Raw genomic sequence first — 63,526 nt, forward strand, 5'->3', positions numbered from 1 at the left:
AGACCATTTCAGGGGACTACCTCTTGAAGCTCATCAAGAGAACGCCAAGAGTGTGCAAAGCAGTAATCAAAGCAAAAGGTGGCTACTTTGAAGAACCTAGAATATGACCTATTTTCAGTTGTTTCACACTTGTTTGTTATGTATATAATTCCACATGTGTTAATTCATAGTTTTGATGCCTTCATAGTCATGAAAATAAAGAAAACTCTTTGAATGAGAAGGTGTGTCCAAACTTTTGGTCTGTACTGTATATAAAACATATATATATAAAGGGTATATGTAAAACTCTACACAAATAATGACAAAACGACCCATTAGTAGTGTAGTATTTTAATCGCTTTCTGCATAGTTAGTGGGGAATATGTCCAACATTCATAATTCAACTGTATATTGATATTGATAGGAGAAAACCGGATGGGAATCTCAAACCCAAGGGGATGTCACAGCGCCAGAAGACGGCCTGACATGTGACATCCCATCGGGTCCGAGACGCCCAGCCTACAGAAATCCAAATATCTCCAAGTCTGAGTTTAATCCTTTCGGTAGTAAAGACCCGAATTCATAGATGCGCCGGGATTCTATCCTGGACATTTGTTTGATGTAATTACCTCCTCTCCAGTGTCTACCCACCTTCTCCAACGCGTGAACATAAGATTTGACAGATATCGATTATGAGCATCTTTAAAGTGCTTAGACAAAGAGTGTTTATCATAGCCTTTCTTTATATTGGCTATGTGTTCCGCCAATCTTCTCTTTAATGGCCTTTTTGTCCGCCCTATGTACTGTTTGTTGCACGGACATTGGACAAGGTAGATAACTCCGGAGGTATTACACGTGAGACAATCCTCTATTTCCCATTTAAAGGCATTTTGAGTCGAGGAGACGGTGGTAGTTTTACGAGGTTTGTTATTAAGTTTTTTATCAAAAAAATTCTTTCTCTCTAACTTCCTAATTTTGTTAAGTGATTCCTCCACTAAGTTTTCTGGGTATTCCCTTTCTACAAATTGTTTCTTCATTTCAATTGCTTCTTCTTCGAAAGCATGGCCTTCTGTGCAGTTTCGCTTAATTCTGCGGAACTGACCCGGAAGGAATGTTGATCAGCCATCTTGGCAAATGACAGCTAGAGAACTGAATGTAACTATTTCTAGTTGTAGGTTTATAGAATGTCTTACAGATATATTTGCTCTCTTGTTTCGTAATCACCAGATCTAGGAATTCAGTCTTTTCTTTCATGCTACAGGTGAAAACTAAATTTAGTTGATTATTATTGATCTCTTTCAAGAATGTTTCCAACCCTTCTCTGTCTTGTTTCCAGATAAAGATAATGTCGTCTATATAGCGACGTCATAGGCGGAAAAGAGAAGATTGGCGGAACACATAGCCTATATAAAGAAAGGCTATGATAAACACTCTTTTAAAGATGCTCATAATCGAGATCCGTCAAATCTTATGTTCACGCGTTGGAGAAGGTGGGTAGACACTGGAGAGGAGGTAATTACATCAAACAAATGTCCAGGATAGAATCCCGGCGCATCTATGAATTTGGGTCTTTACTACCGAAACGATTAAACTCAGACTTGGAGATATTTGGATTTCTGTAGGCTGGGCGTCTCGGACCCGATGGGATGTCACATGTCAGGCCGTTTTCCGGCGCTGTGACATCCCCTTGGGTTTGAGATTCCCATCCGGTTTTCTCCTATCAATATCAATATACAGTTGAATTATGAATGTTGGACATATTCCCCACTAACTATGCAGAAAACGATTAAAATACTACACTAAGATCGTATAACTAATGGGTCGTTTTGTCATTTTTTGTGTAGAGTTTTACATATACCCTTTATATATATATATTTTTTATATGTTTTATATATGTTATACATGTTTTGTATATTTGGAATGTATCACGAGAATATGGTGATTGCACTGATATAAGATTCACTGTTATTGACCACAAGCAATTACAGATTGAAATTTCACTACATACAGTAGTGCACCATGTCATGAGAAACACCTGTGCAAAAAAAAACGCACCTATACAAAAAAACGCAAAAAAAATCGCAAGAAAAACGCACAGATCATGCACCTTATTTTGGAGGCAATGCGAGTGTGGAGAATCCGGTTTCTGGATTTTTGATTTAATTAGAGTCAATATAAAAGAAGGGATAGTGCCGAATCCCGAAACGCGTCTGGTCGGAAGGTGGGCGCACCCGCTACAAAGCCCTCCAAGAGATTTGCATGGCCATGCAGAAAAAACTCTAGAAGAAATAGAAACTAATATTCCACTACCTCTGCTCCTAACATCAAGTAAACGGCAACCAAGGTAACAGGAAGATATTGCGGCCGAAAATCCCGCGCATTCTCGCGAGATCCTAGTTGCATTGGCTTGAGGAGTGCGACGCGAGACGCCGACAACTCCCCGCTCCGCTCGCCCCTCGCCAAGCCACCGGGGACGATCTGGACAAAACGAAAGGAGGGAGGTTTGAGATCGATTCTAGTGACATTGGGGTGTCTATATGCAAACATATAAGCTGGACTATACTGAGACACTGAACTAATATAAAGGTTTGTATGATCGCTATACAAGTGTGCAATGCGATATATCTCATTAGGAATCACGCAGGTGCAACAGTGATTATTTAGGTGCTTTTATAAAAACCCTCAAGGACACTTTCACAGATCCTCATGGGCTTATTTTATATGGACTTAAGTAATATCATGACCATATGAATTTATGTTGGGACTAAAAGCTACTTTGAATGGTTTCATAGTCCGAACCTATTAGGACATCAACTGTCTGAAGACGGATGTACAACTGCTATTTGGAACTATTCAGGGCGACTGTCCTATACACTGTCTGTCTGACTTCTCTAGATAGTTTTTAACATTTTATGTCCCTTTTATTTGAATGAATTGTCTTTTATACATATCAACTAATGCTGAATGTATGAGTGCTCGCCCATTATAGCTCCATACTTTTTTACTACTTATCTTTCGGAGGGTAGGGTGTTCCCTCTTCTGGGCCAGAGCTAACCGGAAGTGAGCCCCCCCCTGTTATTACAGTACGTGAATTATTATTACCTTGAATTATTATTATGTAGAATAGTCATCTTTCTGTAAATGTATATATGCACTGTTTTTCCTTTCACCTTTTATTAAAATATTGAAACATCTTATTTGCTAAGTCTTCCGTGTTCTAAGCAAAGGAATTAACGAATCCTGTCTCTGAAGAGAGTAACGTTACCATTTTGTATGAGAAAGGTCATTTTGATTGTTTCTTGGCTGAACGATTGCGATCGGCCAGCAAGCGGTACCTGGTTCATTCCCTGCTCTGCGCGAGGGTGAGTGACCGGTAGTCGGTTCGAGTGCCGTTAAAACACATGGTGGCAGTTTACCGAATTGTATCTATAAAGGGTTAACCGGACGTTATCCACCCCTTGTCACGTGCGGTATCCGTCTGCGTACAGGTACGTTTGTGACATACTCCACTGCAGCTCGTGCATTGCACTTAGATGCCTGGTCATGCAGGTTGTGATCAGGTGGAGAACGTTTATGCCTCGCCTCAGGCTCTGATTGCACAGCGTGCAAACCACTCGTGTCTTCTCGTCAGTACATTGTCTGAAGAACTGCCAAGTCAGGGAACTCCTTGGATCTGGCTTTGGTGTGCTCGGTCCCTTGCTGCGGTGGGCAGTAGCAGGCGTACTGTCTAGAGGACGGCCGCTCCGCTTTTGCACCCTGCTCCCTCTTCTGCTGTGCTGGTGGCTCTGTGCGACCACCGCCTCTTCCTCCGAACTGCACAGGTCACTCGCATGACCTTGATTCCATGTGGGGTCGAGGACCTCATCGTCCTCCACATCATCTTCCACCCAGTCTTCACCCCTGCCCTCCTTGTCGGTCTGCACACTGCAGAAAGCCCCAGCAGTTGGCACCTGTGTTTCGTCATCATCCGAGACGTGCTGCGATGGTCCTCCCATGTACTCATCTTGAAAGATAAGTGGTTGGGCATCGGTGCACTCAATCTCTTCCACTTCTGGGGCAGGGCTAGGTGGACGGCCCTGGGAAACCTTGCTAACAGAGTCATCAAAAAGCAGAAGAGACTGCTGCATGACTTGGGGCTCAGACTGCTTGGCTGATGTGCAAGGGGGCGAGGTGAAAGACTGATGGACATCGGCTGCAGGTGCCAACTGTGGTCTTTCAGCAGGAGACTGGGTGGGAGACAATGTGAAGGAACTGGAGCCACTGTCAGCAACCCAATCTACTATCGCCTGTACTTGTTCAGGCCTCACCATTCGTAGAGCAGCATTAACCCCGACCAAATACCGCTGCAGGTTCTGTCGCCTACTCGCACCTGAGGAAGGGGTTTCACTTGTGCGTGTAGCTGGCACAGATCGACCACGTCCTCTCCCTGCAACAGGAGCTCCACCAGCAGCACCACGACCGGGGCCACGTCCCTTATTTGACGCTCTCCTCATATTTTGAGGTGACCCACCGAAGTAACAGACGTTTTTACTAAATTTAGTTCCTTGTGAACAATGCAGATCAGGGGTTTTTAGGCGGCAAAAATTGGTTAATGTCACCCAACAATGGAACAGACAAATTTTTTACAATTATCTCCCTGTCTGCTATGTAGCGCAGGGGTATAAAACAGCCAACAATGGAAATACTGTATGTCAACCCCTGAACTTACAGACGGATTAACTATATTATTGTCGCTGGCACATATGCAGGTGTACTTCACACAAAAATTGGTTTGTCGCCCACCGAACTAACAGACGGATAAAACTTTTTTTTCTGTGTCACTGGGCTCAGGGCAGGGTACAAAAATGTTGCATTGCACCCACACAAAAAAATCGCTGTAGATCGCAGAGTTAGATTCTTTCCTATTCTCTCCCTCACAGCAGCAGCAGCCTCTCCCTACACTAGTAACATTAAAGAAAGAAATACCATAACTCGGCCGCACCTCCAAGAGTAAAACATCATTTATTGAGACATATAAGTTAAAAACATGGATTCATGAAGCAAACCCCACTGATGGGGAAAATTAAAGTGCTACAGTATATCAAAGAAATCACCATGCAATCATAATGCCACAACAGGAAAACAGTAGAATATCTGTGACCTAGGGGAACACTTATCGTGAAACCCAGTGGTAGCAGAAGAAATGACTGCAGCCGATCAGTGAGGAGAGCAGAAGGGATCCCAACACGTATCTGAATCCATATGACTAATTCAACATTTATAATTAACATAATCGTATCTTAATTGAATTAATCTGTGGTAGAGCCTATGGGAGGAGATCTCCTGAAGAGGGGGGCCAGCGAGGGGCTAACGGAATGTTCATGTTACCTGGATCCTCCTCCGTGCATGGTCGCGCGCAGATGCAAATGCCGGAACAAGCCGGCGTGTTGGAAAAGCCGATGCGCATGCGCAAGATGGCGCCCAAACCGGAAGTCAGCGCCGCGATGCGTTCCAAAGACCGGAAACGCAGCCCAGCACCAACGACAAGCCCGGCCGCCAGCCCGCGCAATAACCTCCCGTGGAACGCAAGCAGGGGGTGCGGACCAGCGCAGTGGGACACAAAGGGCAGAGGTCAAATGTAATTAAAATATAAATATAATTATACATAATATCGAGCCACATGGTGTCTGTCAAAGTAAATGACAAAGATTAATGACATGGTATACATATAAAAGATCAATTACATGATTCTACATATAGTGTTATTATAGTAAGTACCAGCATGCAAAGAAGCTATAGGCAAAAAATAAAGATAAATAGGACCACAATCAAGGCAATAAGTAATGCATATATCATATTAAAAGTATATATTCCATGATTATATAAACACACAATATAAGCAGACCATTAGGGCCATAATAAATCCACAATTAACATGATCACAAAAAGTACAGTATACACAGGCCTTTAGAGCCATAATTAATCCACCACAAAGTACAATAATTAATTAATGAAGAATCACAAGCACATTTCAATACAATAAATAAATAAAAATAAACAAATTCATGGACACATAATGCCCTAAATTGCAGTATTCCGCATTGGCTCGATTATGCAGCCCAGACTGTGTCCCATACCCCCAATGACTGTTTCCCTGAATCAGATAGTGAAAAAAGTAAATTGTGTAATCCAACAATCTGTATCAATAAAATCCAGGCTTATGCGAACCATAGGATGGCAGAGCATGCCCCGGGGAGAGAGGGGCCAAGAATGGGAAGAGGACCAGCGCACACAAATCTACAAGCTAGATACATATGGGCGATAAGGTATACAATAGATTGGTACAGTCAGAAGTACATCACATTACAATGTTGTAAAGAGTGGTTATTATTACAAATAGTGTCCAGGGTACAAGCAATTCAATAAGGGTTTATATATATAGGTGCAAGAGGTGTCACGCTGCAGCAATAAGCAATCAATAGATTGAGTATGATCCAGTGGCCACAGGGGATTAAAGTGCATGTTCCATGTTTTTAACTTATATGTCTCAATAAATTATGTTTTACTCTTGGAGGTGCGGCTGAGTTTGGTATTTCTTTCTTTAATGTTTCATATGTTTGCTTTTTGATACCAGGCCTGCACTCCCTCTTGTATTGTTAGGTGTGCCCCTCATTGTTTAGTTTTTGTATCCTCTCCCTACACTAGTAAGAGCAGAGTGACGTGCAGCTTATATAGAGGCTGGGTCACATGCTGCTCTGGCCAATCACAGCCATGCCATTAGTAGGCATGGCTGTGATGGCTTCTAAGGGCACAGAGTTAAACGCTTGTTGATTGGCTTCTGTGCAGCCTTTCAAAAAGCGCCATTAAATTGCCGAACACCAAACTTGAACTTTTACAGAAAAGTTCAGGGTCAAAAAATCGTAAAGTTCGGTACAAACCCAAACTTTACAGTTCGGGTTCGCTCAACCCTATGTGTGAATAAAGCAGTGATATGTAGATTATCTTTCTGAGCAGATCTCAGTGTGGTGAAGCTATAGTACATAGTGTGTATGATATGTAGATAAGCTGAGCAGATTTCAGTGTGGTGAAGATATAGTACATAGTATGTATGATATGTAGATAAGCTGAGCAGATCTCAGTGTGGTGAAGCTATAGTACATAGTGTATATGATATGTAGATAAGCTGAGCAGATCTCTGTGATGAAGCTATAGTACATAGTGTGTATGATATGTAGATGAGCTGAGCAGATCTCAGTGTGGTGAAGCTATAGTACATAGTGTGTATGATATGTAGATAAGCTGAGCAGATCTCATTGTGGTGAAGCTATAGTACATAGTGTATATGATATGTAGATAAGCTGAGCAGATCTCTGTGATGAAGCTATAGTACATAGTGTGTATGATATGTAGATAAGCTGAGCAGATCTCAGTGTGGTGAAGCTATAGTACATAGTGTATATGATATGTAGATAAGCTGAGCAGATCTGTGTGGTGAAGCTATAGTACATAGTGTGTATGATATGTAGATAAGCTGAGCATATCTCAGTGTGGTGAAGCTATAGTACATAGTGTATATGATATGTAGATAAGCTGAGCAGATCTCAGTGTGGTGAAGCTATAGTACATAGTGTGTATGATATGTAGATAAGCTGAGCAGATCTCAGTGTGGTGAAGCTATAGTACATAGTGTATATGATATGTAGATAAGCTGAGCAGATCTCAGTGTGGTGAAGGTATAGTACATAGTGTGTATGATATGTAGATGAGCTGAGCAGATCTCAGTGTGGTGAAGCTATCGTACATAGTGTGTATGATATGTAGATAAGCTGAGCAGATCTCAGTGTGGTGAAGTTATAGTACATAGCGTGTATGATATGTAGATAAGCTGAGCAGATCTCAGTGTGGTGAAGCTATAGTACATAGTGTATATGATGTGTAGATAAGCAGAGCAGATCTGTGTGGTGAAGCTATAGTACATAGTGTGTATGATATGTAGATAAGCTGAGCAGATCTCAGTGTGGTGAAGCTATAGTACATATCACGTATGATATGTAGATAAGCTGAGCAGATCTCATTTGTGGTGAAGCTATAGTACATAGTGTATATGATGTGTAGATAAGCAGAGCAGATCTGTGTGGTGAAGCTATAGTACATAGTGTGTATGATATGTAGATATGCTGAGCATATCTCAGTGTGGTGAAGCTATAGTACATAGTGTATATGATGTGTAGATAAGCAGAGCAGATCTGTGTGGTGAAGCTATAGTACATAGTGTGTATGATATGTAGATAAGCTGAGCATATCTCAGTGTGGTGAAGCTATAGTACATAGTGTATATGATGTGTAGATAAGCAGAGCAGATCTGTGTGGTGAAGCTATAGTACATAGTGTGTATGATATGTAGATAAGCTGAGCAGATCTCTGTGATGAAGCTATAGTACATAGTGTGTATGATATGTAGATGAGCTGAGCAGATCTCAGTGTGGTGAAGCTATAGTACATAGTGTGTATGATATGTAGATAAGCTGAGCAGATCTCATTGTGGTGAAGCTATAGTACATAGTGTGTATGATATGTAGATAAGCTGAGCAGATCTCATTGTGGTGAAGCTATAGTACATAGTGTACAGTATATGATGTGTAGATAAGCAGAGCAGATCTGTGTGGTGAAGCTATAGTACATAGTGTGTATGATATGTAGATGAGCTGAGCAGATCTCAGTGTGGTGAAGCTATAGTACATAGTGTATATGATATGTAGATAAGCTGAGCAGATCTCAGTGTGGTGAAGCTATAGTACATAGTGTATATGATATGTAGATAAGCTGAGCAGATCTCAGTGTGGTGAAGCTATAGTACATAGTGTATATGATGTGTAGATAAGCAGAGCAGATCTGTGTGGTGAAGCTATAGTACATAGTGTGTATGATATGTAGATAAGCTGAGCAGATCTCAGTGTGGTGAAGCTATAGTACATAGTGTGTATGATATGTAGATAAGCTGAGCATATCTCAGTGTGGTGAAGCTATAGTACATAGTGTGTATGATATGTAGATAAGCTGAGCAGATCTCAGTGTGGTGAAGCTATAGTACATAGTGTATATGATATGTAGATAAGCTGAGCAGATCTCAGTGTGGTGAAGGTATAGTACATAGTGTGTATGATATGTAGATGAGCTGAGCAGATCTCAGTGTGGTGAAGCTATAGTACATAGTGTGTATGATATGTAGATAAGCTGAGCAGATCTCAGTGTGGTGAAGTTATAGTACATAGCGTGTATGATATGTAGATAAGCTGAGCAGATCTCAGTGTGGTGAAGCTATAGTACATAGTGTATATGATGTGTAGATAAGCTGAGCAGATCTCAGTGTGGTGAAGTTATAGTACATAGTGTATATGATGTGTAGATAAGCAGAGCAGATCTGTGTGGTGAAGCTATAGTACATAGTGTGTATGATATGTAGATAAGCTGAGCAGATCTCAGTGTGGTGAAGCTATAGTACATATCGCGTATGATATGTAGATAAGCTGAGCATATCTCAGTGTGGTGAAGCTATAGTACATAGTGTATATGATGTGTAGATAAGCAGAGCAGATCTGTGTGGTGAAGCTATAGTACATAGTGTGTATGATATGTAGATAAGCTGAGCATATCTCAGTGTGGTGAAGCTATAGTACATAGTGTATATGATGTGTAGATAAGCAGAGCAGATCTGTGTGGTGAAGCTATAGTACATAGTGTGTATGATATGTAGATAAGCTGAGCAGATCTCAGTGTGGTGAAGTTATAGTACATAGTGTGTATGATATGTAGATAAGCTGAGCAGATCTCATTGTGGTGAAGCTATAGTACATAGTGTATATGATATGTAGATAAGCTGAGCAGATCTCATTGTGGTGAAGCTATAGTACATAGTGTGTATGATATGTAGATAAGCTGAGCAGATCTCAGTGTGGTGAAGCTATAGTACATAGTGTGTATGATATGTAGATAAGCTGAGCAGATCTCAGTGTGGTGAAGCTATAGTACATAGTGTGTATGATATGTAGATAAGCTGAGCAGATCTCAGTGTGGTGAAGCTATAGTACATAGTGTATATGATATGTAGATAAGCTGAGCAGATCTCAGTGTGGTGAAGCTATAGTACATAGTGTGTATGATATGTAGATAAGCTGAGCAGATCTTATTTGTGGTGAAGCAATAGTACATAGTGTGTATTATATGTAGATAAGCTGAGCAGATCTCAGTGTGGTGAAGCTATAGTACATAGTGTGTATGATATGTAGATAAGCTGAGCAGATCTCATTGTGGTGAAGCTATAGTACATAGTGTGTATGATATGTAGATAAGCTGAGCAGATCTCAGTGTGGTGAAGCTATAGTACATAGTGTATATGATATGTAGATAAGCTGAGCAGATCTTATTTGTGGTGAAGCTATAGTACATAGTTTATATGATATGTAGATAAGCTGAGCAGATCTCAGTGTGGTGAAGCTATAGTACATAGTGTGTATGATATGTAGATAAGCTGAGCAGATCTTAGTGTGGTGAAGCTATAGTACATAGTGTGTATGATATGTAGATAAGCTGAGCAGATCTCATTGTGGTGAAGCTATAGTACATAGTGTGTATGATATGTAGATAAGCTGAGCAGATCTCAGTGTGGTGAAGCTATAGTACATAGTGTGTATGATATGTAGATAAGCTGAGCAGATCTGTGTGGTGAAGCAATAGTACATAGTGTGTATTATATGTAGATAAGCTGAGCAGATCTCAGTGTGGTGAAGCTATAGTACATAGTGTATATGATATGTAGATAAGCTGAGCAGATCTTATTTGTGGTGAAGCTATAGTACATAGTTTATATGATATGTAGATAAGCTGAGCAGATCTCATTGTGGTGAAGCTATAGTACATAGTGTGTATGATATGTAGATAAGCTGAGCAGATCTCAGTGTGGTGAAGCTATAGTACATAGTGTGTATGATATGTAGATAAGCTGAGCAGATCTGTGTGGTGAAGCAATAGTACATAGTGTGTATTATATGTAGATAAGCTGAGCAGATCTCAGTGTGGTGAAGCTATAGTACATAGTGTGTATGATATGTAGATAAGCTGAGCAGATCTGGGTGGTGAAGCAATAGTACATAGTGTGTATTATATGTAGATAAGCTGAGCAGATCTCAGTGTGGTGAAGCTATAGTACATAGTGTGTATGATATGTAGATAAGCTGAGCAGATCTTATTTGTGGTGAAGCTATAGTACATAGTTTATATGATATGTAGATAAGCTGAGCAGATCTCATTGTGGTGAAGCTATAGTACATAGTGTATATGATGTGTAGATAAGCTGAGCAGATCTTAGTGTGGTGAAGCTATAGTACATAGTGTGTAGATAAGCAGAGCAGATCTTAGTGTGGTGAAGCTATAGTACATAGTGTATATGATATGTAGATAAGCTGAGCAGATCTCAGTGTGGTGAAGCTATAGTACATAGTGTATATGATGTGTAGATAAGCAGAGCAGATCTGTGTGGTGAAGCTATAGTACATAGTGTATATGATATGTAGATAAGCTGAGCAGATCTCAGTGTGGTGAAGCTATAGTACATAGTGTGTATGATATATAGATGCTAGGACACAGCTAAGCCCTCAGCATGTCTTCCCTATACTTATAAGATAACACATATTACTGGTGTCTGTATGATCATATATTGTGTCTGTGAATAAGGCCTGATGCACACAAACGTTGTGTGTCCATTATGTACACTGGGGATCGCAATTTGCCGTCCACAATGCATGGGCAACGTCTGTGCGGCGGCTAGGAGGGATTGAGACCCATTTAACTTGAAAGGGTCCGTGATCCGTCCACACCGTAAAAATAAATAGAACTAGTACTATTTTTTTGCGGTGCGGAGGCACGGCCAGAAACACCACGATGCAGCGCGTCCCTCGGTTTCAGCCGTGACTCCGCAGCGCGTCCCCCGGTTACTGCCGTGACTCCGCAGCGCGTCCCCCGGTTACAGCCGTGACTCAGCAGCGCGTCCCCCGGTTACAGCCGTGACTCAGCAGCGCGTCCCCCGGTTACAGCCGTGACTCCGCAGCGCGTCCCTCGGTTACAGCCGTGACTCCGCAGCGCGTCCCTCGGTTACAGCCGTGACTCCGCAGCGCGTCCCCCGGTTACAGCCGTGACTCCGCAGCGCTTCCCCCGGTTACAGCCGTGACTCCGGACTCCGCAGCGCGTCCCCCGGTTACAGCCGTGACTCCGCAGCGCGTCCCCCGGTTACAGCCGTGACTCCGCAGCGCTTCCCCCGGTTACAGCCGTGATTCCGCAGCGCATCCCCCGGTTACAGCCGTGACTCCGCAGCGCGTCCCCCGGTTACAGCCGTGACTCCGCAGCGCGTCCCCCGGTTACAGCCGTGACTCCGCAGCGCGTCCCCCGGTTACAGCCGTGACTCCGCAGCGCGTCCCCCGGTTACAGCCGTGACTCCGCAACGCGTCCCCCGGTTACAGCCGTGACTCCGCAGCGCGTCCCCCGGTTACAGCCGTGACTCCGCAGCGCACATATGGTTTCTTCCTGACACATTATACTCCCTCTCTAGTCCCCCTCAACAGCTCTGACATGGTACCGCCCTCACTCCTCAGCCCTGTGATGGTATAGCCTCCGTAACACGTGATCACCACTCTCTCTCCACCTCCCTATATATGGTCAATAAGCTAAGCTCTAGTAAGGGGCGGAGTTAAAGTTTCCGATCTCATTCATTGGTGAGCGAAGTTCTTTCACACGCCCCGTCATTCAGCTCCACTGAACTGTGCCACGCCCACAGCTCTAGTTCATTGGCTGGCGGCCGAACAATCCCGCCCAGGCTTCATAGTCATTGGAAAGAACTTTCCTGGCTCCACCCAGTAGCGACGCCTTGCAGCGGAATGTGACGTGTCTGTGGAGCGCGCGCGTAACGGGGCTGGCGGGAGCGAGCACGGAGGTGAGGTGTGTGCGGATAACTGTGTGCACAGGGTGGAAAAGACAGAAAGTGCGTTATATGGAGGGCGTGCGATATCTACAGGGTGTTATATAGAGGGTGTGTGATATATACATGGTGTGTGATATCTACAGTGTGTTATATAGAGGGTGTGTGATATATACAGTGTGTTATATAGAGGGTGTGTGATATCTACAGTGTGTTTTATAGAGGGTGTGTGATATATATAGTGTGTTATATAGAGGATGTGTGATATATACAGTGTGATATATACAGGGTGTGTGATATATATACAGGGTGTGTGATATATACAGTGTGATATATACAGGGTGTTTGATATATATACAGGGTGTTATAGAGGGTGTGTGATATATAAAGAGTGTGATATATACAGGGTGTTATATAGAGGATGTGTGATATATACAGGGTGTGTGATATATACAGGGTGTTATATAGAGGATGTGTGATATATACAGGGTGTGTGATATATACAGGGTGTTATATAGAGGATGTGTGATATATACAGGGTGTGTGATATATACAGGGTGTTATATAGAGGATGTGTGATATATACAGGGTGTGTGATATATACAGGGTGTTATATAGAGGATGTGTGATATATACAGGGTGTGTGATATATACAGGGTGTTATATAGAGGATGTGTGATATATACAGGGTGTGTGATATATACAGTGTGTTATATAGAGGATGTGTGATATATACAGGGTGTGTGATATATACAGTGTGTTATATAGAGGATGTGTGATATATACAGGGTGTGTGATATATATACAGGGTGTTATATAGAGGGTGTGTGATATATACAGGATGTTATATAGAGGATGTGTGATATATACAGGGTGTGTGATATATACAGGGTGTGTGATATATACAGTGTGTTATATAGAGGGTGTGTGATATATACAGTGTGTTATATAGAGGATGTGTGATATATATACAGGGTGATCTATACAGGTTGTGTGATGTATACAGGGTGTTATATACAGGGTGTGTGATATATACAGTGTGTTATATAGAGGGTGTGTGATATATACAGTGTGTTATATAGAGGGTGTGTGATATATACAGGGTGTTATATAGAGGATGTGTGATATATATACAGGGTGATATATACAGGTTGTGTGATGTATACAGGGTGTTATATACAGGGTGTGATTTATATAGAGGGTGTGTGATATATACAGTGTGTTATATAGAGGGTGTGTGATATATACAGTGTGTTATATAGAGGGTGTGTGATATATACAGGGTGTGTGATATATACAGTGTGATATATACAGGGTGTTATATAGAGGGTGTGTGATATATACAGTGTGTTATATAGAGGATGTGTGATATATACAGGGTGTGTGATATATACAGTGTGTTATATAGAGGATGTGTGATATATACAGGGTGTGTGATATATACAGTGTGTTATATAGAGGATGTGTGATATATACAGGGTGTGTGTTATATAGAGGATGTGTGATATATACAGGGTGTTATATAGAGGGTGTGTGATATATACAGGGTGTTATATAGAGGATGTGTGATATATATACAGGGTGATATATACAGGTTGTGTGATGTATACAGGGTGTTATATACAGGGTGTGTGATATATACAGGGTGTTATATAGAGGGTGTGTGATATATACAGGGTGTTATATAGAGGGTGTGTGATATATACAGGGTGTTATATAGAGGGTGTGTGATATATACAGGGTGTTATATAGAGGGTGTGTGATATATACAGTGTGTTATATAGAGGGTGTGTGATATATACAGGGTGTTATATAGAGGATGTGTGATATATATACAGGGTGATATATACAGGTTGTGTGATGTATACAGGGTGTTATATACAGGGTGTGATTTATATAGAGGGTGTGTGATATATACAGTGTGTTATATAGAGGGTGTGTGATATATACAGTGTGTTATATAGAGGGTGTGTGATATATACAGGGTGTGTGATATATACAGTGTGATATATACAGGGTGTTATATAGAGGGTGTGTGATATATACAGTGTGATATATACAGGGTGTGTGATATATACAGGGTGTTATATAGAGGATGTGTGATATATACAGGGTGTGTGATATATACAGTGTGATATATACAGGGTGTTATATAGAGGGTGTGTGATATATACAGTGTGATATATACAGGGTGTGTGATATATACAGTGTGTTATATAGAGGATGTGTGATATATATACAGGGTGTGTGATATATACAGTGTGATATATACAGGGTGTTTGATATATATACAGGGTGTTATAGAGGGTGTGTGATATATAAAGAGTGTGATATATACAGGGTGTTATATAGAGGATGTGTGATATATACAGGGTGTGTGATATATACAGGGTGTTATATAGAGGATGTGTGATATATACAGGGTGTGTGATATATACAGGGTGTTATATAGAGGATGTGTGATATATACAGGGTGTGTGATATATACAGGGTGTTATATAGAGGATGTGTGATATATACAGGGTGTGTGATATATACAGGGTGTTATATAGAGGATGTGTGATATATACAGGGTGTGTGATATATACAGGGTGTTATATAGAGGATGTGTGATATATACAGGGTGTGTGATATATACAGTGTGTTATATAGAGGATGTGTGATATATACAGGGTGTGTGATATATACAGTGTGTTATATAGAGGATGTGTGATATATACAGGGTGTGTGATATATATACAGGGTGTTATATAGAGGGTGTGTGATATATACAGGATGTTATATAGAGGATGTGTGATATATACAGGGTGTGTGATATATACAGTGTGTTATATAGAGGGTGTGTGATATATACAGTGTGTTATATAGAGGATGTGTGATATATATACAGGGTGATCTATACAGGTTGTGTGATGTATACAGGGTGTTATATACAGGGTGTGTGATATATACAGTGTGTTATATAGAGGGTGTGTGATATATACAGTGTGTTATATAGAGGGTGTGTGATATATACAGGGTGTTATATAGAGGATGTGTGATATATATACAGGGTGATATATACAGGTTGTGTGATGTATACAGGGTGTTATATACAGGGTGTGATTTATATAGAGGGTGTGTGATATATACAGTGTGTTATATAGAGGGTGTGTGATATATACAGTGTGTTATATAGAGGGTGTGTGATATATACAGGGTGTGTGATATATACAGTGTGATATATACAGGGTGTTATATAGAGGGTGTGTGATATATACAGTGTGTTATATAGAGGATGTGTGATATATACAGGGTGTGTGATATATACAGTGTGTTATATAGAGGATGTGTGATATATACAGGGTGTGTGATATATACAGTGTGTTATATAGAGGATGTGTGATATATACAGGGTGTGTGTTATATAGAGGATGTGTGATATATACAGGGTGTTATATAGAGGGTGTGTGATATATACAGGGTGTTATATAGAGGATGTGTGATATATATACAGGGTGATATATACAGGTTGTGTGATGTATACAGGGTGTTATATACAGGGTGTGTGATATATACAGGGTGTTATATAGAGGGTGTGTGATATATACAGGGTGTTATATAGAGGGTGTGTGATATATACAGGGTGTTATATAGAGGGTGTGTGATATATACAGTGTGTTATATAGAGGGTGTGTGATATATACAGGGTGTTATATAGAGGATGTGTGATATATATACAGGGTGATATATACAGGTTGTGTGATGTATACAGGGTGTTATATACAGGGTGTGATTTATATAGAGGGTGTGTGATATATACAGTGTGTTATATAGAGGGTGTGTGATATATACAGTGTGTTATATAGAGGGTGTGTGATATATACAGGGTGTGTGATATATACAGTGTGATATATACAGGGTGTTATATAGAGGGTGTGTGATATATACAGTGTGATATATACAGGGTGTGTGATATATACAGGGTGTGTGATATATACAGTGTGTTATATAGAGGATGTGTGATATATACAGGGTGTGTGATATATACAGTGTGATATATACAGGGTGTTATATAGAGGGTGTGTGATATATACAGTGTGATATATACAGGGTGTGTGATATATACAGTGTGTTATATAGAGGATGTGTGATATACACTGCTCAAAAAAATAAAGGGAACACTTAAACAACACAATGTAACTCCAAGTCAATCAGACTTCTGTGAAATCAAACTGTCCACTTAGGAAGCAACACTGAGTGACAATCTATTTCACATGCTGTTGTGCAAATGGGATAGACAACAGGTGGAAATTATAGGCAATTAGCAAGACACCCCCAATAAAGGAGTGGTTCTGCAAGTGGTGACCACAGACCACTTCTCAGTTCCTATGCTTCCTGGCTGATGTTTTGGTCACTTTTGAATGCTGCCGGTGCTTTCACTCTAGTGGTAGCATGAGACAGAGTCTACAACCCACACAAGTGGCTCAGGTAGTGCAGCTTATCCAGGATGGCACATCAATGCGAGCTGTGGCAGGAAGGTTTGCTGTGTCTGTCAGCGTAGTGTCCAGAGCATGGAGGCGCTACCAGGAGACAGGCCAGTACATCAGGAGACGTGGAGGAGGCCGTAGGAGGGCAACAACCCAGCAGCAGGACCGCTACCTCCGCCTTTGTGCAAGGAGGAACAGGAGGAGCACTGCCAGAGCCCTGCAAAATGACCTCCAGCAGGCCACAAATGTGCATGTGTCTGCTCAAACGGTCAGAAACAGACTCCATGAAGGTGATATGAGGGCCCGACGTCCACAGGTGGGGGTTGTGCTTACAGCCCAACACCGTGCAGGACGTTTGGCATTTGCCAGAGAACACCAAGATTGGCAAATTCGCCACTGGCGCCCTGTGCTCTTCACAGATGAAAGCAGGTTCACACTGAGCACATGTGACAGACGTGACAGAGTCTGGAGATGCCGTGGAGAACGTTCTGCTGCCTGCAACATCCTCCAGCATGACCGGTTTGGCATTGGATCAGTAATGGTGTGGGGTGGCATTTCTTTGGAGGGCCGCACAGCCCTCCATGTGCTCGCCAGAGGTAGCCTGACTGCCATTAGGTACCGAGATGAGATCCTCAGACCCCTTGTGAAACCATATGCTGGTGCGGTTGGCCCTGGGTTCCTCCTAATGCAAGACAATGCTAGACCTCATGTGGCTGGAGTGTGTCAGCAGTTCCTGCAAGACGAAGGCATTGCTGCTATGGACTGGCCCGCCCGTTCCCCAGACCTGAATCCAATTGAGCACATCTGGGACATCATGTCTCGCTCTATCCACCAACGTCACGTTGCACCACAGACTGTCCAGGAGTTGGCAGATGCTTTAGTCCAGGTCTGGGAGGAGATCCCTCAGGAGACCGTCCGCCACCTCATCAGGAGCATGCACAGGCGTTGTAGGGAGGTCATACAGGCACGTGGAGGCCACACACACTACTGAGCCTCATTTTGACTTGTTTTAAGGACATTACATCAAAGTTGGAGCAGCCTGTAGTGTGTTTTTCCACTTTAATTTTGAGGGTGACTCCAAATCCAGACCTCCATGGGTTAAAAAATTTGATTTCAATTTTTTTATTTTTGTGTGATTTTGTTGTCAGCACATTCAACTATGTAAAGAACAAAGTATTTCAGAAGAATATTTAATTCAGATCTAGGATGTGTTATTTTTGTGTTCCCTTTATTTTTTTGAGCAGTGTATATACAGGGTGTGTGATATATATACAGGGTGTGTGATATATATACAGGGTGTGTGATATATATACAGGGTGTGTGATATATATACAGGGTGTGTGATATATATACAGGGTGTGTGATATATATACAGGGTGTGTGACATATATACAGGGTGTGTGATATATATACAGGGTGTGTGACATATATACAGGGTGTGTGACATATATACAGGGTGTGTGACATATATACAGGGTGTGTGACATATATACAGGGTGTGTGACATATATACAGGGTGTGTGACATATATACAGGGTGTGTGACATATATACAGGGTGTGTGACATATATACAGGGTGTGTGATATATATACAGGGTGATATATACTGGGTGTGTGATATATATACTGGGTGTGTGATATATATACAGGGTGTGTGATATATATATACAGGGTGTGTGATATATATATACAGGGTGTGTGATATATATACAGGGTGTGTGATATATATATACAGGGTGTGTGATATATATACAGGGTGTGTGATATATATATACAGGGTGTGTGATATATAGAGGGTGTGTGAGGGCTGATGGGCTGCTCCTGGGTGTAAGGTCACAGCAGGTCACTAGAGAGGTTGGGTTCCCTCTCCTCCTTCCGTGTCCAGCCGCCGTGGTTCATGTATGATGCCGTGTATTTCAGGACACAGACTGCTCTCATCATGGACGACATCTTCACGCAGTGTCGAGAGGGGAACGCGGTGGCCGTCCGTCTGTGGCTGGATAACACGGAGAATGACCTGAACCAGGGGTAAGTCGTCTTCCTGCCGCCCGCCGTCAGTGTGAGGGTCCTCACTAGCTCACTGCGGCCTGTCTTCCAGGGATGACCACGGCTTCAGCCCGCTGCACTGGGCGTGTCGTGAAGGCCGCAGTAACATTGTGGACATGCTGATAATGAGAGGAGCGCGAATCAACGTCATGAACCGCGGCGACGACACTCCGCTGCACCTTGCCGCCAGCCACGGCCACCGCGACATTGTCCAGAAGGTGAGGCTTGTGACTGGGCTGTAGTATTATAAGGGGAGAAGTTTGGGGGCGGCGGTATTGTAAGGGGAGAAGTTTGGGGGCGGCGGTATTATGAGGGGAGAAGTTTGGGGGCGGCGGTATTTTGAGGGGAGAAGTTTGGGGGCGGCGGTATTTTGAGGGGAGAAGTTTGGGGGCGGCGGTATTTTGAGGGGAGAAGTTTGGGGGCGGCGGTATTTTGAGGGGAGAAGTTTGGGGGCGGCGGTATTTTGAGGGGAGAAGTTTGGGGGCGGCGGTATTTTGAGGGGAGAAGTTTGGGGGCGGCGGTATTTTGAGGGGAGAAGTTTGGGGGCGGCGGTATTTTGAGGGGAGAAGTTTGGGGGCGGCGGTATTTTGAGGGGAGAAGTTTGGGGGCGGCGGTATTTTGAGGGGAGAAGTTTGGGGGCGGCGGTATTTTGAGGGGAGAAGTTTGGGGGGCGGCGGTATTTTGAGGGGAGAAGTTTGGGGGCGGCGGTATTTTGAGGGGAGAAGTTTGGGGGCGGCGGTATTTTGAGGGGAGAAGTTTGGGGGCGGCGGTATTTTGAGGGGAGAAGTTTGGGGGCGGCGGTATTTTGAGGGGAGAAGTTTGGGGGCGGCGGTATTTTGAGGGGAGAAGTTTGGGGGCGGCGGTATTTTGAGGGGAGAAGTTTGGGGGCGGCGGTATTTTGAGGGGAGAAGTTTGGGGGCGGCGGTATTTTGAGGGGAGAAGTTTGGGGGCGGCGGTATTTTGAGGGGAGAAGTTTGGGGGCGGCGGTATTTTGAGGGGAGAAGTTTGGGGGCGGCGGTATTTTGAGGGGAGAAGTTTGGGGGCGGCGGTATTTTGAGGGGAGAAGTTTGGGGGCGGCGGTATTTTGAGGGGAGAAGTTTGGGGGCGGCGGTATTTTGAGGGGAGAAGTTTGGGGGCGGCGGTATTTTGAGGGGAGAACTTTTTAGGGCTCATACACACGACCTTTGGGTGCTTCATTGTCCACAAATTGCAGACCCGCCGTGTGCATTTGACATTTTGTGCGCCGGCCCCTAACAGTCCTGTCCTTGTCCGTGGACAATTCTAGTAATGCCGACACACGGAGTCATGGAACGGACACGGAAACAAAATCTGTTTGTGTGCATGAGCCCTAAGGGTAGAGATTCTCAGACTTGTGTTGTGAAGTGTTTCGGCCTGCAGGGGTCACCAGTGAGGGGCAGATTAGTGCTTCACTAGTGCCCTCTGCAGGTTGGATCCCTGTACTGCTGTCTCCCCTGGTGACCGGACACTTTGGTCTCCCGCAGCTCATCCAGTATAAAGCGGATGTCAATTCCGTCAATGAACATGGGAACTCCCCCCTGCACTACGCCTGCTTCTGGGGGCAAGATGACGTCGCTGAGGTAAGCCCCCGAGCGGTCACTCCAGCCGTGTCCTCCATGTCACTGTCACTGATGACTCCATCTTCTCTGCTCTGTCTCACATCGCTATCACTGATGACTCCATCTTCTCCTCCACGTCTGATGTCCCTGTCACTGATGACTCCATCTTCTACGTCTCTTGTCCCTGTCACTGATGACTCCATCTTCTTCTCTGCGTCTCTTGTCCCTGTCACTGATGACTCCATCTTCTTCTCTGCGTCTCTTGTCCCTGTCACTGATGCCTCCATCTTCTTCTCTGCGTCTCTTGTCCCTGTCACTGATGACTCCATCTTCTTCTCTGCGTCTCTTGTCCCTGTCACTGATGACTCCATCTTCTTCTCTGCGTCTCTTGTCCCTGTCACTGATGCCTCCATCTTCTTCTCTGCGTCTCTTGTCCCTGTCACTGATGCCTCCATCTTCTTCTCTGCTTCTTCTCTGCGTCTCTTGTCCCTGTCACTGATGACTCCATCTTCTTCTCTGCATCTCTTGTCCCTGTCACTGATGACTCCATCTTCTTCCCTGCGTCTCTTGTCCCTGTCACTGATGACTCCATCTTCTCTGCGTCTGATGTCCCTGTCCTGATGACTCCTTCTTCTACTTCTCATGTCCCTGTCACTGATGCCTCCATCTTCTTCTCTGCGTCTCTTGTCCCTGTCACTGATGACTCCATCTTCTTCCCTGCGTCTCTTGTCCCTGTCACTGATGACTCCATCTTCTTCCCTGCGTCTCTTGTCCCTGTCACTGATGACTCCATCTTCTTCTCTGCGTCTCTTGTCCCTGTCACTGATGCCTCCATCTTCTTCTCTGCGTCTCTTGTCCCTGTCACTGATGCCTCCATCTTCTTCTCTGCGTCTCTTGTCCCTGTCACTGATGCCTCCATCTTCTTCTCTGCGTCTCTTGTATGCCTCCATCTTCTTCTCTGCATCTCTTGTCCCTGTCACTGATGCCTCCATCTTCTTCTCTGCTTCTTCTCTGCATCTCTTGTCCCTGTCACTGATGCCTCCATCTTCTTCTCTGCGTCTCTTGTCCCTGTCACTGATGACTCCATCTTCTTCTCTGCGTCTCTTGTCCCTGTCACTGATGACTCCATCTTCTTCCCTGCGTCTCTTGTCCCTGTCACTGATGCCTCCATCTTCTTCTCTGCGTCTCTTGTCCCTGTCACTGATGACTCCATCTTCTTCTCTGCGTCTCTTGTCCCTGTCACTGATGACTCCATCTTCTTCCCTGCGTCTCTTGTCCCTGTCACTGATGACTCCATCTTCTTCTCTGCATCTCTTGTCCCTGTCACTGATGCCTCCATCTTCTTCCCTGCGTCTCTTGTCCCTGTCACTGATGACTCCATCTTCTTCTCTGCGTCTCTTGTCCCTGTCACTGATGACTCCATCTTCTTCCCTGCGTCTCTTGTCCCTGTCACTGATGACTCCATCTTGTCCTCTAGGTCTCTTGTCCCTGTCACTGATGACTCCATCTTGTCCTCTAGGTCTCTTGTCCCTGTCACTGATGACTCCATCTTCTTCTCTGCTTCTTCTCTGCATCTCTTGTCCCTGTCACTGATGCCTCCATCTTCTTCTCTGCATCTCTTGTCCCTGTCACTGATGACTCCATCTTCTTCTCTGCATCTCTTGTCCCTGTCACTGATGACTCCATCTTCTTCTCTGCGTCTCTTGTCCCTGTCACTGATGCCTCCATCTTCTCCTCCTCGTCTGATGTCCCTGTCCTGATGACTCCATCTTCTTCTCTGCGTCTCTTGTCCCTGTCACTGATGACTCCATCTTCTTCCCTGCGTCTCTTGTCCCTGTCACTGATGACTCCATCTTCTTCCCTGCGTCTCTTGTCCCTGTCACTGATGACTCCATCTTCTTCTCTGCGTCTCTTGTCCCTGTCACTGATGCCTCCATCTTCTCCTCCTCGTCTGATGTCCCTGTCCTGATGACTCCATCTTCTTCCCTGCGTCTCTTGTCCCTGTCACTGATGACTCCATCTTCTTCTCTGCATCTCTTGTCCCTGTCACTGATGACTCCATCTTCTTCTCTGCATCTCTTGTCCCTGTCACTGATGCCTCCATCTTCTTCCCTGCGTCTCTTGTCCCTGTCACTGATGACTCCATCTTCTTCTCTGCGTCTCTTGTCCCTGTCACTGATGCCTCCATCTTCTTCTCTGCGTCTCTTGTCCCTGTCACTGATGCCTCCATCTTCTTCCCTGCGTCTCTTGTCCCTGTCACTGATGACTCCATCTTCTTCTCTGCGTCTCTTGTCCCTGTCACTGATGACTCCATCTTCTTCCCTGCGTCTCTTGTCCCTGTCACTGATGACTCCATCTTGTCCTCTAGGTCTCTTGTCCCTGTCACTGATGACTCCATCTTCTTCTCTGCGTCTCTTGTCCCTGTCACTGATGACTCCATCTTCTTCTCTGCGTCTCTTGTCCCTGTCACTGATGACTCCATCTTCTTCTCTGCGTCTCTTGTCCCTGTCACTGATGACTCCATCTTGTCCTCTAGGTCTCTTGTCCCTGTCACTGATGACTCCATCTTCTTCTCTGCGTCTGATGTCCCTGTCCTGATGACTCCTTCTTCTACTTCTCATGTCCCTGTCACTGATGACTCCATCTTCTTCTCTGCGTCTCTTGTCCCTGTCACTGATGACTCCATCTTCTTCTCTGCGTCTCTTGTCCCTGTCACTGATGACTCCATCTTCTTCTCTGCGTCTCTTGTCCCTGTCACTGATGACTCCATCTTCTTCTCTGCGTCTCTTGTCCCTGTCACTGATGACTCCATCTTGTCCTCTAGGTCTCTTGTTCCTGTCACTGATGACTCCATCTTCTTCTCTGCGTCTGATGTCCCTGTCCTGATGACTCCTTCTTCTACTTCTCATGTCCCTGTCACTGATGACTCCATCTTCTTCTCTGCGTCTCTTGTCCCTGTCACTGATGACTCCATCTTCTTCCCTGCGTCTCTTGTCCCTGTCACTGATGACTCCATCTTCTTCTCTGCGTCTCTTGTCCCTGTCACTGATGCCTCCATCATCTTCTCTGCGTCTCTTGTCCCTGTCACTGATGACTCCATCTTCTTCTCTGCGTCTCTTGTCCCTGTCACTGATGCCTCCATCTTCTTCTCTGCGTCTCTTGTCCCTGTCACTGATGACTCCATCTTCTTCTCTGCGTCTCTTGTCCCTGTCACTGATGACTCCATCTTCTTCTCTGCGTCTCTTGTCCCTGTCACTGATGACTCCATCTTCTTCTCTGCGTCTCTTGTCCCTGTCACTGATGCCTCCATCTTCTTCCCTGCGTCTCTTGTCCCTGTCACTGATGCCTCCATCTTCTTCCCTGCGTCTCTTGTCCCTGTCACTGATGACTCCATCTTCTTCTCTGCGTCTCTTGTCCCTGTCACTGATGACTCCATCTTCTTCCCTGCGTCTCTTGTCCCTGTCACTGATGACTCCATCTTCTTCTCTGCGTCTCTTGTCCCTGTCACTGATGCCTCCATCTTCTTCTCTGCGTCTCTTGTCCCTGTCACTGATGACTCCATCTTCTTCTCTGCGTCTCTTGTCCCTGTCACTGATGCCTCCATCTTCTTCTCTGCGTCTCTTGTCCCTGTCACTGATGACTCCATCTTCTTCTCTGCGTCTCTTGTCCCTGTCACTGATGACTCCATCTTCTTCTCTGCGTCTCTTGTCCCTGTCACTGATGACTCCATCTTCTTCCCTGCGTCTCTTGTCCCTGTCACTGATGACTCCATCTTCTTCCCTGCGTCTCTTGTCCCTGTCACTGATGACTCCATCTTCTTCCCTGCGTCTCTTGTCCCTGTCACTGATGCCTCCATCTTCTTCCCTGCGTCTCTTGTCCCTGTCACTGATGACTCCATCTTCTTCTCTGCGTCTCTTGTCCCTGTCACTGATGACTCCATCTTCTTCCCTGCGTCTCTTGTCCCTGTCACTGATGACTCCATCTTGTCCTCTAGGTCTCTTGTCCCTGTCACTGATGACTCCATCTTCTTCTCTGCGTCTGATGTCCCTGTCCTGATGACTCCTCCTTCTACTTCTCATGTCCCTGTCACTGATGACTCCATCTTCTTCTCTGCGTCTCTTGTCCCTGTCACTGATGACTCCATCTTCTTCTCTGCGTCTCTTGTCCCTGTCACTGATGCCTCCATCTTCTTCTCTGCGTCTCTTGTCCCTGTCACTGATGACTCCATCTTCTTCTCTGCTTCTTCTCTGCATCTCTTGTCCCTGTCACTGATGACTCCATCTTCTTCTCTGCATCTCTTGTCCCTGTCACTGATGACTCCATCTTCTTCTCTGTATCTCTTGTCCCTGTCACTGATGACTCCATCTTCTCTGCATCTCTTGTCCCTGTCACTGATGACTCCATCTTCTTCTCTGTATATCTTGTCCCTGTCACTGATGACTCCATCTTCTTCTCTGTATCTCTTGTCCCTGTCACTGATGCCTCCATCTTCTTCTCTGTATCTCTTGTCCCTGTCACTGATGACTCCATCTTGTCCTCTGGGTCTCATGTTGTGGTCACTGATGACTCCATCTTCTTCTCTGCGTCTCTTGTCCCTGTCACTGATGACTCCATCTTCTTCTCTGTATCTCTTGTCCCTGTCACTGATGACTCCATCTTCTTCTCTGCGTCTCTTGTCCCTGTCACTGATGCCTCCATCTTCTTCTCTGCGTCTCTTGTCCCTGTCACTGATGACTCCATCTTCTTCTCTGTATCTCTTGTCCCTGTCACTGATGACTCCATCTTGTCCTCTGGGTCTCATGTTGTGGTCACTTATTTTTCCTTGTTTGTTTTCAGGACTTGGTGAATAATTCTGCACTGATTTACATCTGTAACAAGTACGGAGAGACCCCACTGGACAAGGCCAAGCCCCATCTCCGCGAGCTGCTCTGCGGTGCGTTATGTGTTGTGTGTATGTGCTGTACACGTGTGTCTGCAGGTGTGTATGTGCTGTACACGTGTGTCTGCAGGTGTGTATGTGCTGTACACGTGTGTCTGCAGGTGTGTATGTGCTGTACACGTGTGTGTGTGTGTCTGCAGGTGTGTATGTGCTGTACACGTGTGTGTGTCTGCAGGTGTGTATGTGCTGTACACGTGTGTGTGTCTGCAGGTGTGTATGTGCTGTACACGTGTGTGTCTGCAGGTGTGTATGTGCTGTACACGTGTGTGTCTGCAGGTGTGTATGTGCTGTACACGTGTGTGTGTCTGCAGGTGTGTATGTGCTGTACACGTGTGTGTGTCTGCAGGTGTGTATGTGCTGTACACGTGTGTGTGTGTCTGCAGGTGTGTATGTGCTGTACACGTGTGTGTGTGTCTGCAGGTGTGTATGTGCTGTACACGTGTGTGTGTGTGTGTGTCTGCAGGTGTGTATGTGCTGTACACGTGTGTGTGTGTGTGTCTGCACGTGTGTGTGTGTGTCTGCAGGTGTGTATGTGCTGTACACGTGTGTGTGTCTGCAGGTGTGTATGTGCTGTACACGTGTGTGTGTCTGCAGGTGTGTATGTGCTGTACACGTGTGTGTGTGTGTGTCTGCAGGTGTGTATGTGCTGTACACGTGTGTGTGTCTGCAGGTGTGTATGTGCTGTACACGTGTGTGTGTCTGCAGGTGTGTATGTGCTGTACACGTGTGTGTCTGCAGGTGTGTATGTGCTGTACACGTGTGTGTGTGTCTGCAGGTGTGTATGTGCTGTACACGTGTGTGTGTGTCTGCAGGTGTGTATGTGCTGTACACGTGTGTGTGTCTGCAGGTGTGTATGTGCTGTACACGTGTGTGTGTGTGTGTGTGTGTGTGTGTCTGCAGGTGTGTATGTGCTGTACACGTGTGTGTGTGTGTGTGTGTGTCTGCAGGTGTGTATGTGCTGTACACGTGTGTGTGTGTGTCTGCAGGTGTGTATGTGCTGTACACGTGTGTGTGTGTGTGTGTGTGTCTGCAGGTGTGTATGTGCTGTACACGTGTGTGTGTGTGTGTCTGCAGGTGTGTATGTGCTGTACACGTGTGTGTGTGTGTCTCTGCAGGTGTGTATGTGCTGTACACGTGTGTGTGTGTCTGTAGGTGGGCACGCGCTGTACACGTGTGTGTGTGTGTCTGTAGGTGGGCACGCGCTGTACACGTGTGTGTGTGTGTCTGTAGGTGGGCACGCGCTGTACACGTGTGTGTGTGTCTGTAGGTGGGCACGCGCTGTACACGTGTGTGTGTCTGTAGGTGGGCACGCGCTGTTCACGTGTGTGTGTGTGTAGGTGGGCACGCGCTGTACACGTGTGTGTGTGTGTCTGTAGGTGGGCACGCGCTGTACACGTGTGTGTGTGTGTCTGTAGGTGGGCACGCGCTGTACACGTGTGTGTGTGTCTGTAGGTGGGCACGCGCTGTACACGTGTGTGTGTCTGTAGGTGGGCACGCGCTGTACACGTGTGTGTGTCTGTAGGTGGGCACGCGCTGTTAGTGGGAAGGTGTAACCCGTGTACAGGGTGAGAAGGCTCTCTGCCCCCTCCCTAGACTGGCGGAGATCACACCTGGATGGGGGGGGGGGGGAGAATCTGGGAATCTCGCTTTAAAGCAAACTACAAACTGCTACAGATGGAGAGAGGGCCCCGCCTGTGAGGGCCCCGGTCCAGAGTGAGGGCTGGAGCTATAGGCAGACCCCCCTTCTCCCAGCTCTGTTGGGGCTTGTACCTGTAGATAGAGGCGAAGTGCGGTCCTGCTACACGTAGGAGAGGCGTCCCAGGCAGTGAAAGGGTCAATCAGGTGAGTACATGATGTACAGGACGCCGTGTTCCCGGGGGCAATTACATGAGATTGCACATGACCAGTATGTTACTGGGAGGCCGGAGAGGCGCGGCAGACAGACGGTTATTCAGGACTTATAGTTCACCAGAGCCGTTTATGGGGAGCTCAGCCGCCTCTCCGCTCCGACAACCTGACAACTGAATGTGCCGTCTGATTATTAATATCTCATGGTGGGTCCACTCGATGGTTGAGGTTAGCCGCTTATCCCACTAGAAGCATTGACCCTTTGAGTGCCAGTGTGCTAGACGTTAACTTATGCCAGGGCTGAGTGTGTACTTGTGAGAAGAGCGTTGGCTTCTTTGTGGATGGGTTTCGGGGTGCACATAACTCGCCTGTGCCCTTGTGTGTGGAGCTGAGCGGGGTACCTGACCATGTCCTCTTGTCCCCACAGACCGGGCTGAGAAGATGGGGCAGAGCATGAACAGAATCCCCTACAAGGACACCTTCTGGAAAGGAACCACCAGAACCCGACCACGTGAGCATCCTTCCCTGTCCACAAAACATCAGCCCCCCGGGCACCCCTCCACCGCACACCTACCGTTCATTCCCCTGCCCTGCACCCTCTGTCCTATGTTATACCGCACAGTCCTGCCCTGCACCCTCTGTCCTATGTTATACCGCACAGTCCTGCCCTGCACCCTCTGTCCTATGTTATACCGCACAGTCCTGCCCTGCACCCTCTGTCCTATGTTATACCGCACAGTCCTGCCCTGCACCCTCTGTCCTATGTTATACCGCACAGTCCTGCCCTGCACCCTCTGTCCTATGTTATACCGCACAGTCCTGCCCTGCACCCCCTGTCCTATGTTATACCGCACAGTCCTGCCCTGCACCCCCTGTCCTATGTTATACCGCACAGTCCTGCCCTGCACCCTCTGTCCTATGTTATACCGCACAGTCCTGCCCTGCACCCTCTGTCCTATGTTATACCGCACAGTCCTGCCCTGCACCCTCTGTCCTATGTTATACCGCACAGTCCTGCCCTGCACCCTCTGTCCTATGTTATACCGCACAGTCCTGCCCTGCACCCCCTGTCCTATGTTATACCGCACAGTCCTGCCCTGCACCCTCTGTCCTATGTTATACCGCACAGTCCTGCCCTGCACCCTCTGTCCTATGTTATACCGCACAGTCCTGCCCTGCACCCTCTGTCCTATGTTATACCGCACAGTCCTGCCCTGCACCCTCTGTCCTATGTTATACCGCACAGTCCTGCCCTGCACCCTCTGTCCTATGTTATACCGCACAGTCCTGCCCTGCACCCTCTGTCCTATGTTATACCGCACAGTCCTGCCCTGCACCCTCTGTCCTATGTTATACCGCACAGTCCTGCCCTGCACCCTCTGTCCTATGTTATACCGCACAGTCCTGCCCTGCACCCTCTGTCCTATGTTATACCGCACAGTCCTGCCCTGCACCCTCTGTCCTATGTTATACCGCACAGTCCTGCCCTGCACCCTCTGTCCTATGTTATACCGCACAGTCCTGCCCTGCACCCTCTGTCCTATGTTATACCGCACAGTCCTGCCCTGCACCCTCTGTCCTATGTTATACCGCACAGTCCTGCCCTGCACCCTCTGTCCTATGTTATACCGCACAGTCCTGCCCTGCACCCTCTGTCCTATGTTATACCGCACAGTCCTGCCCTGCACCCTCTGTCCTATGTTATACCGCACAGTCCTGCCCTGCACCCTCTGTCCTATGTTATACCGCACAGTCCTGCCCTGCACCCTCTGTCCTATGTTATACCGCACAGTCCTGCCCTGCACCCTCTGTCCTATGTTATACCGCACAGTCCTGCCCTGCACCCTCTGTCCTATGTTATACCGCACAGTCCTGCCCTGCACCCCCTGTCCTATGTTATACCGCACAGTCCTGCCCTGCACCCCCTGTCCTATGTTATACCGCACAGTCCTGCCCTGCACCCCCTGTCCTATGTTATACCGCACAGTCCTGCCCTGCACCCCCTGTCCTATGTTATACCGCACAGTCCTGCCCTGCACCCCCTGTCCTATGTTATACCGCACAGTCCTGCCCTGCACCCTCTGTCCTATGTTATACCGCACAGTCCTGCCCTGCACCCTCTGTCCTATGTTATACCGCACAGTCCTGCCCTGCACCCTCTGTCCTATGTTATACCGCACAGTCCGGCCCCCGCTGTCCTCTGTGGCTCCGCTCGGGCTCCTCACGTGTCGCCATCTTGTCTGCAGGGAACGGCACTCTTAATAAGCAGGCCGGTATAGATTACAAGCAGCTGACGCTCAGCCACAAGCTGAATGACAACCATTCTGGGGAGGTAAGTGGTGATGAGCGCTGCTCCTGGACTCACTGCAGCGATGAGGATGATGACCGTGTTATCTCCACAGCTGTGGAAAGGCCGCTGGCAGGGCAACGACATCGTCATCAAAGTCCTGAAGATCCGGGACTGGAGCACCCGGAAGAGCCGAGACTTCAACGAGGAGTACCCCAAGCTGAGGTAAGTCCCTGACAGGGAGGCTGCAGTATGCCATTAGGCTGAGGTAAGTCCCTGACAAGGAGGCTGCAGTACGCCATTAGGCTGAGGTAAGTCCCTGACAGGGAGGCTGCAGTACACCATTAGGCTGAGGTAAGTCCCTGACAGGGAGGCTGCAGTACACCATTAGGCTGAGGTAAGTCCCTGACAGGGAGGCTGCAGTACACCATTAGGCTGAGGTAAGTCCCTGACAGGGAGGCTGCAGTACGCCATTAGGCTGAGGTAAGTCCCTGACAGGGAGGCTGCTCCGCTCTTGTTGGCTCCTCCCACAGTGTCTCCTGTGATGACATCACGTTTCCAGACCGCCCCTCCCCCATGCTTTCTCTCTCTGCTCCTCTCCTAGGATATTTTCCCACCCCAATGTCCTCCCGGTGCTGGGTGCCTGTCAGTCTCCTCCGGCCCCTCACCCCGTCCTTATTACACACTGGATGCCGTATGGATCCCTCTACAACGTCCTGCACGAGGGAACCAGTGAGTATGAGGGCACTGCAGGGTGGCGTCATGTCTGAGGGGTAACTTGTGCAGGACATTACTCCACGGCCGGGCAGTGGTAAAGAGTAGGAGTGGGGGTCATTGTTCTGTAGTTGTGCAGCTGGGTGTCCTGTACCCGTTGCTGCAGGCTGTGATGTGTGGGGGATGTCCTGTACCCGTTGCTGCAGGTTGTGATGTGTGTGGGGGGTGTCCTGTACCCGTTGCTGCAGGTTGTGATGTGTGTGGGGGGTGTCCTGTACCCGTTGCTGCAGGCTGTGATGTGTGGGGGGGTGTCCTGTACCCGTTGCTGCAGGCTGTGATGTGTGGGGGGGGTGTCCTTTGCCCGTTGCTGCAGGCTGTGATGTGTGGGGAGGTGTCCTGTACCCGTTGCTGCAGGTTGTGATGTGTGGGGGGGTGTCCTGTACCCGTTGCTGCAGGCTGTGATGTGTGGGGGGGGTGTCCTTTGCCCGTTGCTGCAGGCTGTGATGTGTGTGGGGGGTGTCCTGTGCCCGTTGCTGCAGGCTGTGATGTGTGTGGGGGGTGTCCTGTGCCCGTTGCTGCAGGCTGTGATGTGTGTGGGGGTGTCCTGTGCCTGTTGCTGCAGGTTGTGATGTGTGTGGGGGGTGTCCTGTACCCGTTGCTGCAGGCTGTGATGTGTGTGGGGGGGTGTCCTGTGCCCGTTGCTGCAGGCTGTGATGTGTGTGGGGGGTGTCCTGTACCCGTTGCTGCAGGCTGTGATGTGTGTGGGGGGTGTCCTGTACCCGTTGCTGCAGGTTGTGATGTGTGTGGGGATGTCCTGTACCCGTTGCTGCAGGCTGTGATGTGTGTGTGTGTGGGGGGTGTCCTGTGCCCGTTGCTGCAGGCTGTGATGTGTGTGGGGGGGGTGTCCTGTACCCGTTGCTGCAGGCTGTGATGTGTGTGGGGGGTGTCCTGTACCCGTTGCTGCAGGCTGTGTGTGTGTGGGGGTGTCCTGTGCCTGTTGCTGCAGGCTGTGATGTGTGGGGGAGGTGTCCTGTACCCGTTGCTGCAGGCTGTGATGTGTGTGGGGGGGTGTCCTGTACCCGTTGCTGCAGGTTGTGATGTGTGTGGGGGGTGTCCTGTACCCGTTGCTGCAGGTTGTGATGTGTGGGGGGTGTCCTGTACCCGTTGCTGCAGGTTGTGATGTGTGTGGGGGGGTGTCCTGTACCCGTTGCTGCAGGCTGTGATGTGTGTGGGGGGTGTCCTGTACCCGTTGCTGCAGGTTGTGATGTGTGTGGGGGGTGTCCTGTACCCGTTGCTGCAGGTTGTGATGTGTGGGGGGGGATGTCCTGTACCCGTTGCTGCAGGCTGTGATGTGTGTGGGGGTGTCCTGTACCCGTTGCTGCAGGCTGTGATGTCTGTGTGTGGGGGGGGGGGTGTCCTGTACCCGTTGCTGCAGGCTGTGATGTGTGGGGGGGTGTCCTGTGCCCGTTGCTGCAGGCTGTGATGTGTGTGGGGGGTGTCCTGTGCCCGTTGCTGCAGGCTGTGATGTGTGTGGGGGGGTGTCCTGTACCCGTTGCTGCAGGCTGTGTGTGTGTGGGGGTGTCCTGTGCCTGTTGCTGCAGGCTGTGATGTGTGTGGGGGGGTGTCCTGTGCCCGTTGCTGCAGGCTGTGATGTGTGTGGGGGGTGTCCTGTACCCGTTGCTGCAGGCTGTGATGTGTGTGGGGGGTGTCCTGTGCCCGTTGCTGCAGGCTGTGTGTGTGTGGGGGTGTCCTGTGCCCGTTGCTGCAGGCTGTGTGTGTGTGGGGGTGTCCTGTGCCCGTTGCTGCAGGCTGTGATGTGTGTGGGGGGTGTCCTGTACCCGTTGCTGCAGGCTGTGATGTGTGTGGGGGGTGTCCTGTACCCGTTGCTGCAGGTTGTGATGTGTGTGGGGATGTCCTGTACCCGTTGCTGCAGGCTGTGATGTGTGTGTGTGTGGGGGGTGTCCTGTGCCCGTTGCTGCAGGCTGTGATGTGTGTGGGGGGGTGTCCTGTACCCGTTGCTGCAGGCTGTGTGTGTGTGGGGGTGTCCTGTGCCTGTTGCTGCAGGCTGTGATGTGTGGGGGAGGTGTCCTGTACCCGTTGCTGCAGGCTGTGATGTGTGTGGGGGGTGTCCTGTACCCGTTGCTGCAGGCTGTGATGTGTGTGTGTGTGGGGGGTGTCCTGTGCCCGTTGCTGCAGGCTGTGATGTGTGTGGGGATGTCCTGTACCCGTTGCTGCAGGCTGTGATGTGTGTGTGTGTGGGGGGTGTCCTGTGCCCGTTGCTGCAGGCTGTGATGTGTGTGGGGGGGTGTCCTGTACCCGTTGCTGCAGGCTGTGTGTGTGTGGGGGTGTCCTGTGCCTGTTGCTGCAGGCTGTGATGTGTGGGGGAGGTGTCCTGTGCCCGTTGCTGCAGGCTGTGATGTGTGTGGGGGGTGTCCTGTACCCGTTGCTGCAGGCTGTGTGTGTGTGGGGGTGTCCTGTGCCTGTTGCTGCAGGCTGTGATGTGTGGGGGAGGTGTCCTGTACCCGTTGCTGCAGGCTGTGATGTGTGTGGGGGGGTGTCCTGTACCCGTTGCTGCAGGTTGTGATGTGTGTGGGGGGTGTCCTGTACCCGTTGCTGCAGGCTGTGATGTGTGTGGGGGGTGTCCTGTACCCGTTGCTGCAGGTTGTGATGTGTGGGGGGTGTCCTGTACCCGTTGCTGCAGGTTGTGATGTGTGTGGGGGGGTGTCCTGTACCCGTTGCTGCAGGCTGTGATGTGTGTGGGGGGTGTCCTGTACCCGTTGCTGCAGGTTGTGATGTGTGTGGGGGGTGTCCTGTACCCGTTGCTGCAGGTTGTGATGTGTGGGGGGGGATGTCCTGTACCCGTTGCTGCAGGCTGTGATGTGTGTGGGGGTGTCCTGTACCCGTTGCTGCAGGCTGTGATGTGTGTGGGGGGTGTCCTGTACCCGTTGCTGCAGGTTGTGATGTGTGTGGGGGGTGTCCTGTACCCGTTGCTGCAGGTTGTGATGTGTGGGGGGGATGTCCTGTACCCGTTGCTGCAGGCTGTGATGTGTGGGGGGTGTCCTGTACCCGTTGCTGCAGGTTGTGATGTGTGTGGGGGGGGGTGTCCTGTGCCTGTTGCTGCAGGCTGTGATGTGTGGGGGGGTGTCCTGTACCCGTTGCTGCAGGCTGTGATGTGTGTGGGGGAGGTGTCCTGTACCCGTTGCTGCAGGTTGTGATGTGTGGGGGGGGTGTCCTGTACCCGTTGCTGCAGGCTGTGATGTGTGTGTGGGGGGGGGGGGGGTGTCCTGTACCCGTTGCTGCAGGTTGTTATGTGTGTGGGGTGTGTCCTGTGCCCGTTGCTGCAGGCTGTGATGTGTGTGGGGGGGGTGTCCTGTACCCGTTGCTGCAGGCTGTGATGTGTGTGGGGGGGTGTCCTGTACCCGTTGCTGCAGGCTGTGATGTGTGTGTGGGGGGGGGGGGGGTGTCCTGTACCCGTTGCTGCAGGCTGTGATGTGTGTGGGGGGTGTCCTGTACCCGTTGCTGCAGGTTGTGATGTGTGTGTGGGGGGGTGTCCTGTACCCGTTGCTGCAGGCTGTGATGTGTGTGGGGGGTGTCCTGTACCCGTTGCTGCAGGCTGTGATGTGTGTGGGGATGTCCTGTACCCGTTGCTGCAGGCTGTGATGTGTGGGGGGGGTGTCCTGTGCCCGTTGCTGCAGGCTGTGATGTGTGTGTGGGGAGGTGTCCTGTGCCCGTTGCTGCAGGCTGTGATGTGTGGGGGGTGTCCTGTACCCGTTGCTGCAGGCTGTGATGTGTGTGGGGGGGTGTCCTGTACCCGTTGCTGCAGGTTGTGATGTGTGTGTGGGGGGGTGTCCTGTGCCCGTTGCTGCAGGCTGTGATGTGTGTGTGGGGGAGGTGTCCTGTACCCGTTGCTGCAGGCTGTGATGTGTGTGGGGGGTGTCCTGTACCCGTTGCTGCAGGCTGTGATGTGTGTGTGTGTGGGGGGTGTCCTGTACCCGTTGCTGCAGGCTGTGATGTGTGGGGGGTGTCCTGTACCTGTTGCTTCAGGCTGTGATGTGTGGGGGGTGTCCTGTACCCGTTGTTGCAGGTTGTGATGTGTGTGTGGGGGGGGTGTCCTGTACTTGTTGCTGCAGGCTGTGATGTCTGTGTGGGGGGGTGTCCTGTGCCCGTTGCTGCAGGCTGTGATGTGTGGGGGGTGTCCTGTACCCGTTGCTGCAGGCTGTGATGGGTGGGGGGGGTGTCCTGTACCCGTTGCTGCAGGCTGTGATGTGTGGGGGGGGTGTCCTGTACCCGTTGCTGCAGGCTGTGATGTGTGGGGGGGGTGTCCTGTACCCGTTGCTGCAGGCTGTGATGTGTGGGGGAGGTGTCCTGTACCCGTTGCTGCAGGCTGTGATGTCTGTGTGGGGGGGGAGGTGTCCTCTACCCGTTGCTGCAGGTTGTGATGTGTGTGGGGGGTGTCCTGTACCCGTTGCTGCAGGCTGTGATGTGTGGGGGAGGTGTCCTGTACCCGTTGCTGCAGGCTGTGATGTCTGTGGGGGGGGGGAGGTGTCCTCTACCCGTTGCTGCAGGTTGTGATGTGTGTGGGGGGTGTCCTGTACCCGTTGCTGCAGGCTGTGATGTGTGGGGGAGATGTCCTGTACCCGTTGCTGCAGGCTGTGATGTCTGTGTGGGGGGGGAGGTGTCCTCTACCCGTTGCTGCAGGTTGTGATGTGTGGGGAGGGAGGTGTCCTGTACCCGTTGCTGCAGGTTGTGATGTCTGTGTGGGGGGGGAGGTGTCCTGTACCCGTTGCTGCAGGCTGTGATGTGTGGGGGAGGTGTCCTGTACCCGTTGCTGCAGGCTGTGATGTGTGTGGGGGGTGTCCTGTACCCGTTGCTGCAGGTTGTGATGTGTGTGGGGGTGTCCTGTACCCGTTGCTGCAGGCTGTGATGTGTGGGGGGTGTCCTGTACCCGTTGCTGCAGGTTGTGATGTGTGTGGGGGGGTGTCCTGTACCCGTTGCTGCAGGTTGTGATGTGTGTGGGGGGGTGTCCTGTACCCGTTGCTGCAGGCTGTGATGTGTGTGGGGGGGTGTCCTGTACCCGTTGCTGCAGGTTGTGAGGTGTGTGGGGGGTGTCCTGTACCCGTTGCTGCAGGCTGTGATGTGTGTGGGGGGTGTCCTGTACCCGTTGCTGCAGGCTGTGATGTGTGGGGGGGGGTGTCCTGTACCCGTTGCTGCAGGCTGTGATGTGTGGGGGGTGTCCTGTACCCATTGCTGCAGGCTGTGATGTGTGTGGGGGGGGATGTCCTGTACCCGTTGCTGCAGGCTGTGATGTGTGGGGGGTGTCCTGTACCCGTTGCTGCAGGCTGTGATGTGTGTGGGGAGGTGTCCTGTACCCGTTGCTGCAGGCTGTGATGTGTGTGGGGGGTGTCCTGTGCAGGTTGGTATGGGGGGGGGGGGTTTCCTGTACCCGTTGCTGCAGGCTGTGGGGGGAGGGGTGTGGGGAGGTGTCCTGTGCAGGTTGGTATGGGGGGGGTGTCCTGTACCCGTTGCTGCAGGCTGTGATGTCTGTGTGGGGGGGGAGGTGTCCTGTACCCATTGCTGCAGGCTGTGATGTGTGGGGGGTGTCCTGTACCCGTTGCTGCAGGCTGTGATGTGTGTGGGGAGGTGTCCTGTACCCGTTGCTGCAGGCTGTGATGTGTGTGGGGGGTGTCCTGTGCAGGTTGGTATGGGGGGGGGGGGTTCCTGTACCCGTTGCTGCAGGCTGTGGGGGGAGGGGTGTGGGGAGGTGTCCTGTACCCGTTGCTGCAGGTTGTGGGGGGGTGCCAGTTGCTGCCCGCTCCTGATCTTTTCCCCTCTCCTCAGATCTGGTGGTTGATCAGTGCCAGGCAGTGAAGTTCGCCCTGGACATTGCCCGTGGCATGGCCTTCCTGCACACATTGGAGCCGCTCATTCCTCGCCATTACTTGAACAGTCGCAGCGTCATGGTGAGTGCACGGGGTCCACCGCTCTCCTCCTCTGGTATCATGGACCTCAGGTGTCCACGTGCTCCCCTGACTGCGGCTGTGGATGCGGAGGGTCGGTTGTATCATCTGCTCACAGCGCAGGTACTCCCTGGACGGTCTCCTCTACACATGATGCTGTAGAAGGCCGTGGCCAGGGGTGAAGTCTTTCTTCTTCTTTCCTTCTCCACCAGCCCCCATGTTTTTCCCTGTCCTCTACAGATTGATGAAGATATGACTGCTCGAATAAGCATGGCAGACGTGAAGCTTTCCTTCCAGTGTCCGGGACGCATGTACTGCCCTGCGTGGATTGCACCAGAAGGTAACATTCACCCTGGATATCCTGCTCCTCACGTGTCTGCATTAGAGCCAATACCGATAATCTGGGAACTTTCAGGCCGATAGCCGATAATTTATACCGATATTCTGTGAATTTTCATTTTCGGGAAAAAAAAAAAACTCCTACGCAAATCTGCTAAAAATGAATGTTTATTGTTAAAGGGACTCTGTCACCACTTTCTAACCCCCCCTTTTAAAAGTATTGTTCTCTCCATGGCGCCCTTGTGATTACAAAGCTGTTGTTATAACATAAATTCGCCGTCTCGTTTTGATAAAAATACCTTTTATCTAACCTGTCAATCTTGTGGATAAGGTGCCCAGGGCGTTTCTGAAGGTCTGAAGCTGCCGCCGCCGCCGTTGGTGCCCAGCTCCTCCCCTGATCCTTTCAGCGCCGCCTGAATGTAAAGAAATCCGCCTCCTGCTCTCGCTCAGTGCCCCCTCCTCCTTTTCAAAGATCCTGCGCGTGCGCACAGGCCTGTGCCTGATGCGCCCGTGCGGACATTTAGAATCAGCCTCATTGAGCGAAGTGCGCATGCGCGCACTTCGCTCAACCTCCTCATCAGACGAGCACTGCAGCCAGCCACTCAGAGCCTGCCAAGCGCTGTATGGAGCCGCAGGCTCTGAGTGGCTGGCTGCAGTGCTCGTCTGATGAGGAGGTTGAGCGAAGTGCGCGCATGCGCACTTCGCTCAATGAGGCTGATTCTAAATGTCTGCACGGGCGCATCAGGCACAGGCCTGTGTGCACGCGCTGGATCTTTGAAAAGGAGGAAGGGGCACTGAGCGAGAGGCGGAGGCGGATTTCTTTACATTCAGGCGGCGCTGAAAGGATCAGGGGAGGAGCTGGGCACCAACGGCGGCGGCGGCAGCTTCAGACCTTCAGAAACGCCCTGGGCACCTTATCCACAAGATTGACAGGTTAGATAAAAGGTATTTTTATCAAAACGAGACGGCGAATTTATGTTATAACAACACCTTTGTAATCACAAGGGCGCCATGGAGAGAACAATACTTTTAAAAGGGGGGGTTAGAAAGTGGTGACAGAGTCCCTTTAACGTGTATTTTATTTATTTTTTTTTATTTTATTTTTTAAAATCTTTTATTTTTTTCATTTATACTTAATATTTTTTTTTTATTTTTTTTTATTACTAACTTTTTGCCCCCTTAGGGACTAGAACCCTTGTCCTATTCACCCTGATAGAACACTGTTAGAGTGAATAGGATCTCACACTGTCCCTGCTGCCCTGTGCTTTGTGCACACGGCAGCAGGGAGGTTACCATGGCAGCCAGGGCTTCAGTAGTGTCCTGACTGCCATGGTAACCGATCGGAGCCCCAGCATTACACTGCTGGGGCTCCGATGGAAACTGCCACTGAGGAGGAGGGGACCCTGTGGCCACTGCCACCAATGATTAATACTGGGGGGGCGCACTGCGCCACCAATGATTAATACTGGGGGGCACGGGGGGGGGGGGCGCACTGCGCCACCAATGAAGATACCTCTCTCATTAATTCATATACAGGAGGCGGGAGCTGGCTGCAGAATCACATAGCCGGCTCCCGACCTCTATGAGCAGTAGCTGCGATCCGCGGCACCTAAGGGGTTAACTACCGCGGACCGCAGCTACAGTTCATAGAGGTCGGGAGCCGGCTATGTGATTCTGCAGCCAGCTCCCGCCTCCTGTATATGAATGAATGAGAGAGGTATCTTCATTGGTGGAGCTGTGGCCACAGCCCCTCCCCTCTTCTTGTCCTCCCTCCTCTCATTGGCAGCAGCAGCACAGGGGGAGGAGACACGGCTTCCTTCTCCCCTGTGCTGCTGAGGGAGCGCTGAGAGCAGCGCGTTCTGTGTTCCCAATACGTTATCGGAATATCGGCAAAATAGATGCCGATACCGATAACGGTCAAAATCCTCAATATCGGCCGATAATATCGGTAAAACCAATAATCGGTCGATCCCTATTCTGCATACTGTTTTATGTCCTCCTCCTCATGTGTCTATATTGTGTAGTGTCCTCTCCGTGTCATCCCTCCTCGTGTCTCCATATTGTGTGGTGTCCTCTCCATGTCATCCCTCATGTCTCCATATTGTGTGGTGTCCTCTCTGTGTCATCTCTCCTCGTGTCTCCATATTGTGTGGTGTCCTCTCCATGTCATCCCTCATGTCTCCATATTGTGTAGTGTCCTCTCTGTGTCATCCCTCCTTATGTCTCCATATTGTGTGGTGTCCTCTCCGTGTCATCCCTCCTCTTGTCTCCATATTGTGTGGTGTCCTCTCCGTGTCATCCCTCCTCGTGTCTCCATATTGTGTGGTGTCCTCTCTGTGTCATCCCTCCTCATGTCTCCATATTGTGTGGTGTCCTCTCCATGTCATCCCTCATGTCTCCATATTGTGTAGTGTCCTCACCGTGTCATCTCTCCTCATGTCTCCATATTGTGTGGTGTCCTCTCCATGTCATCCCTTGTGTCTCCATATTGTGTGGTGTCCTCTCTGTGTCATCTCTCCTCGTGTCTCCATATTGTGTGGTGTCCTCTCTGTGTCATCTCTCCTCGTGTCTCCATATTGTGTGGTGTCCTCTCCATGTCATCCCTTGTGTCTCCATATTGTGTGGTGTCCTCTCCATGTCATCTCTCCTCGTGTCTCCATATTGTGTGGTGTCCTCTCCATGTCATCCCTCATGTCTCCATATTGTGTGGTGTCCTCACCGTGTCATCTCTCCTCATGTCTCCATATTGTGTAGTGTCCTCACCGTGTCATCTCTCCTCTTGTCTCCATATTGTGTGGTGTCCTCTCCATGTCATCCCTCCTCATGTCTCCATATTGTGTGGTGTCCTCACCGTGTCATCTCTCCTCGTGTCTCCATATTGTGTGGTGTCCTCTGTGTCATCTCTCCTCGTGTCTCCATATTGTGTAGTGTCCTCTCCGTGTTGTCCCTCCTCGTGTCTCCATATTGTGTGGTGTCCTCTCTGTGTCATCCCTCCTCATGTCTCCATATTGTGTGGTGTCCTCTCTGTGTCATCCCTCCTTATGTCTCCATATTGTGTGGTGTCCTCTCCGTGTCATCCCTCCTCTTGTCTCCATATTGTGTGGTGTCCTCTCCGTGTCATCCCTCCTCATGTCTCCATATTGTGTGGTGTCCTCTCCGTGTCATCCCTCCTCTTGTCTCCATATTGTGTGGTGTCCTCTCCGTGTCATCCCTCTTCGTGTCTCCATATTGTGTGGTGTCCTCACCGTGTCATCTCTCCTCATGTCTCCATATTGTGTGGTGTCCTCTCCGTGTCATCCCTCCTCTTGTCTCCATATTGTGTGGTGTCCTCTCCGTGTCATCCCTCCTCTTGTCTCCATATTGTGTGGTGTCCTCTCTGTGTCATCCCTCCTCTTGTCTCCATATTGTGTGGTGTCCTCTCCGTGTCATCCCTCCTCATGTCTCCATATTGTGTGGTGTCCTCTCCGTGTCATCCCTCCTCTTGTCTCCATATTGTGTGGTGTCCTCTCCGTGTCATCCCTCTTCGTGTCTCCATATTGTGTGGTGTCCTCACCGTGTCATCTCTCCTCATGTCTCCATATTGTGTGGTGTCCTCTCCGTGTCATCCCTCCTCTTGTCTCCATATTGTGTGGTGTCCTCTCCGTGTCATCCCTCCTCTTGTCTCCATATTGTGTGGTGTCCTCTCTGTGTCATCCCTCCTCGTGTCTCCATATTGTGTGGTGTCCTCTCTGTGTCATCCCTCCTCATGTCTCCATATTGTGTGGTGTCCTCTCCATGTCATCCCTCATGTCTCCATATTGTGTAGTGTCCTCTCTGTGTCATCCCTCCTTATGTCTCCATATTGTGTGGTGTCCTCTCCGTGTCATCCCTCCTCTTGTCTCCATATTGTGTGGTGTCCTCTCCGTGTCATCCCTCTTCGTGTCTCCATATTGTGTGGTGTCCTCACCGTGTCATCTCTCCTCATGTCTCCATATTGTGTGGTGTCCTCTCCATGTCATCCCTTGTGTCTCCATATTGTGTGGTGTCCTCTCTGTGTCATCTCTCCTCGTGTCTCCATATTGTGTGGTGTCCTCTCTGTGTCATCTCTCCTCGTGTCTCCATATTGTGTGGTGTCCTCTCCATGTCATCCCTTGTGTCTCCATATTGTGTGGTGTCCTCTCCATGTCATCTCTCCTCGTGTCTCCATATTGTGTGGTGTCCTCTCCATGTCATCCCTCCTCATGTCTCCATATTGTGTGGTGTCCTCACCGTGTCATCTCTCCTCGTGTCTCCATATTGTGTGGTGTCCTCTGTGTCATCTCTCCTCGTGTCTCCATATTGTGTAGTGTCCTCTCCGTGTTGTCCCTCCTCGTGTCTCCATATTGTGTGGTGTCCTCTCTGTGTCATCCCTCCTCATGTCTCCATATTGTGTGGTGTCCTCTCTGTGTCATCCCTCCTTATGTCTCCATATTGTGTGGTGTCCTCTCCGTGTCATCCCTCCTCTTGTCTCCATATTGTGTGGTGTCCTCTCCGTGTCATCCCTCCTCATGTCTCCATATTGTGTGGTGTCCTCTCCGTGTCATCCCTCCTCTTGTCTCCATATTGTGTGGTGTCCTCTCCGTGTCATCCCTCTTCGTGTCTCCATATTGTGTGGTGTCCTCACCGTGTCATCTCTCCTCATGTCTCCATATTGTGTGGTGTCCTCTCCATGTCATCCCTTGTGTCTCCATATTGTGTGGTGTCCTCACCGTGTCATCTCTCCTCATGTCTCCATATTGTGTAGTGTCCTCACCGTGTCATCTCTCCTCTTGTCTCCATATTGTGTGGTGTCCTCTCCATGTCATCCCTCCTCATGTCTCCATATTGTGTGGTGTCCTCACCGTGTCATCTCTCCTCGTGTCTCCATATTGTGTGGTGTCCTCTGTGTCATCTCTCCTCGTGTCTCCATATTGTGTAGTGTCCTCTCCGTGTTGTCCCTCCTCGTGTCTCCATATTGTGTGGTGTCCTCTCTGTGTCATCCCTCCTCATGTCTCCATATTGTGTGGTGTCCTCTCTGTGTCATCCCTCCTTATGTCTCCATATTGTGTGGTGTCCTCTCCGTGTCATCCCTCCTCTTGTCTCCATATTGTGTGGTGTCCTCTCCGTGTCATCCCTCCTCATGTCTCCATATTGTGTGGTGTCCTCTCCGTGTCATCCCTCCTCTTGTCTCCATATTGTGTGGTGTCCTCTCCGTGTCATCCCTCTTCGTGTCTCCATATTGTGTGGTGTCCTCACCGTGTCATCTCTCCTCATGTCTCCATATTGTGTGGTGTCCTCTCCATGTCATCCCTTGTGTCTCCATATTGTGTGGTGTCCTCTCTGTGTCAACTCTCCTCGTGTCTCCATATTGTGTGGTGTCCTCTCTGTGTCATCTCTCCTCGTGTCTCCATATTGTGTGGTGTCCTCTCCATGTCATCCCTTGTGTCTCCATATTGTGTGGTGTCCTCTCCATGTCATCTCTCCTCGTGTCTCCATATTGTGTGGTGTCCTCTCCATGTCATCCCTCATGTCTCCATATTGTGTAGTGTCCTCACCGTGTCATCTCTCCTCATGTCTCCATATTGTGTAGTGTCCTCACCGTGTCATCTCTCCTCATGTCTCCATATTGTGTAGTGTCCTCACCGTGTCATCTCTCCTCTTGTCTCCATATTGTGTGGTGTCCTCTCCATGTCATCCCTCCTCATGTCTCCATATTGTGTGGTGTCCTCTGTGTCATCTCTCCTCGTGTCTCCATATTGTGTAGTGTCCTCTCCGTGTTGTCCCTCCTCGTGTCTCCATATTGTGTGGTGTCCTCTCTGTGTCGTCCCTCCTCGTGTCTCCATATTGTGTGGTGTCCTCTCTGTGTCATCCCTCCTCATGTCTCCATATTGTGTGGTGTCCTCTCTGTGTCATCCCTCCTCATGTCTCCATATTGTGTGGTGTCCTCTCTGTGTCATCCCTCCTTATGTCTCCATATTGTGTGGTGTCCTCTCCGTGTCATCCCTCCTCATGTCTCCATATTGTGTGGTGTCCTCTCCGTGTTGTCCCTCCTCGTGTCTCCATATTGTGTGGTGTCCTCTCTGTGTCATCCCTCCTCATGTCTCCATATTGTGTGGTGTCCTCTCCGTGTCATCCCTCCTCTTGTCTCCATATTGTGTGGTGTCCTCTCCGTGTCCTCATGTTTCTCTCGTCTTCGGGGCAGCTCTGGAGGAGGTTTGCTTTCCTTGGTTCTATGATTCTCGGCTGTTACACTAGGACACGGACTCTCTGATTGTGTGAGATGCCTGGCTGTAGGGCGGGCACATGACAAACCTTCCTGTCCAACGTCAACCACAGATAATATTCTCTCTTCAGCTCTGCAGAAACGCCCGGAGGACATTAACCGTCGCTCGTCTGACATGTGGAGCTTTGCCGTCCTGCTGTGGGAGCTGGTGACTCGAGAGGTTCCTTTTGCAGATCTTTCAAACATGGAGATCGGTATGAAGGTAGGTCCCAGCTCACCCTTTAGGAGAACTCTGTCTCATTAGGAGTTTAGGGGTATTGTGGGCTCATCTGCTGTATCCTTGTGTTGTAGGTTTCTCTTGAGGGTCTGCGCCCTACAATTCCTCCTGGGATCTCTCCACACATCTGCAAACTCATGAAGATCTGTATGAATGAGGATCCTGCCAAGAGACCCAAATTTGACATGATTGTGCCCATCCTGGAGAAGATGCAAGACAAGTAATGTGCCTCATCTGTGCCTTGTCCCATCCTGACTATGCAAAGCCACCACCTGCACTAAGAGGACCCGTCTCACAGCTACTGAAGCCAAAAGCCACCTGCCAAGCCGTATATTCCCACCCCTGTCCTCTTCCTGCTCAACATCCAAGTGCCTTCTGGAATCCTGTGTCCTCCTCTGTACAGTGGTGACACGGAACGTGCTGATCTGTCACAGGAGACAACATACGTGAAGAGTGTCACGCCTTTTCCATCCTGCATCTTGTCCCATGTGTCCCTGCCAGTAGCGCGCTCTAACAGTATTCACACATGGAGGCAATCGCAGTGTAATGGTGAGTGGCTGGGGGGCCCCTGTGACCCTCTGTCAGTGCTGGGGGCCCCTGTGATCCTCTGTCAGCGCGGTACATTACAGCAGTCTCTGTAGCATGTTCTCTATATCTATTCTCTGCTTCTTTAACCTCATATCAAAGATTATTTTTTTCACAGAGGAAATATGTGGCCCCCAACAGGGACCAGGGGCCGATGTATGATAGGTGGTATGTGATCCTTCCTCAGTTCTCGGTGCTTTGACCAGTCTGCTTTAGGTCGGGGACGAGGACGCTAGTGTGGAGGTGCAGTCAGTCCGCAGGATGTGTTAGATGGAGGCTCTTCTCCCAGACCGCTGTTACGGTGGGAACGGTCCCTGATATTTCATTGTGCTCTGCAGACCAGGGGAGGGACAGAATGGTTGCGCACAGGCTTTTCTTCATGAAGCTCTGCCCGGAGGATGGAGGGCAGTGCATTAACGAGCCCTTACTTCATTCTTTGCTGCCACACTTCTGTATACTGTCTGCTCTGCCATGTATAAATGTATGTGTATATAATATATATATGTATCTCACAGCATATCACCATAACATGTATGATAACCTGGAGGTGGAGGAGAGCTGGTGCTCGGATCTTCTCCTCACCTTCCCTTCTGCAGGAGTTGAGAAATGTATTTTTATACCTATATAATAAATTAACCATGCGCACCTTGTGATAGCTCAATAAATATTCTCCAACAACCGAGGCCTCTCGTGTCTTCTTCAGAGCTGCTCATCCTATCCGACCCTTCTGACCAGCAGCTGGTTTCAGAACGACCACCTACAGTCATTTATGCCATGGTTACAGAACGTCTCTAAGCTCCAGGAGGTTGACTTGTGGTTGGAGGATGTCTGATTCTGGGGGTAGTAGTATTTCTTCTGCAAGTTCAAGAATTAACTTGTATGTGAGGAGCCAGAGCAGTAACCAGCTTGCCGTGGTCCCTGTTTTGATTAGTGGCTTTTCCTTGGCCACTGCTTCACCCTTGATTAGTGTTGTGGCCACAGCTTGATCATTGACTGGTCTTAGCCTTCATCTGTGGCCTGCCCAGGCCGGTTAATGATGGCACAGATCTATTTTGCAATATTATTATTATTATTACAGCGCCATTCATCCCATAGCGCTGTACATATGATAAGCGGTGCACATACATAATACAGACAATTGCACTAATCATAAACAAGACGAGTTACAGACTGGTACAGAAGGAGAGAGGGCCCTGCCCGCGAGGCTTACAATCTACATGGTATGGGAGAAGGACACAGTAGGTGCGGGTGAAGCTGGTCATGGCGGTATAGAGGCAGCAGGGTCACTGGTTGTCGGCTTGTCTGAAGAGGTGGTTTTTCAGGTTTCTTTTGAAGGATTCCACTGTAGGTGAGAGTCTGATATGTTGGGGCAGCGAGTTCCAGAGTATGGGGGATGCACGGGAGAAATCCTGGAGGCGATTGTGGGAAGAGGTGATATGAGAGAAGGTGGTCTTGTGAGGATCGGAGAGTGCGTCTGGGGATGTATCGGGAGATCAGAGATGTAGGGAGGGGACAGGTTGTGGACGCCTTGTATGTATTTGTTAGTATTTTGAAGTGAATTCGCTGGGCAATGGGGAGCCAGTGAAGGGATTGGCAGAGGAGTAACAGGGTGAGAGGTGGATTAGTCGGGCAGCAGAGTTGAGGATAGATTGGAGGGGTGCGAGAGTGCTAGATGGAAGGCCACAGAGGAGAGTGTTGCAGTAGTCTAGGCGGGAGATGATGAGGGCATGTACAAGCATTTTAGCAGATTCAAAGTTAAGGAAAGCGCGGATGTGGGAGATGTTTTTCAGTTGGAGGCGGCAGGTGGTGGAAAGGGCTTGGATGTGCGGTCGGAAGGAGAGGGCAGAATCCAAGGTCACTCCAAGGCAGCGGGCTTTGTTGACCGGGGAGAGTGTACAGCCATTGATCGTGATAGATAGGTCTGTTGGGTTGAGCAAGATGGGGGAAAGATGATGAATTCTGTTTTATCCATGTTAAGTTTTAGAAAGCGAGAGGAGAAGGAGGATATAGAAGATAGACATTGTGGGATTCTGCATAGCAAGGGGGTGATGTCTGGACCAGAGAGGTAGATCTGTGTGTCGTCAGCGTACCTGGCAAGTCATCTGTGCCAGCAACTGTAGGAACATTAAGGTCGCCTTACACATTGAATAGAATTAGGTTGATGGGTGCAATTGTCTACACGTATTAGTCGACATTGGTTACACATGTTCATCAACACTGGCTGAAAATTAAAGGATCTTTCTTTTTTTCGATGTAAATATCAAACATGACCGACTTATTTCTAGACATCACTGGTCGTTGGACAGCTGAAATGATCACGTTAAATTTCATTGTTTTAGTTGAACTCGTCCAATTTGTTCAACTTTGTGTATGGGAACCCTTAGAGATGAATTTCACAGATCTCTTCAGGGGATGACAACAAGTGGGTGACGTCCCCAAATCACCAGTGTGTGGTCCTCTGCAGGGTGAGGACTACTGATGGACGAACATCAGCCGGGATGTTTCGCGAACCACGCGTTCGCGGTGGGCCCCATTCACTTTATTGGCAGGTGAACCTGAAAAACCTTCAGGTCATATTTGCAGCCACCAAATACTTACTAGAAGTGCACAAATAGTCCCACAACATGGACAGTGACATACCAGAGGGGGATCATTGGCAAAAATTCCCACAAAAAATATGTATTTTAATCGGGCCATTTTTATGTGTTTTACGCTTATAGGAAAACTCAAAAATGTGCTCATCTGGAGCCTAGAAAAATGTTATTGTAGGCGACTGGAGTACAGACCCCAAATATTAGGCATTCACCTGACAGAAAAGAACAAGTGATTTTGTGGCTGGAGGTACATTAGGCGGTCACTGCATAAAAATTTTACTGTAGGCCACAGGAGTAGAGGCCCCAAAAATTAGGCATTCACCTGACTGAAAAGGCCTTTTATGCCACTGTATATACACTGCTCAAAAAAATAAAGGGAACACTTAAACAACACAATGTAACTCCAAGTCAATCCCACTTCTGTGAAATCAAACTGTCCACTTAGGAAGCAACACTGAGTGACAATCAATTTCACATGCTGTTGTGCAAATGGGATAGACAACAGGTGGAAATTATAGGCAATTAGCAAGACACCCCCAATAAAGGAGTGGTTCTGCAGGTGGTGACCACAGACCACTTCTCAGTTCCTATGCTTCCTGGCTGATGGTTTGGTCACTTTTGAATGCTGGCGGTGCTTTCACTCTAGTGGTAGCATGAGACGGAGTCTACAACCCACACAAGTGGCTCAGGTAGTGCAGCTTATCCAGGATGGCACATCAATGCGAGCTGTGGCAAGAAGGTTTGCTGTGTCTGTCAGCGTAGTGTCCAGAGCATGGAGGCGCTACCAGGAGACAGGCCAGTACATCAGGAGACGTGGAGGAGGCCGTAGGAGGGCAACAACCCAGCAGCAGGACCGCTACCTCCGCCTTTGTGCAAGGAGGAACAGGAGGAGCACTGCCAGAGCCCTGCAAAATGACCTCCAGCAGGCCACAAATGTGCATGTGTCTGCTCAAACGGTCAGAAACAGACTCCATGAGGGTGATATGAGGGCCCGACGTCCACAGGTGGGGGTTGTGCTTACAGCCCAACACCGTGCAGGACGTTTGGCATTTTCCAGAGAACACCAAGATTGGCAAATTCGCCACTGGCGCCCTGTGCTCTTCACAGATGAAAGCAGGTTCACACTGAGCACATGTGACAGACGTGACAGAGTCTGGAGACGCCGTGGAGAACGTTCTGCTGCCTGCAACATCCTCCAGCATGACCGGTTTGGCATTGGGTCAGTAATGGTGTGGGGTGGCATTTCTTTGGAGGGCCGCACAGCCCTCCATGTGCTCCCCAGAGGTAGCCTGACTGCCATTAGGTACAGAGATGAGATCCTCAGACCCCTTGTGAGACCATATGCTGGTGCGGTTGGCCCTGGGTTCCTCCTAATGCAAGACAATGCTAGACCTCATGTGGCTGGAGTGTGTCAGCAGTTCCTGCAAGACGAAGGCATTGATGCTATGGACTGGCCCGCCCGTTCCCCAGACCTGAATCCAATTGAGCACATCTGGGACATCATGTCTTTCTCTATCCACCAACGTCACGTTGCACCACAGACTGTCCAGGAGTTGGCAGATGCTTTAGTCCAGGTTTGGGAGGAGATCCCTCAGGAGACCGTCCGCCACCTCATCAGGAGCATGCACAGGCGTTGTAGGGAGGTCATACAGGCACGTGGAGGCCACACACACTACTGAGCCTCATTTTGACTTGTTTTAAGGACATTACATCAAAGTTGGATCAGCCTGTAGTGTGTTTTTCCACTTTAATTTTGAGTGTGACTCCAAATCCAGACCTCCATGGGTTAAAAAATTTGATTTCCATTTTTTTTTTTTGGTGTGATTTTGTTGTCAGCACATTCAACTATGTAAAGAACAAAGTATTTCAGAAGAGTATTTAATTAATTCAGATCTAGGATGTGTTATTTTTGTGTTCCCTTTATTTTTTTGAGCAGTGTACATAAGACAAGGACCATTCTTTGTCCTGGGTGGTGGCGGATATGTGTGGGCTGGCATGAGGAAATTCAATTACACGTGGTCGTCACAGGTGTTGAATTCCTCAGAGATTCATGCTTCATTCATTTTTCGAAATGTGAGGTAGTCCACACTCTCGTGAGCTAGGCGAGTGCGCTTATTGGTCACGATCCCCCCCCCCCCCCCCCCCCCCCCCCCGCTGCACTGAACGGCCTTTCAGACAGGACACTCGACGAGGGGCAAGCCAAGAGTTCCATGGCAAATTGTGCCAGCTCTGGCCACAGGTGAAGCCTGCGCACCCAGTAGTCCAGGGGTTCCTCGCTTCTCAGAGCGTCCACATTGGCCGTTAACCCGATGTAGTCGGACACCTGTCGATCTAGGCGTTCCCTGAGGCTGGATCCGGAGGACAGCTGTCGATGGGTTGGCTGCAAGAATGATCTCATATCAGAAGTGACCAACACATCTTCAAACCGCCCTCTTCTTCTTGCATGCGCGGTAGGATTGGTGCCCGCAACTGTTTCTCTGTAAGTGAAAATTCCTCTGTCAGCGCCCGCAAAAGCAGAATGCAGCATCTCTCGCAGCAAGGCCTGGAACTGCTGCATTCTGACAGCCATCTGTGATGCTGGTAACATGTCCGCCATGTTGCCACCCAGTACTGGTCCTTGCCCTGTATGCTTTTTTTTTATACAGGGGTCCCTCTTCAAACCCTGGAGCATGAAGGTTTCCATTTGCATTAAATTGGAAGCGGTGTAGCGGCCTGGCTCCTACTCATCACCCAGGAGAATGTCATCCTCGGTCTCCTCCCCCCCCCCAGCCACGGACAACACCAGGGATCCCAGAAATGTTTAAAGTCCCCCTCAAAGCATGCTCTTCTTGCTCCTCCTCCTCCCCCCAGCTACCATCCTCCTCTGACTCCTCTTCAGACTCCTGCTGACTTGTCTGAGATGGAGTACCTCCCCCTGGAAATTCATCCAGCATTGCGACTTCCTCATCTTCCAGCTCCTGCTCCTCGACGGCTTGATCAATGACACGACGCAATGCACGCTCCAGAAAGAAGGCGTAAGGTACGATGTCACTGATGGTGCCCTGGCCGCGACTGACCAGTTTGGTGATCTCATCAAATGGCTGCAGAAGTCTGCATGCGTCGCGCATGAGCAGCCACTGGTGCAGTGAAAAGAAGCCAAGCTCCCCAGAACCTGTCCTGCCGCAGAGTTCGTACAAGTAGTCGTTAACGGCACGTTTCTGCTGGAGCAGCCTATCAAGCATATGCATTAGAGGTCCAGTGCGTCGGGCAGTCACAAATCAGACGTCTGACGGGCAGGTGGTGTCGCCGCTGAACGTCAGCAAGGCAAGCCATGGCCGTGTAAGATCTTCTAAAATGGCCAGAGATTTTCCCGGCCTGCCGCAAGACGTCCTGACCCCGGGGTATTTGGCAACGAATCGCTGCACAACTAAGTTCAGGACGTGTGCCATGCACGGCACGTGTCTTTTTGCCCTGTTTCAGTGCGCTCAGCAGATTGGCATCACACCACTTTACCAACTGTCAAATTGAGCGGGGTTAGCCACTGATCGGCCTGTGACCGCAGAGCTGAAAGCAGTGCAGGACCGGTGTGGCTCTTGCCTTCCAGGTACAACAGCTACAGCACAGCATGGCAACTTCCCTAACGTCCTAACCAGCAGCTCAAGTGAGTTCTCCCCTGTGAAACTGGTAGGACAGGTGGAATTTTTAATGATTAAAATTGCTACCAAGACAATTAAACAATTAACCCACCCCGACGCCCGCCCTTAAACCAGTGCTTTTTTTTATCTGTCCTGTGAACTGAGGACAGGTTCAGTTTCCTTTTTGATTCGTTTGCTGCCAAGTTCTTGGTCCTTGTGGCCGTTTTTTCCTAGGTTCTGCCGCAGTTAGATGGTAGGGGGGCCTATTGGCACCTCTATATCCTGGCGATATCCCCCTGGGCTCTGCCTGTACTCGGCCGTGGTCCCGGCTGCCGCGCTCGGCGTTTCGCGCGCATGCGCGACATACTTGAAAGTGCGTCAGATGACTACTTCCGGGTCAGCGGCGCGTGTATATTCGCGGCTGTTTTAGCCGCGCTTTGGCCCTGCTGTGTCTAAATTTGTATTTTTGCCCCAGATTTACATATATAATCGAAGGGGGGGCCCTTCTGGTTTATCTTTATAAGTAAATAATGTAGTGACAGTGGGTCACTTCCGGCGGGGGGGAAGGGGGGGCCAGCCTTTTGAAATCCTCCCATAAACAGAAGCACCTAACTTGTGCCAACGGCGAGATGCCGATGCCGGACTCCTATGAATTCAATAGGTGTCCTTTATGCCGTCCTCCTCCGACGCAACCCACGATGGGTGACATGTTCGGCTGGATAAAGGAATTCATGGGTAATTCCATTATGGAGATCAAGAACGCCCTTTCTTCTAAAAGGCCCAGAGCTTCATCGCCAGGTCCTGTACCTATGGCTGAAGACATCATTTCGGTTGAAGACCATTCCTCCTCCTCTTCTGATGAAGATGATGCCACTTATCTTTTCCCTGCTGAGAAGACGCAAAGACTTCTACGCTCCATCCGATCAAGGGATCATGATGTTGAGCAAGGGGAAGCTCCACCGTCCACCTCTAGGGGGCCAAGGGCCTTTAAAGTGGATAAAGATTTAAAAAAGCTTATGTTAACTGAATGGAAACATCCTGAAAAAGGTCCAGTTCTCACGAAGAGATTTAAACTGATGTTTCCTCTCCAGGAGTTGGAATCAGAACTGTGGGTACCGCCTCCGAACGTCGATATGGCGATCTCCAAGTTGTCTAAGAGGACCTTAGTTCCTTCTGATGACGGAAGCAACCTTCAGGATCCATTAGATTGGAGGGCCGAGTGCACTCTTAGGCGCAGCTTTTCCGCAGCTGCAGCCTCTGCTTCAGTTGCAGTTGCTTCCTCAGAAGTCGCGGAGTTTGTTCGGTCCCGCGTTCTCACAATTCAGTCGGACCTGGAATCTGGAATCTCAAGAACTGACGTGCTAGACCAGTTCAAGACCTTACTCCTTGGAACTGACTTTTTGTGTGATGCTTCCACACAGCACCTGAAATTAGCCGCCAAAGGCATGGCTCTCTTTTCCGCCAGTCGGCGGCCCCTATGATTGCGTCCCTGGGTTGCCGATAATGCCTCCAAATTCAATCTCTGTGGCTTACCATATGAACCAGGAAGACTCTTTGGTTCAGAATTAGATAAGATAATGGAGAGCCTGGCGGATAAAAAGGGGAAGTTCCTCCCCCAACAATCCTTTCGGGGCCGGAGTAGGCCCAGAAGTTCTAGAACCCAGGGCCTCTCAAGGTCTCAGAGACGTCAGGAGTCGTCCATACAAGGACGGGGTCGCGGTAAGGACCGTAAAGCGGATCTATGACTCTCCTTCTTACCTTCCCCCTTCCCCTCCAAATTGTCTGTGCAATGCTTACCTTCATATCCCCATTCACCCAGCTCACAGGAGATTTTTAAGAATTGTGGTCTCCATATGAGGGGTGGTAAAACATTACCAGTTTGCTGTGCTGCCTTTTGGCATTTCTTCCGCTCCCCACACTTTCACAAAAGTTGTGGCTCCGGTTGTCGCCCAACTCAGGCTTCTAGGGCTAGAAATCGTGCCATACCTAGACGACTGGCTTCTAAAAGACGCCACTTTAGACATTATTTTATCTTATCTTCAGCTGGCTCTTCAGTCTCTCCAGCGCTTGGGCTGGCTCATAAATTGGGAAAAATCAGAGATTGTTCCATCTACTTCCAGGATGTTCCTGGGTTTTCTTGTAGACTCCGAACGGATGACCCTTTCCCTCTCTCCAGAGAGGAAGGATCGGGTGATAAGAGCCGCGCAGTTCCTCATGGCACCTTGGTGGGTGTCCATCAGAACATTCATGAAGATGTTAGGCCACATGTCAGCATCTGCGGAAGCAGTTCCGTGGGCCCTATGGCACCTACGTCCACTTCAGGAAGAAGTGTTAGCAGTCTGGAATCGCAACCCCAAGGGGTTGGACAAGACGCACTCTCTGTCTACCGAAGTCCGTTCCTCCCTCAGGTGGTGGAGGAACCTATCAGATGGGAGGTCCTTGATTCAACCTCGTTGGATCACTTTGACCACAGACGCCTCCCTTCTAGGTTGGGGAGCCCATCTGGAGGAGAATCCAGTACAAGGTACCTGGAGTCCGCAGGAGAGGCTTCTCTCATCCAATCTGAGAGAATTGAGAGCAGTTCGTCTCGCTCTCTACCACTTTGCTCCTCTTATCCGCGGGAAGGCGGTAAGAGTCCGCTCGGACAATACGACAGTAGTCGCTTACATCAACAGACAGGGAGGCACAAGATCTCAACTTCTCCTCCAGGAAGTTGGTTTAATTCTTGCTTGGTCAGAAACCTGTCTATCCCACCTTTCGGCTGTTCACATCAGAGGGAATCTCAACGTAGTTGCAGATCGGCTGAGTCGGGGTCTGCCAGTTCCAGGCGAATGGTCATTGAACAGAGACATTTTCACCCAGATCACTCTCCGGTGGGGTACTCCAGAGATCAACTTGATGGCGACCCGCTTGAACGCCAAGGTGGACAGATTCTGCTCCCTCTACAAGGAGGACAATCCTCTGCCGATAGACGCTCTGTCCCTAACATGGAGGTTCAGGCTTGCTTACATATTCCCTTCAATTTCCATGATACCAAGGGTATTGATTAAAATCAAGCAAGACCAGACCCCGGTCTTTGCGATAATACCATTCTGGCCGAAGAGGTCTTGGTTCACCCAGCTCATGAAGATGAGTCAGGGCACATATTGGAGACTTCCCCTAACGCAGGACCTTGTGTATCAGGACACAGGCCCCTGCCTAGATCTGAGGAAACTCAATCTGACAGCCTGGAGATTGATAGGTCCCTACTAGAAGCTAGAGGGCTTTCTGCGGAGGTCTTGAGAACCATTTTACACTCCAGGGCGGAGTCTACAAACAAAACTTACTCAAGGATATACAAGATCTTCCTTCAGTGGTGTGCTGATAAAGAGGTTGTACCCTCAGAGCCTCCTCTTTCAGCGATTCTACAGTTTCTGCAGGACGGCCTGGACAAGGGTCTAAGCCCGTCAACGCTCAGAGTTCATACCAGTGCGCTTTAGCTCAAGACCCCCTACTCAGGAAGACCCCCTACTCAGGAGGTTCCTCAAAGGAGCCAAAAGACTAAAACCTAGAATCCTGAGACCTATCCCTGAATGAGATTTATCTGTGGTTCTGAAGGGGCTATCCTCTCCCCCCTTTGAACCCTTGGAAAATGTGGACCTTAGATTTTTATCTTTGAAGGTCACATTTCTACTGACCATAAGGTTGAGGTTCCTACCGACCTTTGTCCCCAAGGTACCATTATTTAGAAATACTAATCAGATCATCACCTTACCGGTTTTATGTCCCTCTCCCTCATCTCCAGAGGAAGAAGCCCTACATTCCTTGGACATATCAAGAAATCTCAGAATCTACCTGAACAGAACTGCGGACTTCAGAAGATCCGAACACCTCCTGCTGTCCTTGTCGGGGAAAAACAAAGGTCTAAAGGCCTCTAAACCCTCTTTGAGTAGATGGGTAAAAGAGGCAATCCATGAAGCTTTCCTAGCCCAGGGGTTGGCTCCTCCATCCTTTGTCACTGCCCACTCTACAAGGTCAGTATCTACTTCGTACACGGATAAAAGTTTGGTCCCGCTAGAACAAATCTGTGCTGCAGCCTCTTGGAGCTCCCACAGCACCTTTATGAAGCATTACCGCCTAGATTCTAGGCGGTCTGAGGGAGTGGCATTTGGACGTACCATTCTCAGTGCCGTCCTCTCATAAAAAAAAAAAAAAGAAAAAGGGGAACCCTCCCAATTTGTCTGTCTCTCCTTGCTAGGTCCCCACTTGTGCTGCTGGTTAGGACGTAAGGGAAGCAATAATTTTAACGTAACTTTGTTTTCCCACCCTATTTTTGTTTGTGTACTTGCTGATAAAGCACTGGTTTAAGGGTGGACGTCCCTTTATAGGGGGTGGGTTAATTGTTTAATTGTCTTGGTAGCAATTTTAATCATTAAAAATTCCACCTGTCCTACCAGTTTCACAGGGGAGAACTCCCCCCAACTTGTGCTGCTGTTAGGACTAAGGGGAAACAAATTTACGTTAAAATGAATGCGTCTCATCTGGCACGTCGAATAGGTTCTGGGAAGCTTGGGGGGTGCAGCGGAAGAGGCGGTAGCAGTGGAAAAGGAGGCGACGGAGGATGGAGTAGGAGGAGGAGAAGAGGCAGGCCTGCATGCAATCCGTGACGGTAACACCAAATCCACACGGGTGCCACGGATTGCATGCTTGATGGCCGTCAGAAGGTTTACCCAGTGGGCAGTAAAAGTTATGTACCTTCCCTGCCCGTGTTTGCTAGACCAAAAGTCTGTGGTCAGATGTATGTTGGCACCGACACTGTGTGCCAGAGATACATTCACTTGCCGCTGAACGTGGCCATATAGCTCTGGGATGCCCTTCTGGGACCTTCCATTGCGATGTGCCAATGGCCACTAATTTTCTAAAGGCCTCCTAGTCCACCAGTTTATATGGCAGTAGTTGGCAGGCTAGCAGTTCCAAAAAGCCAGCCATCAGCCGTTGGGCAAGAGGGTTATCTGGCGTCATTATCGGCGTTTTTACGCTCGAACGTTTGAGCCACGTTAGCCTGCCTTCTGCCAGATGAACGCGACGACGGCACAATGGAAAGTGGAGGACAAATGGGAGGAGAGAGGAGAAGGAGAAGAGGCAGGACGTGGAGAGCCGGGAGTGTGTCTTTGTGGGTTCTGACGGCGTTGCTCCCACTGGGCTCGGTGATGGGAGGCCAGGTGCCTTCTTAAGGCGTCGTCCCTAGGTGAATGTTTGGCTTACCGCGACTTATGCATTGACAGCACAGGCTGCAGATGGCAACACTATTGTCAGTAGCGGACTCGTTAAAAAAAGCCCACACTGCGGAGCCATGTGCCGGCGTCCTGGGAGCGCCAGATGTGACCGTGCCTGGTGGATGGCTCGCTCCAGATACATTTGCAGTCTGCTTTTTGCCTCCTGTGCACTGCAAATTCTGCCTGCTTCTCCTCCCTATCTGCTGCTCCGTCTCTCCCTCTGAACTCCCCTCCTCTTCCTCTCTTGTGGGCACCCACGTGACGTCCATCGAAAGTCATCATCGTCACCTTCACCACCACTGACATTAGAGATCTCAGAGTAGTCAGCAACAGCGGGGACCACCCTCCTTGGGCTGATCTGGGTACTGTCGTCAGACCACTGGGTGGCGGCCGTTGCTACCTCCTCTTCCTGATCCGATGCCAAGAATGGCTGCGCATCGGTAAGGTCTGGGAATGGATGGGAAAATAATTCCTCTGACTCGAGCGGAGGGGATATGGTGGTGGTGGTGGTGGTGTCTTTGGGGGTGCACACAGCAGAGAGTGAGGAGGGTGCAGATACAGAGGATGAGGAGGGTGCAGAAGCGGAAGGCTGAGTGAGCCACTCAACCAACTTTGGTGCGTCCTTTGACGTAATCTCACGCATCTTCTCCAACTTCCCACTTAGGCTCCGGCCTGGTGCACCTGCCCGACCCCTACGGAACGGCTTGCCTCTTCCTCTGCCTCTGCCAGTCATTATCAAAATGACCCTGTGCCAAAGTCCCTAGAGAAGAGCAGTATTTGTGAAAGTAGGTACATAGAACCCCTTAATATTTTGTGGAAGCAGGTATATCGCACCCCTTAATCAGTATTTTGTGGAAGCAGGTATATCGCACCCCATAATCAGTATTTTGTGGAAGCAGGTATATCGCACCCCTTGAAAAGTTAGATACGGGAACCGCGCTGTATTTTTAACAGTTTATGAAAGTAGTTGGAATGAAGAACCATAAACGTGAAGAAACCGAGTTGATATCCAGCTATCAGAAGTGGCAATCGCAAGTCCGTACTTCACATGTAATGAACCTGCTATCCACCTCCAGCCTGACGTTAGATCTCGTTTTGAGCCACCGACCGCTCACTCCGAACCGGATCAAGATTACCTTCACAAAAGGACAAAAAGATGGTGCAATACCCTCAACACTCAGAGGTGACCAAATTTTATTTTACTCACATATTCCAAAGTTTTCACATGCATATATGATTGCCCGACCTGGGTTTCGCTGCTAGCTTCGTCAGGGGCTGCGGTACAAACGCCGCTGTAGTCCACGAGTATATAACAACCTTTTACCCCGGAACAGAAACGGACTTCCGTTGTCCGGCGGCATATCGAACAATTACATGCTAAAATTACTAAAAACATGTACAAACTTACAATATATTCAATTACATAAAACACTTCAATCCCTTACATAAAAACGTATCAATATTCCAAAATATCATTAAAAATAATGAAATATAAAATTAATTAATATAAAACTATGATAAATATAAAGCAATAAATATATTCAGACAATGTATATTCAAATAGATCACACCATGCAGACTGATTTTATGTCCCATTCAATGTTATGTCCTTGTGGCTGCAGTGTGTTCATTTCATAGATCCATTCAGCCTCCTTTTTATTAATCTGTGTAGCCGGATTACCTCCTCGCCAATGGCGCTTCACTAGTTCCACGCCACAAAATTTAAGACCAATGGGGTCCTTTTGATGGAATTTTTTATAATGTGCCGAGACACTATGGGTCTCCAGCCCCTTTTTAATATTTCTGATATGTTCTGCAATTCGGACCTTCAACTTCCTCAGTGTTCTGCCGACATACTGGAGTCCACATGGGCACTCGAGTATATAAATAACCCCCATAGACTCGCACAAAATATTCCCTCTAACTATTTTTGAAATAGATTTAGAAGTAGACACAATTTCTTCCATTTTACTTTTTTTCTTGTCCTCCCTGGAGCGGTTTTTACAGCACGGGCAAAAACCGCACCAGGTGAAGACATTGCGGGGTTTGGATAATTTCACGTCCTCTTTCACAAAACTACGCACAATGCTATTTCTGACTGTAGGGGCTCTTTAGAATCTAAAAGGGGATTTGGTGGGGATGAGGTCTCCTATAAGCGAATCATTTTTTAGGACATTCCAGTTTTGATAAATAATTCTTTTAATCTGGGGACAATTAATGGAGTAGGTAGTGGAGAACGCAAACTTAGATTTATCCCTATTCTGTGTTTTGTATTCACTCGAATCCTTCTTTTTTATATTCAAATTTTCAGACTTCACTTCCTCCCTTTGATTATATAACACTTCCTTTTTCTATGAATCTATTTACAATAATGTAACTCTGCTTTTCATAATCCTCGATGCTGGTCCAGTTTATTTTAATGCGTTTTAGCTGCCGTTTGGTACATTGCAGATCCAAGGTTCATGATGACAACTGCTCCTTTCTATATAACCATTACGGTCAGTCGGCTTGAAATAGGTTGCAGTTTAAATTTTTCCTTCTTCCACCCTAATCTCAAGATCTAGAAAATGGATGGTGCTTTTACTCACATCCTGGGTGAAGTGAATATTCCACATATTTGAATTAATCTGGGAAATAAATTCCGTTAATCCTATCTCAGTGCCGTACCAGACTCCAATGCAGTCATCGATATACCTTCTCCAAAGTTGTAAGCTGCCGCCCTCCATATCTTTTTTTATAACGGGACAAATATTAAAATGCTCCCAATAAGCCATAAAAAGGTTGGCGAAACTGGGTGCGAATTTCGCACCCATCGCCACGCCAGAAATTTGTAAAAAATATGATTTTTGTTCCTCACGCATTTGATCGTCTCTATCCATATAAAATGTAATCGCCTCCATACCTATGTTATTTGGTATGATTGTGTAATAACATAGGTATGGAGGCGATTACACTTTATATGGATAGAGACGATCAAATGCGTGAGGAACAAAAATCTTTTACAGTATTGCCTCGGGCATAATTATTTCTGGTACGATGACTGTTATTTTTTACAAATTTCTGGCGTGGCGATGGGTGCGAAATTCGCACCCAGTTTCGCCAACCTTTTTATGGCTTATTGGGAGCATTTTAATATTTGTCCCGTTATAAAAAAAGATATGGAGGGCGGCAGCTTACAACTTTGGAGAAGGTATATCGATGACTGCATTGGAGTCTGGTACGGCACTGAGATAGGATTAACGGAATTTATTTCCCAGATTAATTCAAATATGTGGAATATTCACTTCACCCAGGATGTGAGTAAAAGCACCATCCATTTTCTAGATCTTGAGATTAGGGTGGAAGAAGGAAAAATTTAAACTGCAACCTATTTCAAGCCGACCGACCGTAATGGTTATATAGAAAGGAGCAGTTGTCATCACGAACCTTGGATCTGCAATGTACCAAACGGCAGCTAAAACGCATTAAAATAAACTGGACCAGCATCGAGGATTATGAAAAGCAGAGTGACATTATTGTAAATAGATTCATAGAAAAAGGAAGTGTTATATAATCAAAGGGAGGAAGTGAAGTCTGAAAATTTGAATATAAAAAAGAAGGATTCGAGTGAATACAAAACACAGAATAGGGATAAATCTAAGTTTGCGTTCTCCACTACCTACTCCATTAATTGTCCCCAGATTAAAAGAATTATTTATCAAAACTGGAATGTCCTAAAAAATGATTCGCTTATAGGAGACCTCATCCCCACCAAACCCCCTTTTAGATTCTAAAGAGCCCCTACAGTCAGAAATAGCATTGTGCGTAGTTTTGTGAAAGAGGACGTGAAATTATCCAAACCCCGCAATGTCTTCACCTGGTGCGGTTTTTGCCCGTGCTGTAAAAACCGCTCCAGGGAGGACAAGAAAAAAAGTAAAATGGAAGAAATTGTGTCTACTTCTAAATCTATTTCAAAAATAGTTAGAGGGAATATTTTGTGCGAGTCTATGGGGGTTATTTATATACTCGAGTGCCCATGTGGACTCCAGTATGTCGGCAGAACACTGAGGAAGTTGAAGGTCCGAATTGCAGAACATATCAGAAATATTAAAAAGGGGCTGGAGACCCACAGTGTCTTGGCACATTATAAAAAATTCCATCAAAAGGACCCCATTGGTCTTAAATTTTGTGGCGTGGAACTAGTGAAGCGCCATTGGCGAGGAGGTAATCCGGCTACACAGATTAATAAAAAGGAGGCTGAATGGATCTATGAAATGAACACACTGCAGCCACAAGGACATCACATTGAATGGGACATAAAATCAGTCTGCATGGGGTGATCTATTTGAATATACATTGTCTGAATATATTTATTGCTTTATATTTATCATAGTTTTATATTAATTAATTTTATATTTCATTATTTTTAATGATATTTTGGAATATTGATACGTTTTTATGTAAGGGATTGAAGTGTTTTATGTAATTGAATATATTGTAAGTTTGTACATGTTTTTAGTAATTTTAGCATGTAATTGTTCGATATGCCGCCGGACAACGGAAGTCCGTTTCTGTTCCGGGGTAAAAGGTTGTTATATACTCGTGGACTACAGCGGCGTTTGTACCGCAGCCCCTGACGAAGCTAGCAGCGAAACCCGGGTCGGGCAATCATATATGCATGTGAAAACTTTGGAATATGTGAGTAAAATAAAATTTGGTCACCTCTGAGTGTTGAGGGTATTGCACCATCTTTTTGTCCTTTTGTGAAGGTAATCTTGATCCGGTTCGGAGTGAGCGGTCGGTGGCTCAAAACGAGATCTAACGTCAGGCTGGAGGTGGATAGCAGGTTCATTACATGTGAAGTACGGACTTGCGATTGCCACTTCTGATAGCTGGATATGAACTCGGTTTCTTCACGTTTATGGTTCTTCATTCCAACTACTTTCATAAACTGTTAAAAACACAGCGCGGTTCCCGTATCTAACTTTTCACTTTATATTAAGGAGATTGAACCTACCCTATTAAGGGCACCACTGCTTGGTCTAGTTTTTTCACACCAAACATTACTTGTTTTACCACTTTATATCGCACCCCTTAATCAGAATTTTGTGGAAGCAGGTATATCGCACCCCTTAATCAGTATTTTGTGGAAGTAGGTATATCACACCCCTCAATCAATATTTTGTGGAAGCAGGTATATTAATCCCCTTAATCAGTATTTTGTGGAAGCAGGTATATAGAACCCCTTAATCAATATTTGGTGGAAGCAGGTATATCGCACCCCTCAATCTGTATTTTGTTATAATGTCTCTGCCTTCAGAGAACAGAGTGCTGCTGGGGGAGGGGCATAGGATCAGCACGAACCAATGACGAGACAGGAGGTGTGTCTCAGACTACCTACCCACCCCTGTAGAAACTGTATTCACCGATCACTGCTTTGTCTAATGATAATGAGCAAGAACCAAAGCCAATAAATAGTAAGTTGTCATTCCCTGCAGGTACTTTCCTATCATTCAGGTTTTCACTGTGATTGGTTTGGATTTGGGTAAAAGACCATCTGGACTGGTCATAAATGGAGCATCTTCCAGCTGGATGAATGTTGGAAGTGTTGCACCGCAGGGCTCTATACTGGGATTATAACCTGACCCTGAGCTCGGTATCTGTGGTGCACAGGTGACCCAGTAAGGTTATGGATTACAATGGACCAGGATTTGGGTGTAATTCTTATAATAAACTACATATACAGGGAGTGCAGAATTATTAGGCAAATGAGTATTTTGACCACATCATCCTCTTTATGCATGTTGTCTTACTCCAAGCTGTATAGGCTCGAAAGCCTACTACCAATTAAGCATATTAGGTGATGTGCATCTCTGTAATGAGAAGGGGTGTGGTCTAATGACATCAACACCCTATATCAGGTGTGCATAATTATTAGGCAAAATGGGTCAAAAGAAGGACTTGACAGGCTCAGAAAAGTCAAAAATAGTGAGATATCTTGCAGAGGGATGCAGCACTCTTAAAATTGCAAAGCTTCTGAAGCGTGATCATCGAACAATCAAGCGTTTCATTCAAAATAGTCAACAGGGTCGCAAGAAGCGTGTGGAAAAACTAAGGCGCAAAATAACTGCCCATGAACTGAGAAAAGTCAAGCGTGCAGCTGCCAAGATGCCACTTGCCACCAGTTTGGCCATATTTCAGAGCTGCAACATCACTGGAGTGCCCAAAAGCACAAGGTGTGCAATACTCAGAGACATGGCCAAGGTAAGAAAGGCTGAAAGACGACCACCACTGAACAAGACATACAAGCTGAAACGTCAAGACTGGGCCAAGAAATATCTCAAGACTGATTTTTCTAAGGTTTTATGGACTGATGAAATGAGAGTGAGTCTTGATGGGCCAGATGGATGGGCCCGTGGCTGGATTGGTAAAGGGCAGAGAGCTCCAGTCCGACTCAGACGCCAGCAAGGTGGAGGTGGAGTACTGGTTTGGGCTGGTATCATCAAAGAAGAGCTTGTGGGGCCTTTTCAGGTTGAGGATGGAGTCAAGCTCAACTCCCAGTCCTACTGCCAGTTTCTGGAAGACACCTTCGTCAAGCAGTGGTACAGGAAGAAGTCTGCATCCTTCAAGAAAAACATGATTTTCATGCAGGACAATGCTCCATCACACGCGTCCAAGTACTCCACAGCGTGGCTGGCAAGAAAGGGTATAAAAGAAGAAAATCTAATGACATGGCCTCCTTGTTCACCTGATCTGAACCCCATTGAGAACCTGTGGTCCATCATCAAATGTGAGATTTACAAGGAGGGAACAGTACACCTCTCTGAACAGTGTCTGGGAGGCTGTGGTTGCTGCTGCACGCAATGTTGATGGTGAACAGATCAAAACACTGACAGAATCCATGGATGGCAGGCTTTTGAGTGTCCTTGCAAAGAAAGGGGGCTATATTGGTCACTGATTTGTTTTTGTTTTGTTTTTGAATGTCAGAAATGTATATTTGTGAATGTTGAGATGTTATATTGGTTTCACTGGTAAAAATAAATAATTGAAATGGGTATATATTTGTTTTTTGTTAAGTTGCCTAATAATTATGCACAGTAATAGTCACCTGCACACACAGATATCCCCCTAAAATAGCTAAAACTAAAAACAAACTAAAAACTACTTCCAAAAATATTCAGCTTTGATATTAATGAGTTTTTTGGGTTCATTGAGAAAATGGTTGTTGTTCAATAATAAAATTAATCCTCAAAAATACAACTTGCCTAATAATTCTGCACTCCCTGTAAACCAATGCCATGGACCCCACAGCAGACGTGGGGTTAAAGCTTGCGGCTGCAAATCTCTGAGCTGTAGTTATGGATCCTGCTCCCTTAGGAACCAGCAATGGGTGGAAATGTGGAGAGATGTAAGGAAAGATTGGAGATTGGAGGCAGCAGACACAGGTCGATGCTGAGGATGTAGGACAAGGGTCCTGGGATTGGTCTATGGGTTGTGCTGGGAGTTGTTGTCCCTCTGAATCAGCTACTCACCTATCCTATCCCCTGTGGCCGCTCCATCCTGGAGGGAGCAGGAGGATAATGAGGGCGACGCCAGCTGTGCCCACTACGGGTATCTTCAGGCTGTCTGCCAGTCCCGGCCACCTTCATCTGTTGACGAGAGCTGGGATTGGGATGATTCTATAAGAGGACAATTGTCGGGGGAATGTAACAGACTAGGCCTGATGTCAAGTGCAAAGCTTTAACCAGCAACGTGTCATGAAGGTGGAGTAGTGGCAGGTTCTTCTGCCTTGGTGAGAAGAATTAGCTGCACAATGTAAGAAAGCAAAAAATTTATTAGACTCAAATCCTATCCATGGGCTCATAGCCTCGTCCTATCCATGGGCTCATAGTCAGGGTGTC

General features: G+C 48.3%; 1 protein-coding gene across 3 annotated transcripts; it reads left to right on the forward strand.

Annotated features, from left to right (window-relative positions):
- Positions 1-12,878: 12,878 nt before the first annotated feature.
- Positions 12,879-44,863, forward strand: ILK (integrin linked kinase). 3 transcript variants are annotated; one of them, XM_040426764.1, is made up of 13 exons: positions 12,879-12,945; positions 19,315-19,422; positions 19,493-19,658; positions 20,943-21,038; positions 25,854-25,950; positions 28,232-28,315; positions 30,051-30,136; positions 30,207-30,316; positions 30,696-30,823; positions 36,644-36,765; positions 37,003-37,102; positions 43,453-43,583; positions 43,673-43,822. In XM_040426764.1, exons 2-13 carry the CDS (start codon positions 19,334-19,336, stop codon positions 43,820-43,822), a joined length of 1,359 nt encoding a protein of 452 aa, XP_040282698.1. In that variant the 5' UTR covers positions 12,879-12,945; positions 19,315-19,333. The 3 variants fall into 3 exon arrangements, with proteins under 3 accessions (XP_040282698.1, XP_040282700.1, XP_040282699.1); XM_040426766.1 differs by having other exon boundaries at positions 12,882-12,940; positions 43,673-44,863; XM_040426765.1 differs by lacking the exon at positions 12,879-12,945 and adding an exon at positions 12,966-12,988.
- The last annotated feature ends 18,663 nt before the right edge of the window (positions 44,864-63,526 follow it).

This window comes from Bufo bufo, chromosome 3, assembly GCF_905171765.1.
Source record: "Bufo bufo chromosome 3, aBufBuf1.1, whole genome shotgun sequence".
NCBI classification, from domain to species: domain Eukaryota; kingdom Metazoa; phylum Chordata; class Amphibia; order Anura; family Bufonidae; genus Bufo; species Bufo bufo.

Coding starts and splice junctions, on each gene's coding strand:
- ILK (XM_040426764.1), top strand. CDS start 19,334: ATGGACGACATCTTCACGCAGTGTCGAGAGGGGAACGCGGTGGCCGTC. Junction 28,316..30,050: donor AACCACCAGAACCCGACCAC/GTGAGCATCCTT, acceptor TCTTGTCTGCAG/GGAACGGCACTCTTAATAAG. Junction 30,317..30,695: donor GAGGAGTACCCCAAGCTGAG/GTAAGTCCCTGA, acceptor CTCCTCTCCTAG/GATATTTTCCCACCCCAATG.